General features: G+C 42.9%; 1 protein-coding gene across 1 annotated transcript; it reads right to left on the bottom strand.

The window, feature by feature from the left end:
• Positions 1 to 25,589: 25,589 nt before the first annotated feature.
• Positions 25,590 to 46,527, bottom strand: LOC139413431 (solute carrier family 2, facilitated glucose transporter member 1-like). Its single transcript, XM_071160804.1, has 10 exons — positions 46,093 to 46,527; positions 36,718 to 36,813; positions 32,549 to 32,709; positions 32,165 to 32,405; positions 29,945 to 30,107; positions 29,533 to 29,720; positions 29,319 to 29,423; positions 29,104 to 29,205; positions 28,751 to 28,954; positions 25,590 to 28,575 (listed from the first exon to the last, which is right to left on the bottom strand). The coding sequence occupies exons 1-10, from the start codon at positions 46,108 to 46,110 to the stop codon at positions 28,375 to 28,377; spliced, it is 1,479 nt and encodes a 492-aa protein (XP_071016905.1). The 5' UTR covers positions 46,111 to 46,527; the 3' UTR covers positions 25,590 to 28,374.
• Positions 46,528 to 72,089: the final 25,562 nt, after the last annotated feature.

The raw sequence follows: 72,089 nt of genomic DNA, 5'->3' as shown, positions 1-72,089 counted from the left end.
ATGAATGGAAGGCTTTGAGACAGATATTCTGCTATTAGTAGAAGAGATTTATGTATCTAAGACGAGAGCCTTTGAGTGACTCACCATTGAGTTCCTTTGTAATCTTTCTTTCAAGAAACAGTGCTTTTGGAAGTATTCAGACCCCTTGACTTTTTACACATTTTGATAAGTTACAGCTTTATTCTAAAATGTATTAAATAAAAACCATCAGCAATCTACACACAATACCCCATACTGACAAAACGAAGACAGGTTTTAAGAAATAAAAAAACAGAAGTAACATATTTACATAACTATTCAGACCCTTTGCTATGATACTTGAAATTGAGCTCAGGTGCATCCTGTTTCCATTGATCCAACTGTGGTAAATTCAATTGATTGGACATGATTTGGAAAGGCCCACACCTGTCTACATAAGGTCCCACAGTTGACAGTGCATGTTAGAGCAAAAACCAAGCCATTCCTCCAAGCCGAAGGAATTGAATGTCCCCAAGAACACAATGTCCTCCATCATTCTTAAATAGAAGAAGTTTGGAACCACCAAGACTCTTCCTAGAGCTGTCTGCCCGGCCAAACTGAGCAAGGAAAACCATATCTGCAGCACTCCACCAACCAGGCCTTTATGGTAGAGGGGCCAAACGGAAGCCACTCCTCAGTTAAAGGCACATGATAGCCCGCTTGGAGTTTGCCAAAAGCCAGCTAAAGACTCTCAGACCATGAGAAACAAGATTCTCCGGTCTTGTGAAACAAAGATTGAACTCTTTGGCCTGAATGCCAAGCGTCACGTCTGAAGGAAACCTGGCACCATCCCTACGGTGAAGCATGGTGGTGGCAGCATCATACTGGGGGGACGTTTTTCAGCGGCAGGGACTGGGAGACCAGTCAGGATTGAGGGAAAGATGAATGGAGCAAAGTACAGAGAGATCCTTGATGAAAACCTGTTCCAGAGCTCTCAGGACCTCAGACTGGGGTGAAGGTTCACCTTCCAACAGGACAACAACCCTAAGCACACAGCCAAGACAACACAGGAGTTGCTTCGGTACAAGCCTCTGAATGTCCTTGAGTGGCCCAGCCAGAGCCCGGACTTGAACCCGATGGAACATCTCTGTAGAGACCCGAAAATAGCTGTTTTTCATTTTTAATAAATGAGCAAAAAAACTGTTTTTGCTTTGTCGTTACGGGTTTTTTGTGTAGATTGATGTAATCATTTTTAGAATAAGGCTGTAACGTAACAAAATGTGAAAAAAGTCAAGGGGTCTGAATGCTTTCACGATCGAAGGCACTGTATAAGTGAGGTTAAAGGCTGTTGAAGCTTTTCATTTTTGGTTAAATATAACATTTTGAAACCTATTATTAAATACTTTTTTGTTGTCCCTCTACTGTATGATAAAGTCCGCCCCATTCCAGGACTCAATTTATTAGCTCCCAAACATTTTAAAGGTAATTAAAAAGCGGAAAGGCAAATGCCTTGCTGACTGTCTTAACTGTAATGCATGCAAAAACATGCGCTGGAGCCTTTCTACATGTCATGACATCAATTAGTGCAAGGTTTACGGGCAACTTAATGGAAAGCTAATTATTTACAGCAACCTGCTGCTTGGCCTCTGTGTGGTTCCTCTTTTGTCACTGAAGAGGCCCGGAGGGGTGCTTACACCTGCACAAGTTGCTCGGAAATGACTGCACAATTCAATGTACAAAATGCACACTGGCCTTTTTGAAAGCTCTTTCATTCCAGTGCTATGTGTGGACGGTCATAAAAAGCTTCTTACTTCATTCAGAACCAACTTTGTGACTTGGGAAACATCCGGTCCCTTTTTATCTAAATGTGAAGTGAAAGACTAGCCTCTTGGCTGATCACCCTGACTTTGAAAACTCTGTAAAAGTGGTCAGGCAGGATGTGGCCTTGTAATCCTTCCAGAGCAGAGCCCGCTCCCTTTCTCTCTTTCTCTCTCTCTCTTGCTCCCTGCACCAACCCACGCCCGCTCTCTCACTGACTCTGGCTATCGGCCCACTCAGTCCTCCCACACAGCAATAGATTTTGGCTTGAGGTATGGTACTGATCATCAACAATCATGTCAAATCAATATATACCCAGATTAATCATTTGCAGCTTTGCTCAGAAACCAAGCTTTTTTTAAATTACAATAACAAATCCTTGCCAGGTATAGCTGGTAACCAGCTTTCTACAATAAATAACCATTTATTTGTTTGACTGGGACGCTCATGAAAGTATCGGTTAAAAAAGGTTTACCTCCACCCACAAATATAATATTTGACCCTTATAAATAACTACCATCTGCTGCAAAACAAAGCAACTGAGCTGTGATGACAGCTGTGCCATAATAAGTGGCTGCTGTGCAACAATGGCAACACTGCTCTCTCTGCATCAGCATCTGACAGACCTGCCTGCAGATACACTACCTTTGAATGCAGACCTTTCAATCCTAATATTTTGTCTGAGTAAAGATGACGGGTATCTCGTAGAACTAATACCTGGGTTAAGCTCCTATAGGATGACTTCAACTAAATTATTCCCAACACCTGTTCAATGGCTGGACATTGAAACCCTTAGGACTGAGGCCAATGCTATTATCCAAACCTTAATGTAGAGGCAGCAATCCATTGCTTGTTCAAAGCAAATGAATCTTCTTTCCTCACCTGATTGCTATTCCCTTTGTTATTGCCCTTCTTGTTATTGGATTTTTTTTTTTTTTAATTATGTCAAATTCTATTTCAGAAATCAAAGCTCGAAATTTAGAACACAAATGGAGATTATGGATGAATGTCATCTTGAAAGTTGTTGCCAAGTGAAATAAATTACATTTCAATTAACTTTGATGAATAAACTTTGATTGCTTGCAACATGAAATAAGTCATAACGTTTAAAACTCTTAAGTGTTCACTGAAGGTACATTTCACACCTAGTGTACATTCCATACTTTGGGAAGCAGACCTGCAAAACATGTAGGCCTACCATACACTCAGTATTGGTACCAAGGTTACTGAATGTCTCTGTAAGACGAACAGCACTCAATGGTCTTCCATAAGTTGCTTTAAAGGCTCATAGCAATTTGATGTGGCTGGAGCCACTACAGGAATGTAAGTGGCTGTAAGCCTGATACGGATATCAGATGATTTGGTTTGGTAACATCTTCATTGTGAAATTAAACACATTTGCTGCACTCTTTTTCTGTTACTGCGGTCAGCCACCATTGGAGAGTCTGGCATTGACTGGCATTGTGATGTACAGTACCACAATGTACTGTATTAATGTAACATGCTATTAAAGTGCATTTTACAAGCTGAGACAGAACACAGTCTGTCAGAAGTGGATCAAGGCTGTGGATTCATTATTCAGGCCCTGCCTGGCTACAGTGGAGAAATATGCAGTGATATGTCATCATCATCTGCCCCAAAATGAGATACATTCTCATCCCATTTAGAACCATGCACAGGAGTTTGGTGGCACCTTCATTGGAGGATGGGCTCGTGGTAATGACTGGAGCGGAATTAGTGGAATGGTATCAAATATATCAAACACATGGTTTGATGCCATTCCATTTGCTTTGTCCTCCCCTCAGCAGCCTCCACTGTAACCATGGCTTATGAAACAAGAGGTAGTAGAGCCTTGATTAGGAGAGGGCTTCTCACATACTTTATTACACACTCCTGGTTTTTAATCTATTTCTGAATACATTTTACATGTACTATGTAAGTACAGCGTGCTGTGAATATAAACCCTAATGAAACAACCATAAGCTCAGAAAGGTCTCAATGACCTCAAAAATGTGTTATACAGTGACAATGCATAGCGTTTTAAAGATCCTACAGGATGTTCCCCTATATATTTGTCACGCCCTGACCGTAGAGCCCTTGGTTCTCTATGGTGTAGTAGGTCAGGGCGTGACTAGGGGGTGTTCTAGGTTATATATTTCTATGGTGGGGATCATACTTAAGGGTTCCCTGTTCCCACCTGCTTTGTGGGATATTGTTTTGTGTTTGTGCACGTGCACCACGTAGTCACGTTTCTTTGTTCGTTTATTGATATATTTTGTTTTGCTAAGTTTCACTTTGGAATAAATATGTGGAACACGTTGCACCTTGGTCCCGTTCTTACAACAACCGTGACAATAGTTGTCACGCCCTGGCAATAGAGAGGCTTTTATTCTCTATTTTGGTTAGGCCAGGGTGTGACTAGGGTGGGCATTCTAGTTTCTTTATTTCTATGTTTTCTGTTTCTATGTTTTGGCCGGGTGTGGTTCTCAATCAGGGACAGCTGTCTATCGTTGTCTCTGATTGGGAATCATACTTAGGCAGCCTGTTTTGCCACCTTAGTTGTGGGTAGTTGTCTTTGTTCGTGGCCTGTCTAGCCGAAGTAAGCTTCATGGTTGTTTCCTTATTCTTTGTTTTGTTGGCGACATTTATAAATAAAAACAAATGTACGCTCACCATGCTGCACCTTGGTCCGGTCATTCCCACCCTGACTACGATCGTTCCCATCCTGACTACGATCGTGACCGAACTACCCACCACAAACGGACCAAGTAGCATGGTAAGGAGGACTGGACAGGGAGAACATCCTGAATGGGAAAGGATCCTGCACGTGGGAGGAGATCCTGGCAGGAAAGGATCGCCTGCAGTGGGAGCAGGTGGAAGAAGCGAGGAAGGCGGAGGCAGCGAGAAAAAGGGCCCAGGATTACACGGGGTCACGGCTGGCACGAAAGACCGGGAGGCCACTCCAAAACATTTTGGGGGGTGGCACACAGGGAGTGTGGCAGAGTCAGGATTCAGACCTGAGCCGATTCCTCATGCTTACCGGAAGGAGCATGGTACTGGTCAGGCACTGTGTTATGCGGTGGAGCGCACAGTGTCTCCAGTGCGCGTTCACAGCCCCGTGGGCTACATTCCAGCTCCCCACATCAGCCGGGCTAGAGTAAGCATCCTGCCAGGACGGATGGTGCCGGCTCAGTGAGCCAGACCTCCAGTGCGTCTCTTCGGCCCAGGATATCCTGCGCCGGCTCTGTGCACTGTGTCTCCGGTGCGTCTGCACAGCCGGCTCTGTTCCTCCAGCGCCCCACATTTGCCGGGGAAGGTAACCATCCATGCAGGACGGGTTGTGCAGGATCTACGCTCGAGACTTCCAGTGCGCCTCCACAGCCTAGTGTATCCGGTGCCTACACCAAGAACAAAGCTTCCAGTGATGATCTATGGCACGAAGCCTCCAGTGATGATCCATGGCCCGGGGCCTGCAGTGATGATCCATGGCCCGGGGCCTGCAGTGATGATCCATGGCCCGGGGCCTGCAGTGATGATCCATGGCCCGGAGCCTGCAGTGATGATCCATGGCCCGGGGGCCTGCAGTGATGATCCAAGGCCCGGAGCCTGCAGTGATGATCCAAGGCACGAAGCCTCCGGTATTGATCCGCGGTCCGGAGCCTGCAGCGACGATCTCCAGTCCAGAGCCTCCAGCAACGGCCTCCAGTCCGGCGCCTCCAGCAACGGCCTCCAGTCCGGCGCCTCCAGCGAGGGTCCCCAGTCCGGGGCCACCAGCGAGGGTCCCCAGTCCGGGGCCACCAGCGAGGGTTCCCAGTAAGGGGCCTGCAGCGAGGGTTCCCAGTCCTGGGCCTGCAGCGAGGGTCCCCAGTCCAGAGGGGCCACCAAAGTGGGGAGAGCCAGAGGTGGAGCGGGGTCTGCGTCCCGCACCGGAGCCGCCACCGAAGTAGATGCCCACCTGGACCCCCCCTATAGAGTCAGGTTTTGCGGCCGGAGTCCGCACCTTTGGGACTAGGGTGGGCATTCTAGTATCTTTATTTCTATGTTTTCTGTTTCTATGTTTTGGCCGGGTATGGTTCTCAATCAGGGACAGCTGTCTATCGTTGTCTCTGATTGGGAATCATACTTAGGCAGCCTGTTTTGCCACCTTAGTTGTGGGTAGTTGACTTTGTTAGTGGCCTGTATAGCCCTAGTAAGCTTCATGTTCGTTTAGTTGTTTCTTGTTTTTGTTGGCGACATTCATAAATAAAAGAAATGTACGCTCACCTTGGTCCGGTCATTTCCCTGACGACGTTCGTGACAATAGTACTATATGCATTCTTCCTGATGTGAAGCATTCAGTATTCCATCACCTTAATGGACTAATTGGGCCAAATCAAAAGGGCTGATTATAATAATGTCTTTCCACTCCATACCTTCAACTCAATACTGGGGTAATGAAGTTAACACTCACACTGACCTAATTCATCACTGTGATGTTCATGAGCCCTATCTGATTATGAGGAAAAATAGCCTTTGCCTCTAACAAAGATCTGAGCATGAGTCACGCTCTTCTTCCACAGCACTCTCCCGCTGTACTATTACAGAACATTACATCCCATCAGGAACACGGTACAGTATTAATAGATTATCTTCCAATCAAGGTTGTTTATTAGCCAGGATGTGCTTATTGTGCAAATTGTCCAGCACAGCAGGAAATGCAAACCTATAATGTATTTGTAAGTGTAATTTTTAATTTCTACTTTGAAATTTCAGACTTGACTTGCTGTAACAAAAATGGATCAACCCCTACAAAAATGTCCATGAATTATAATCACCATAAAACTTTAATTTCCTGTTGCTGCCGGATTATTGCGTTTTTCCATATTTTGTTATGTTAGTTTTATTTTCAAATGTATAAAAAAATAAATATTTTCCACAGTACCCTCATAATGGCAAATCTTTTTTTAAATACATTTTTGCTCCTGCCCTTGACCTGTCGTTTTGCCTGCCCCATGTTCTACTAATAAACTTTTACTTCGACACTGTCTGCATCTGGGTCTTCCCTAAAACGTGATTATGCACAATGCCTGAGTGGAATGGTTTAAACATTCCTCTGTAATCAACATGTAATTCATGTTTATAATATACTTTTGTTATTATTGACAATGTTAACTTCTATGAACAGGCTGAGAAATCACATGGCAGTGAGGAAGCTCCAGCCAGTCTGTCGACCAAAACTGCAGTGATTTCTTTTTCTTTCAGGGAAGACCTAAGGAAAGAAAGAGGAATCATACTGTAGAAATTAACCAATTCTAACAAAAACCTTTACAATTTACTTTTGAAAATACACCTCATAACTCTCCCCACTTCTCGTTTATCCAACAGTATTTAACCCTGATGTCACACAGTGCTGCAGTCAAGGAGCGTTTATTGTGTGTTACAGTCAATGGCCGTAGATTAGTTGTTTTTTCGAAGATGTCCTCTCTCCTCTCCAGGGCTGGATGAGTGCATTTTAAATCCTTAGAGGAGGAGGGACTTGGAGAGGAGAGACAGACTGCTTGGTCCGTTGAGCAGGGGATCAATATGTCCCAATTTAATATGTATGTTTGTGTAATCAGCTAGTGCATTAGTGGTGGGCACCCCTGGGTAAAGAGCCTCATTGTCTGGTGCACCCCATGATTGAAAAGCAGGCAGGCCCATGAAGAGACAGTGGGGGTGTTTAATTGAGTGCTTAGTCACTCCAATGTGTGCACAGCTCATTTACAGGAAATGTGCTATTACTGGGAGACTTCTGATTATTTCTATTCAACTATGCAAGCATTGTTTGCTAATGAATGGGTTAGTTAGATAGTGTGCACCATGCAACACACATTCAGCTGGGCATCTGCTCTTTTTCTGCAGCTAGCTTGTATATTTGATTCGTTCGTACTGTGTGTTGAGCCCTCTTAAAATGTGAGCAGTGATAATTGTTCCACCACGTACGCACGTTCCACAGGAAAACTCATCCTATGAAACTACAATCCCTATACACCAGAGATGAGATTAAGATGTTTTGTAATCACCCATGTCTATAGAGTCAAATTGCCACTGATCCCATTTTGGTTGTGAAATGCATGAGTGCTTTTACCCCGCCTTTGTGTTTTCCTTTCTAATTTGTGTGCGTTGCACTGCAGCATGCTGAATGTCCTTCTACATTATGGCTGAGCTAGGGCTCAGAGTCAGAAAGTCCTGTCCTGGTTGTCATAGTGACTGAGTTAGGTCCTGTCCCAGCGGTTGTGGGGTGAACAATATACACCAGGCATGTCACCTTAGGTCTGCCACAGGCCGGGCCAGAGAGGGACAGGGTGTTTCTCCTCCGCACTGAGAGAGAGCAGGCACCATATATAAACTCAATATGGCTCCTGTGGGATGGAAAAGCCATCTCTCTGTGGCAGACCCTGGTGAATTATGGATGCCTTCCTCCCTGCAGTAGAACCACACAGCCATGTTGTTATGATCATTTGTAAAAGGATTGCAAATACACTTCCAATTGGTTCATTCGTCCCCTCTCCTCCCCCTGCAACTATTCCCCAGGTCGTTGCTGTAAATGAGAATGTGTTCTCAGTCAACTTACCTGTTAAAATAAGGGTAAAATAAAAACATAGATACACGATAGAGACATCCAGACCCATTCATTGAAATGAGGCGTAGGTTCTTAGCACCAAGAAAATGGACCAGCAGCTGTTAGACATTTGCCTTCCTAGTAGAGGTATTACTTTCTCGTACCATTGACAGGATGACCTCATCACAGCAAAGACACTTTAAGAGTACTTTTGGGTTTCATTCTAATTAGTAACATTCATTACAATATGATGGTAATGCAGTACTATAAAATCATGAGCACAAGTATGTGGTACAGTTTTGTTCCTGTATTATCTCTCACCACAACCATTGATTCAAAATATATTTATTGTGAAATGTAATAAGAACATCGGTTTAATCACCAAAACACAACATAATTATATATTATCAATTGAGTCGTTTTAGCTACCAGTTAATCCAATAGAAAACAATGCAAGGTACTGTACGTGTTTCAAATCACCCTTAGAAATGCTGAAAGTAATAACCAGTAGATTACAAAGTTTTCACATAAGGCACTTACATTACCCAACAGAATTTAGAGAAAATCTATCATTTCCATCATATCTATCCAATATGTAATCAAAGGTGCAAAAACAATAATTGTATTTTTCAAATATAATTGCAACATAGGTGTACTGTCTAATCAAATGTAAGAAATTAAAGTTGAATGAAAATAAAACAACGTTTAGCACGCATTCATTTGCATCAAGCCCATCTTGAGCATTTGGCCATAAATTCTCATCCACATCACAGTGAATGTCCTCATTTTTCATGCACCGTGGGAAGAACCCAGAAAATCCAAATAAATCAGCCAAGACTTCCACAAGTTTGGTTCATCCTTGGGAGCAGTTTCCAAATGCCTGTAGGTACCACGTTCATCTGTACAAACAATAGTACGCAAGTATAAACACCATGGGACCACACAGCTGTCATACCGCTCAGGAAGAAGACACACTCAGTCTCCTAGAGATGAACGTACTTTGGTGCGAAAGTGCAAATCAATCCCAGAACAACAGCAAAGGACCTTGTGAAGATGTTGGAGGAAACAGGTACAAAAGTATCTATATCCACAGTAAAACGAGTCCTATTGTCACGTTCTGACCTTTATTTCCTTTGTTGTGTATTTATTTAGTATGGTCAGGGTGTGAGTTGGGTGGGCAGTCTATGTTTGTTTTTCTATGATTTGGGTATTTCTATGTTTCGGCCTAGTATGGTTCTCAATCAGAGGCAGGTGTCATTAGTTGTCTCTGATTGAGAATCATACTTAGGTAGCCTGGGTTGCACTGTTTGTTTGTGGGTGATTGTCTATGTTGATGGCTTGTTTTAGCGCAGCTCGCATTAGCTTCACGGTTGTTAGTTCGTTTATTGTTTTGTATAGGGTTTTCAGTGTTCAGTGTTTTTCTGTAGTAAAATAAATGATGAACACATACCACGCCGCATTTTGGTCTTCCGATCCATCTCGCCTCTCCTCTTCAGATGAAGAGGAGGACGACCGTGACATCTATATTGACATAATCTGAAAGGCCACTCAGTAAAGCCAGACTACGGTTTGCAACTGCACATGGGGACAAACATCGTACTTTTGGAAAAATGTCCTCTGCTCGGATGAAACAAAAAAATAACTGTTTGGCCATAATGACCATCGTTATGTTTGGAGGAAAAAGGGGGAGGCTTGCAAGCCAAAAAATACCATCCCAACCGTGAAGCACAGAGGTGGCAGCATCATGTTGTGGGGGTGCTTTGCTGAAGGAGGGACTGGTGCACTTCACAAAATAGATGGCATTATGAGGAGGCAAAATTATGTGGATATATTGAAGCAACATCTCAAGAAATCAATCAGGAAGTTAAAGCTTAGTAGCAAACGGGTCTTCCAAATGGACAATGACCCCAAGCATACTTCCAAAGTTGTGGCAAAATGGCTTAAGGACAACAAAGTCAAGGTATTATAGTGGCCATCACAAAGCCCTGACCTCAATCATATAGAACATTTGTGGGCAAAACTGAAAAAGTGTGTGCGAGCAAGGAGGCTTACAAACCTATTTCAGTTACACCAGCTCTGTCAGGAGGAATGGGCCAAAATTCACCCAACTTATTGTGGGAAACTTGTGGAAGGCTACCTGAAACGTTTGACCCAAGTTAAACTATTTAAAGGCACTGCTACCAAATACTAATTGAGTGTATTTAAACTTCTGACACACTGGGAATGTGGTGAAAGACATAAAAACTGAAATAAATAATTATCTCTACTATTATTCTGACATTTCACATTCTTAAAATAAAGTGGTGATCCTAACTGACCTAAGACATGGAATTTTTACTAGGATTAAATGTCAGGAATTGTGACAAACTGAGTTTAAATGTATTTGGCTAATGTGTATGTAAACTTCCAAATTCAACTGTATGGTTTCCAGTTTGCCCAGCGAAGTTCCTTGATGGCCTTCTTGGTTTCCGCTTGTGGGGGGATATACACGGCTGTGGCGATAATCGAGGACAGTTTTCTTGGGAGATAATACATTCGGCATTTGATTGTGAGGAATTCTAGGTCAGGTGAACAATAGGACTTGTATGTTTTTACAATTACACCATGAAACATACACCCCCACCCATCTTACCAGAGAGATGTTTGTTCCTGTCGGGCGCGATGCACTGAAAATCCCGTTGGCTGTACGGACTCCTTCAGCATGTCCCCAGTGTATGTTACAATCCCGGATATCTCTTTGGATAGCAACTCTTGCCCTAATTTCATCGACTTTGTTAACTAGGGACTGGACGTTAGCGAGTAATTTACTCTAAAGTGGTGGGTGGTGTACGCACATCCGAAGCCTCATAAGAAGACCGCTCCGGCACCCTCTCCTCCGACGGCGTTGGTTTGGGTCGGCCTCTGAAATCAGTTCAAATGCCCTGGGAGGTGCAGACAAAGGATCCACTTTGAGAAAGTCGTATTCCTTGTCGTAGTGCTGTTTGTGCTGGTAATTTGAAGTCTCTCTGATATCCAATATTTCTTCCGGGCTGTATGTAGTAACACTTAAGGTTTTCTGGGATAACAATGTAAGAAATAATACATAAAAAAAACTAAATACAGCACAGTTTCCTAAGGACTTGAAGCGAAGCTGCCATCTCTTTGAATATAGAATACCTCATGGTAAGCTGAAGACCCTTTTATCTACCAAGAGAATTCTCATCTGTAATTATCATGACTGTCTACATCCCGCACCAAGCCAACACCACTCTGGCACTCAACAAACTATATGGGGCCATAAACAAACAAGAAACTTCTTACCCAGAGGCATAGTTTTTGGTGGGTGGAGAATTTAACTTGGGGTGCATAAACTCTTGACCACTTTTATTCTACCCACAGAAATGCATACAAGGCCCTCCCTCGTCCTCTCTTTGGCAAATCTGACCATAACTCGATTCTCCTGCTTCCTGTTTACAAAACAAAAGCTCAAACAAGAAGTACCAGTGATGTGCTCAATACGGAAGTGGTCAGATGAAGCAGTCGCGAGACTACAAGACTATTTGCTATTACAGACTGGGATATGTTTTGAGAAACATCCGATGGCATTGAAGAGTTTACCACAACAGTCATGGGCTTCATCAATAAGTGCCTAGACAATGTTGTCCGTACAGTGACTATAAGAGCGTATCCAAACCAAATACCATGGATTACAGGCAATATCTGCGCTGGGCTAAAGGCTAGAGCTGCCGCTTACAATGAATGAGACAAGAACATGGACACATACAAAAAAGCCCACTACAACCTCCGAAGAGAAATCAAACCTTTATTTTTATTTAACCTTTATTTAACCAGGTAGGCTAGTTGAGAACAAGTTCTCATTTGCAACTGCGACCTGGCCAACAACACAGAGTTACACATGGAATAAACAAACATACACTCAATAACGCAAAATAAAAAGTTTTGGGGTCATGCTAAGGTACAACAATTTGGCTAATCTATACTTCCATATTTCCAAGTCCTATTCTTCAAGATCAAGGGGTATAACATTTATTGAAATGACTGGAATTCTGATAGACTTTGGTTTTTAATGTAAAGATATAATTTAATCGGATTATTATATGTAGTTGAAAGAACCGACGCTGGAGCTGAGAAGCAGGTACGGGGAGTCAACATTTAACTGCAACAGACATGGAACAAACAAGCAACAGCGTCAGCACTGGGTAACATAAGGACAGACAACAAACAATGCAGCAGCGGGGAACAGAGCTGGGGAACTGACAAATATAGGAGAGATAATGTCAGAGGTGATTGAGTCCAATAATTGCTGAAGCGCGTGACAGGGGAAGGCAGGTGTGCGTAATGATGGTGGCAGGAGTGAGTAATGCTGGGGAGTCTGGCGCCTTCGAGTGCCAGGGAGCGGGAGCAGGCATGGCAGTAGTAGAAAGCGATGGGTTAGAAGAAGCCTACAAAACCAACCCATACAGTGAAATTGAACATCCATATATGGCCAGCTATGTAAACCTTAACATTGATTTATCCTGCAATAGATGTCGTTCAATCGGTAACATACATTTTTGTCTTCTTCTAATGCCTCTTAAAGGGAAAGTCATCTAAAAGTAACAGAATGTAATCAGATTATGTTACTGAGTTTGGGTAATCCAAAAGTTACATTACTGATTACAATTTGACAGGTAACTAGTAACTGTAACTGATTACATTTAGAAAATAACCTACCCAACCCTGCACACTCACTCACACACATTCCCACACAAAACCCATACACATACACTATATACACACACACACAAGCACAATAACACACACAAGCACACTGACACAACACAAACACATAGACATCAGTTGTGGTCGGTGCCATTTAAGATGAGGGAGGACGTTTTGTTTTGAAGAGCATGGCAGCGTAAAAATGGGGGTGGGGTGGGGACAATGCAAATAGCCATTTTATTAACTTCTTATGGGCAGGACGGTAGCAACCCACCTGGCCAACGTCCTGTGAAATTGCAGAGTGCGAAATTCAAACTATAGAATTATAAATATTTAATTTTCATAAAATCACAAGTGTAATACCTAAAAATAAAGCTTCATCTTGTTAATTCACCCACCGTGTCAGATTTCAAAATGGCTTTACGGCGAAAGCAAACAATGCAATTATCTGAGGACAGCACCCCACCACACAAACACATAAAAATCATATTTCAACCAAGCAGGTGCTACACGAAAGTCAGAAATAACAATATAATTCATGCCTTACCTTTGAAGATCGTCTTCTGTTGGCACTCCAATATGACCCAGAAACATCACAAATGGTCCTTTTGTTCGATAAACTCCTTTTTTATATCCCCAAAATGTCAATTTATTTGGCGCTTTTGATTCAGAAAAACACAAGTTCCAACTCGCCCAACATGACTACAAAGTATCTAATATGTTACCTGTAAACTTGGTCCAAACATTTCAAACAACTTTCCAATCCAACTTTAGGTATTTTAAAACGGAAATAATCAATCAAATTTAAGACGGAATATATAGTGTTAAATAGCGGATCAAATGAAAGTGGAGCGAGTTCCAGGTCGCGCGCACCAAACAAAAAAGTACACTTGGCTTGACACTCTTTTTCATTCCTCAAAGGAAAAACATAAACCAATTTCTAAAGACTGTTGACATCTAGTGGAAGCCATAGGAACTGCAAATAGGAGCCTCATAAATTGAAAACACCCGCAAAACAACAGTCTCAACGTCAACAGTGAAGAAGTGACTCTAGGATGCTGGCCTTCTAGGCAGAGTTGCAAAGAAAAAGCCAAATCTCAGACTGGCCAATAAAAAGAAAAGATTAAGGTGGGCAAAATAACACATAAACTGGACAGAGGAACTCTGCCTAGAAGGCCAGCATCTCGGAGTCGCCTCTTCACTGTTGAAGTTGAGACTGATGTTTTGCGGGTACTATTTAATGAAGCTGCCAGTTGAGGACATGTGAGGCGTCTGTTTCTCAAACTAGACACTCTAATGTACTTGTCCTCTTGCTCAGTTGTGCACCGGAGCCTCCCACTCCTCTTTATATTCTGATCAGAGCCAGTCTGCACTGTTCTGTGAAGGGAGTAGTACACAGTGTTGGACGAGATCTTCAGTTTCTTGTCAATTTCTCGCATGGAATAGCCTTAATTTCTCAGAGCAAGAATAGACTGACTAGTTTCAGAAGAAAGTTCTTTGTTTCTGGCCATTTTTAGCCTGTAATCGAACCCATAGATGCTGATGCTCCAGATACTCAACTAGTCTAAAGGCCAGTTTTATTGCTTCTTTAATCAGGACAACAGTTTTCAGCTGTGCTAACATAATTGCAAAAGGGTTTTCTAATGATCAATTAACCTTTTAAAATGATCAACTGGCCTTTTAAAATTATCAACTTGGATTAGCTAACACAACATGCCATTGGAACACAGGAGTGATGATTGCTGATAATGGGCCTCTGTACGCCTATGTAGATATTCCATTAAAAATCTGCCATTTCCAGCTAAAATTGTCATTTACAACACTAACAGTGTCTACACTGTATTTCTGATCAATTTTATGTTATTTTAATGGACAAAAAATTAGCTTTTCTTTCAAAAACAAGGACATTTCTAAGTAACCTCAAACTTTTGAACGGTAGTGTAAAAAAAACAATCTACAGTTTTCACTTGAATGGGAATCATGGTCACATTAATTCAGTGCCACTTTACCACCTTTTGTCCACGATTGCCCTTTCGAACCCAAGACTCAAATCCCAGCACTGGTGACATAATTAGGACGTATTCCCTGCTGTGCTTTCAACACATCATATTGTCCTCCATTATGTTCCCTGTAAAGCTCTCTCCTCCCCCATGTCCTCCTCACCCCTTTATGTTTGCTTCAGCTCTTCAGCATCCACCCAATGCTGCCATGCTGCTGCCCTGCTTGCTGCTGCTGCCAGTTCTGGTAGCCTCGCTTTCACTCTTTCTAGGTTTATGGAATTGTTGCTGCTGGGATTGTGTCACTCCCTGACATCTTTCAGCATTTCAAACTGCCACAGTTTGTCACAGCTGATGTATGGTGTCTGCAGACCTCATGGAAGAAACAACTGAACATCAAAAGAAGGAAAATGCCAGTTGGAATGATAAAAGCATATACATCTATCCCACTGAATATGCCTTGGATTTGAATGAAGAATAACTCATTTGAATGAACCCTCTTGCAAACCACTGTCAGACTGTCTTACATTCTAAAACCAAAAAGCATCATGTTTTAGTTGAGTTGTCTGTATGTGTTCTGAAATGAGAACTTGTTCTCAACTAGCCTACCTGGTTAAATAATGGTGAAATAAAAATAAAAATAAAATTCTCTGCAAACATCAAAGGAGTAACTTGCTCCTGCAGATTCATGCTCTACAACATCCGTAAAGTACGACCTTGCCTCACACAGGAAGGGGCACAGGTACTAATCCAGGCACTAATCATCTCTCGTCTAGACTACTGCAACTCTCTGTTGGCTGGGCTCCCCGCTTGTGCCATCAAACCCCTGCAATCTATCAAGAATGCCACCGCCTGCCTGTTGTTCAAGCTCCTAAGTTCTCCCATGTCATCCCACTCCTCCACCCATTCCACACTCGAAGTTCGCATCATCTTCATAACAGTGGTGCTTGCCTACAGAGCAGCGAGGGAAACTGCCCCTCCTTACCTTCAGACTATGCTCAAAACTTACATCCCAACACAATCCATTCCGCCACCTCTGATCTCTTGGCCCTCCCACCCCTATAGGAGGGCAGCTCCTGCTCAGCCCAGTGAAAACCTTCTCTGATCAGGCACCCAAATGGTAGAACAAGCTTCCCCCTAAAGTCAGGACAGCGGTGTCCCTGCCCATCTTCCAAAAATGTCTGAAACCCTACCTGTTTGAAGAGTATCTTAAATTACTTTCACGGCACCCCCGACAACACCCCCACCCCCTGTATATATGTGACAGGAGGTTGGCGGCATCTTCATTGGGGAGAACGGGCTCTTGGTAATGGCTGGAGGAGAATAGTGGAAGGGTATCAAATACATCAAACAAATGGTTTCCATGTGTTTGATGCCATTACATTCCCTCTGTTCCAGCCATTATTATGAATCCAACATTGCGTAGCAGTCAGACGTCTTTGTCTTGTTGTGTCCCGTGTATATATATATATTTTTTCTTCGTATATATATATATATATGTCATGTACATTTTTTATATTTTTAACCTCAATTTCAACATACTCTTCTGCAACCCGCCTCACACAATGTGGTATGAATCTGCTATTTTTTTACACGTTTAGAATCGGAACACCCAACAGAAGCTAGCCAGCTAACTAGCTACTAGCTAGTAGTCAGTTAGCCACTGCTAGCAGTCATCAGCTAGCCTCTGCCCGGTCAACTCCTGCCAGTCTGCACAGCGCGATTCAACCCAGAGCATATCGGACTGCTTTTTCTCTACCACATCTATAGATTCCTACCGCAAGCTCTGAACCTTTTCACCTGGATCATTGCAGCTAGCTATCCGAGTGGCTACTCCTGGCTAACGTCTCTGTCCCGAAGCAAGCACCAGTTAGCCTCTCCCGGCTAGCTGAAGAGGTCCATCGGCCACTTCTTGGGCTACAATACCTATTTTGCCAACTGGCGTGGACCCCTTTTACTGCCGACACGGAGCCCCGCCGATCCATCACGACTGGTCTACCGACGTAATCCGCCCAAGTGGGTTTCAACAGGCTCCTCTGTCGCGACGTCCCCTGAAGGCCTATCTGCTAGCCTGCTACACGTGGCCCGCTAGCTGTCTGAATCTCCGTGCCTCCAGCTCACCTAGCTACTCACTGGACCCTATGATCACTCGGCTACGCATACCTCTCCCTAATATCATTATGCCTTGTCCATTGCTGTTCTGGTTAGTTATTATTGTCTTATTTCACTGTAGAGCCTTCAGCCCTGCTCAATATGCCTTAGCTAGCCCTTTTGTTCCATTTCCCACACATGCGGTGACCTCACCGGTCCTAAATGAAATCATAACCGCCATCGATAAAAGACAGTACTGTGCAGGCATCTTCATCGACCTGGCCAAGGCTTTCGACTCTGTCAATCACTGCACTCTTATCGGCAGACTCAATAGCCTTGGCTTCTCAAATGACTGCCTCGCCTGGTTCACCAACTACTTCTTAGAGTTCGGGGTGTCAAATCGGAAGGCCTGTTGTCCGGACATCTGGCAGTCTCTATGGAGGTGCCACAGGGCTCTTTTCTCTGTATAGATCAATGATGTCGCTCTTGCTGCTGGTGAGTCTCTGATCCACCTCTAGGCAGATGACACCATTCTGTATACATCTGGCCCTTCTTTGGACACGGTGCTAACAAACCTCCAAACAAGCTTCAATGCCATACAACAATCCTTCCGGGGTCTCCAACTGATTTCAAAAGCAAGTAAAACTATCTGGACGGTTCTGACCTAGAATATGTGGACAACTACAAATACCTAGGTGGCTGGTAAGACTGTAAACTCTCCTTCCAGACTCACATTATGGGCCTCCAATCCAAAATTAAATCTAGAATCAACTTCCTATTTCGCAACAAAGCATCCTTCACTCATGCTGCCAAACATACCATCGTAAAACTAACTATCCTACCCATCCTTGACTTTGGCGATGTCATTTACAAAATAGCCTCCAACACTCTACTCACCAAATTGGATGCAGTCTATCACAGTGCCATCCGTTTTGTTACTAAAGTCCCATATACTACCCACCACTGCGACCTGTATGTTCTCGTTGGCTGGCCCTCACTCGAATATTTGTCGCAAAACCCACTGGCTCCAGGTCATCTATAAGTCTTTGCTAGGTAATTCCCCACCTTATCTCAGCTCACCATAGTAACACCCACCCATAGCACGTGCTCCAGACGGTATATTTCACTGGTCATCCCCAAAGCCAATACTTACTTTGGCCGCCTTTCCTTCCAGTTCTCTGCTGCCAATGACTGGAACAAATTGCAAAAATCACTGAAGCTGGAGTCTTATATCTCCCTCTCTAACTTTAAGCATCAGCTGTCAGTGCAGCTTACAGATCACTGTACCTGTACACAGCCAATCTGTAAATAGCCCACCCACCCAACTACCTCACCCTATATTATTACTTACCCTCTTGCTCTTTTGCACCCCAGTATCTCTACTTGCACATCATCATCTGCACATCCATCACTCCATTGTTAATGCTAAATTGTAATTATTTCGCAGCTATGGCCTGTTTATTGCCTACCTCCTTACTCTTCAACATTTGCACATTTGTGTTATTGACTGTACGTTTTTGTCAAGTGTCAGTGTGCAGCGGTGAGGACGGAGTCAGGCGCAGGACACAGAACTGAGTAAAATAACGTACTTTACCCGAAAAGAAACAACCATAAAGTCCACGCAGGGAAACATACCATAACATATCAGTCTAACACTCAACAAGGAACAAACACGCACAAAACAGATTGGGAAGCAGAGGGTTAAATAGGGAAAATAATATTAACGTAATGGGAACCAGGTGTGTACAATCAAGACAAAACAAAATAGAAAAAGAAACGTAGATCGGTGGCAGCTAGAAAGCCGGTGACGACGACCTCAAAACGCCACCCGAACAAGGAGAGGCACCAACTTCGGCGGAAGTCGTGACAGTTTGTCTATGTGTAACTCTGTGTTGTTTGATTTTGTCTCACTGCTTTGCATTATCTTGGTCAGGTCGCAGTTGTAAATAAGAACTTCTTCTCAACTGGCCTACCTGGTTAAATAAAGGTGAAATAACAAAAATAAAAAAATAAATGAGCCGTCCTCCCCTCAGCAGCCTCCACTGATATATACAGTAGCAGTAAAAAGTTTGGACACACCTACTCATTCAAGTTTTTTTTTTATTTTTATGATTTTCTACATTGTAGAATAATAGTGAAGACATCAAAACTATAAAATAACACATATGGAAAGAACACATATGGAATCGTGTAGTAAGTAAAAAAGTGTTTAACAAATCAAAATATATTTGAGATTTGAGATTCTTCAAAGTAATCATCATGAGGTAGTCATCTGCTATGATTTTCAATTAACAGATGTGCTTTGTTAAAAGTTCATTTGTAGAATTTCTTAATGCGTTTGAGCCAATCAGTTGTGTTGTGACACGGTAGAGGTGGTATACAGAAGATAGCCCTATCTGGTGAAAGACCAAGCCAAAATCATGGCCAGAGAGACAACAGTCCATGATTACTTTAAAACATGAAGGCCAGTCAATACGGAACATTTCATGAACATGTAAAGTTTCTTCAATTGCAGTTGCAAAAACCATCAAGCGCTATGATGAAACTGGTTCTACCACAGGAAAGGAAGACCCTGAGTTACCTCTGCTGTAGAGGATAAGTCCATAAGAGTTACCAGCCTCAGAAATTGCAGCCAAAATAAATACAAAGAGTTCATGTAACAGACACATCTCAACATCAACTGTTCAGAGGTGACTGTGTGAATCAGGCCTTCATGGTAAATTTCTGTAAAGAAACCACTACTAAAGGACACCAATAAGAAGAAGAGACTTGCTTGGGCCAAGAAACATGAGCAAGGGATATTAGACCAGTGGAAATCTGTCCTTTGGTCTGATGACACCAAATGTGACATTTTTGGTTCCAATTGCTGTGTCTTTGTGAGACGCAGAGTAGGTGAACGGATGATCTCCGCATGTGTGGTTCCCACCGTGAAGCATGGAGGAGGAGGTTTGATGGTGTGGGGGTTCAGATTGCTTTATCTTCTGGTTTTAATGTAAACAACCCAAAAGCACATTTTAGATTTTTCAGAAAAGCCAAGACAAAGGTGAAAATAGAAATGTGTCCTCAATAACCCGAAGATATAATTTTTAGGATGTTCAGTATTTCAACAAACTATTCCAGGTATTTTAGATTTGATGATAAAGCAAGGGGAAGAGGTTCATGTTTGCAGATCAGCAGGTTAGAGTAACATTTGTCAGCATTGAACCAAGGTCTTCAATGCTGCTAGTAAATTACTGCTATAGTACTGTAGGCTACTCAGATACAAAGGGTGTATCAATGGCCAATCCTGTGTTTATGTAAATAGGTCCCAGCTGCAAACACCATTCTGGAAAGTGCATGACCAAGAAGCTACAGGAGAGAGACATGGCAGCTGGAAAAGGCTTGCCTCCCATCTGCAAATTATCTACATAGTATCAAAGTTGACATGGTGCGCAACGCTACAGATATCAAAACACCCAATGAAAAATTCAAGCCCAGTTTAATGACTGTGATAGGAGACCACTGATTATGGATCAACAACATTGTAGTTACTACACAATACTAACCTAATTGACAGAGGGAAAAGAAGGAAGCCTGTAGAGAAAAAAAACATTCCAAAACATGCATCCTGTTTGGAATAAGGCACTAAATAATGTATTCAAAAAATGTGTCAAAGCAATCAACTTTTTGTCCTGAATACGAATTATTTGGTGTGGGGTTGCTTTACTGGTGACACTGTCTGGGATTTATTTTGAATTCAAGGCACGCTTAACCAGCATGGCTACCACAGAATTCTGCAGCGATATGCCATCCATCTGACAATTGACAATGCGGAAATAGTGTTTTAGAATTTTCTGGGAAATGTATTACAAATAAAAACAGAAAATTACATTTACATAAGTATTCAGACCCTTTGTTCGGTACTTTGTTGAAGCACCTTTGGCAGCAATTACAGCCTTGAGTCTTCTTGGGTATGACGCTACAAGCTTGGCACACCTGTATTTGGGAGTTGCTCCCATTCTTCTCTGCAGATCCTCTCAAGCTCTGTCAGGTTGGATGGGAAGTGTCTCTGCACAGTTATTTTCAGGTCTCTCCAGAGATATTTGAGTCCGGGCTCTGGCTGTATTTTAAAAAATTTCTAAAAACCTGTGTTTACTTTGTCATTATGGGGTATTGTGTGTAGATTGACGAGGAATGTCTTTTATTTAATCCATTTTAAAATAAGGCTGTAATGTAACAAAATGTGGAATAAGTCAAGGGGTCTGAATATTTTCAGAATGCTCTATATTTTTTAAATTAATTTTTATTTTTATTTCAGCTTTATTTAACCAGGTAGGCAAGTTGAGAACAAATTCTCATTTACAATTGCAACCTGGCCAAGATAAAGCAAAGCAGTTCGACACATACAACGACACAGAGTTACACATGGAGTAAAACAAACATACAGTCAATAATACAGTAGAAACAATTCTATATGCGATGTGAGCAAATGAGGCGAGATAAGGGAGGCAAAGGCAAAAAAAAAGGCCATGGTGGCAGAGTAAATAAAATATAGCAAAATAGAAATAAAAAATAAAATAAAAAAATACATATATATATATACATTTCCAGTCAAAGTAGCCAAACTTTACCTTAATGACAGCTTTGCATACTCTGGTCATTCTCTCAACCATCTTCACCTGGAATGCTTTGAGACGCATCTAATGCAAAAATCAGGATAAACAATAAATGGAACGCACCTAAGCGCAGGCAAAATGCTAGAGGAAAACCTGGCTCAGTCTCCTTTCCACCAGAGGGAGATGAATTCACCTTCAGCAGGAATCAACACGGGAGTTGCTTTTTTTTTTCATTTAATTTTTACCCCTTTTTCTACCGAATTTCGTGGTATCCAATTGTTGTAGTAGCTACTGTCTTGTCTCATCGCTACAACTCCCGTACGGGCTCGGGAGAGACGAAGGTTGAAAGTCACGCGTCCTCCGATACACAACCCAACCAAGCCGCACTGCTTCTTAACACAGCGTGCATCCAACCCGGAAGCCAGCCGCACCAATGGGCCGGAGGAAACACTGTGCACCTGGTTAGCGCACACTGCGCCCAGCCCGCCACAGGAGTCGCTGGTGCGTGATGAGACAAGGACACCCCTACCGACCAAGCCCTCCCTAACCCGGGCGACGCTAGGCCAATTGTGCGTCGCCCCACGGACATCCCGGTCGCGGCCGGTTACGACAGAGCCTGGGCGCGAACCCAGGGATGTACACAATGTAACTCCAAGTCAATCACACTTCTGTGAAATCAAACTGTCCACTTAGGAAGCAACACTGATTGACAATAAATTTCACATGGTGGAAATTATAGGCAATTAGCAAGACACCCCCAATAAAGGAGTGGTTCTGCAGGTGGTGACCACAGACCACTTCTCAGGTCCTATGCTTCCTGGCTGATGTTTTGATCACTTTTGAATGCTGGCGGTGCTTTCACTCTAGTGGTAGCATGAGACGGAGTCTACAACCCACACAAGTGGCTCAGGTAGTGCAGCTCATCCAGGATGGCACATCAATGCGAGCTGTGGCAAGAAGGTTTGCTGTGTCTGTCAGCGTAGTGTCCAGAGCATGGAGGCGCTACCAGGAGACAGGCCAGTACATCAGGAGACGTGGAGGAGGCCGTATGAGGGCAACAACCCAGCAGCAGGACCGCTACCTCCGCCTTTGTGCAAGGAGGAGCAGGAGGAGCACTGCCAGAGCCCTGCAAAATTACCCCAGCAGGCCACAAATGTGCATGTGTCTGCTCAAATGGTCAGAAATAGACTCCATGAGGCTGGTATGAGGGTCCGACATTCACAGGTGGGGGTTGTGCTTACAGCCCAACACCGTGCAGGACTTTTGGCATTTGCCAGAGAACACCAAGATTGGCAAATTCGCCACTGGTGCCCTGTGCTCTTCACAGATTAAAGCAGGTTCACACTGAGCACATGTGACAGACGTGACAGAGTCTGGAGACGCTGTGGAGAACGTTCTGCTGCCTGCAACATCCTCCAGCATGACCGGTTTGGCGGTGGGTCAGTCATGGTGTGGGGTGGCATTTCTTTGTGGGGCCGCACAGGCCTCCATGTCCTCGCCAGAGGTAACCTGACTGCCATTAGGTACCGAGGTGAGATCCTCAGACCCCTTGTGAGACCATACGCTGGTGCGGTTGGCCCTGGGTTCCTCCTAATGCAAGACAATGCTAGACCTCATGTGGCTGGAGTGTGTCAGCAGTTCCTGCAAGAGGAAGGCATTGATGCTATGGACGGACTGGCCCGCCCGTTCCCCAGACCTGAATCCAATTGAGCACATCTGGGACATCATGTCTTGCTCCATCCACCAACGCCACGTTGCACCACAGACTGTCCAGGAGTTGGCGGATGCTTTAGTCCAGGTCTGGGAGGAGATCCCTCAGGAGACCATCCGCCACCTCATCAGGAGCATGCCCAGGCATTGTAGGGAGGGAGAACAGTCTCTGACTGCGTGATTTTCAAAGCTTTCTTCCTTTGATGTCTGGCCACTTATCCAGACACGGACACACACACACCCAGGAACGCTCGTACACACAAAGACTCACACATCTACACTTACATAGGACGAGACACTTTTGTTTCCCTGACTATAGCATGGTGGCACTCAGGAACCAATAAGGATCTTCTCTTACTTGCTTATCAAAATACTGTAGTATACAGTGCCTTGCGAAAGTATTCGGCCCCCTTGAACTTTGCGACCTTTTGCCACATTTCAGGCTTCAAACATAAAGATATAAAACTGTATTTTTTGTGAAGAATCAACAACAAGTGGGACGCAATCATGAAGTGGAACGACATTTATTGGATATTTCAAACTTTTTTAACAAATCAAAAACTGAAAAATTGGGCGTGCAAAATTATTCAGCCCCTTTACTTTCAGTGCAGCAAACTCTCTCCAGAAGTTCAGTGAGGATCTCTGAATGATCCAATGTTGACCTAAATGACTAATGATGATAAATACAATCCACCTGTGTGTAATCAAGTCTCTGTATAAATGCACCTGCACGGTGATAGTCTCAGAGGTCCGTTAAAAGCGCAGAGAGCATCATGAAGAACAAGGAACACACCAGGCAGGTCCGAGATACTGTTGTGAAGAAGTTTAAAGACGGATTTGGATACAAAAAGATTTCCCAAGCTTTAAACATCCCAAGGAGCACTGTGCAAGCGATAATATTGAAATGGAAGGAGTATCAGACCACTGCAAATCTACCAAGACCTGGCCGTCCCTCTAAACTTTCAGCTCATACAAGGAGAAGACTGATCAGAGATGCAGCCAAGAGGCCCATGATCACTCTGGATGAACAGCAGAGATCTACAGCTGAGGTGGGAGACTCTGTCCATAGGACAACAATCAGTCGTATATTGCACAAATCTGGCCTTTATGGAAGAGTGGCAAGAAGAAAGCCATTTCTTAAAGATATCCATAAAAAGTGTCGTTTAAAGTTTGCCACAAGCCACCTGGGAGACACACCAAACATGTGGAAGAAGGTGCTCTGGTCAGATGAAACCAAAATGTAACTTTTTGGCAACAATGCAAAACGTTATGTTTGGCGTAAAAGCAACACAGCTGAACACACCATCCCCACTGTCAAACATGGTGGTGGCAGCATCATAATTTGGGCCTGCTTTTCTTCAGCAGGGACAGGGAAGATGGTTAAAATTGATGGGAAGATGGATGGAGCCAAATATAGGACCATTCTGGAAGAAAACCTGATGGAGTCTGCAAAAGACCTGAGACTGGGACGGAGATTTGTCTTCCAACAAGACAATGATCCAAAACATAAAGCAAAATCTACAATGGAATGGTTCAAAAATAAACATATCCAGGTGTTAGAATGGCCAAGTCAAAGTCCAGACCTGAATCCAATCGAGAATCTGTGGAAAGAACTGAAAACTGCTGTTCACAAATGCTCTCCATCCAACCTCACTGAGCTCGAGCTGTTTTGCAAGGAGGAATGGGAAAAAATGTCAGTCTATCAGTGCAAAACTGATAGAGACATACCCCAAGCGACTTACAGCTGTAATCGCAGCAAAAGGTGGTGCTACAAAGTAAGCAAACTTAAGGGGGCTGAATAATTTTGCACGCCCAATTTTTCAGTTTTTGATATGTTAAAAAAGTTTGAAATATCCAATAAATGTCGTTCCACTTCATGATTGTGTCCCACTTGTTGTTGATTCTTCACAAAAAAATACAGTTTTATATCTTTATGTTTGAAGCCTGAAATGTGGCAAAAGGTCGCAAAGTTCAAGGGGGCCGAATACTTTCGCAAGGCACTGTACATCAAATTATTAACTACATGATTTAGATCGGAAAGCACATAAATGATTCGAAAAACAGATTATGCATCTGTAATCATTGATTAAAATCTGAACTCAATTCTTGTGAAAATAAATAACCCAGCTAATTTCCATGTTTCCCTGTATGCTTGTTTTATTTTATTGATAAAAAAATCCAACCACACATCTTACAAAAGAAAAGAAAACCAACAGGACACTGACATCATAGCACACTGTTTTACATACACACAGATGCTTTAACAAAATGTAAATTAATACTGCACTAAAATTGAGAAAATAAAAACATCTAATAAATTAGACATCTAATAAATAGTATATATCATTCAATGGTTCATGTACAAAGCTGAAATAAGATTGTGTTAATAGTTATCTCAAACAATATTTCTTCAGAGAGCAAATCAGAGAAAATAAAGGCAGGTGTGTTTATTATGCAAAAATAGATGTACAGCTACCGATACGAGTAGTAACTCAAATAAAATATGTATATATTTGGATTCTCTACTATCTATTGTATTTACATTAAAAGTCGTGTGGCCTCATTATGTGCAGTGATGGATTTCTCCAACTGTTTTATGCATACATCATGTGTTAATAAATGTGTTTATAAAATGCCCAAACATAATTGTCAAAAACTAAACACACAAAGTACATTGCATTTGATTTCAGTCCATAAGTGCATCTTTTTCTCTCCATCACAGGGTCGGAGTTCAATCCGACATATGCCAAGTCTTTGGTGCCAACATTGATCCTGACATTTGATGACTTAGGGCGACTTACAGTCAAGGAGGTTGCAGTGTTTAACCGACAGATTGTTTGTGGAGGAGACTGTACTAATATCATTTCAAAGACGCATACATATATTTGCATGCATGTGAATGCACACAAAGTCATCATGGAATGATTACAATGGATGTTTCTTGTGGAGTTCTGTTTGGGTCAAGGGCCATTACGAAAACCATTTAAACCACTTTAAAACCATATTCACTTTAGACTCGCTGGATTAGCCTATATTAGATTGTAAAACATATTCTGCCTACCTTTTGATTTCAAATAACAAAGACCTGTGAATGTAGGGATAGGTTAGGCTAATCATGTAGTTAAAAAAACAAACAATGACATCTAACCCAATCTCTTTTCAGTAACATAACGGGGTTCCACATTTTGTAGAACATTTTGAGAAATACTCCAACTACTATTACGTAAGATTTTTTTTGTGACAAAACAACCAACATTGTGGATGAAAAAATGCCGCTAAAAACACTTCTCAAAATGCCTTATAAAATGAAAGGAAAACTTATTGAAGTGGCACAGCAGTCATAGACAGGAACCTCTACATCAAGAGGTGGAGTCGCCTGAATCAGCCAACTATACAGGGTTGTCAGCTATGTGTCACAAAACATAACTGAACAATATAACAGCCCCTACAGTGCTGAACTATGCAAAGGCATTGTGGAGTTACAATAACAAAAATCACAACTTTTCTAGAAAAATGGATCATTAGTTGTGAGTCTGACCCCAAAGGGTGTAAAAGCGCTTTCAGGATGAAGCAGACCTTGGTACGGCTGGAAGCCACATTACATACTAGACCCTGTTTGAAAGGAAGCCTGTTGTGAGGGACTTCAGTTTAGTTTTAGCGGGGGGTTACGGTCATATTAGTATGCAGTGAAATAGGCGTACATTGCTTTTCAACTGTTTGCTCTTATGAAGAAGCGGATGAGTGATTCCAATGATCAAATCTACTGTCATATTCAAGGCGCCAACTACCATCACTAGTGTCAGAGTAGAAAATATTTCAACTAGTCCTATGATTTCATAGTGTAAAATTCATGCTCATGGGTATTGCTTGGGAATGAAATATTACATGTACACATACAGTACTTGGAGCCCAAAAGTATGCACCCAATGGTTGATAACATTTTTGTAACAGTGCTGTAATTCACTAAGAAATAAACCTCATAAAAAATGACTCTTTATGATTTGATTTATTTTTCCATAAGAAACAAATATTTCTAAAATAATCAAAAACCTATCTGGACAGAAGTTAAAAATGAGTTGTTAAAAAAAATATTTACATGGCATACAATGTCTTGAGGGTCTTGATTGATCCAGTAAATAATTTAGGTCATAAACAGAGGGTCTGTGTAACAAAGATACATATTGTTATATGTAGCCTCAGACATCCCCTATGTGGAACACAATAACGATTCGCTGTGGTTTAGTCTCTGGACTGGCAAAGCAAGTCAAGTTGTGGAACGATACAGTAGAAGGCCTTTCATTGAGGGTACTGCTCCCCCTGTTGGAAAACAGTACAAATGTCATATTTCAATTCCACAACAACTGCTCAAATTTGCTGTGGCTACAGTGTTGCTACACAGTATGCTCTGTTTCATCAAGTAACAAAGGGAACAAAAACACAAATTCTGAACTTTAAAATCATCCCTTACTTCAATGAGAAGTACTGAGACCTTCATAAGAGACATACGCATGGATATCTAAACTGACAAAATGATTAAGGCAACAGACAAAATAAGAGAAAATAAAATAAAAGTAACTTGGCGGTGACCGTTGTATAATTGAAGACCCCCCTTTTCGTTCTACTAACCATCTACCATTCCAACCCACCTTCTGCCACCCATGTCCCTGCTCCCACCAAGTTAGTGTTGTGATAAGAAGAGAAAGGAGCTAGAGATGTTGAGACAGGGGATTGGGAGGGGTGATCGGGGCATCTGTTCTCTGCTTGGTGAAGATGCCTGAAATGTAATGACAACCAGTGTGTCAGTTTAGTAGTCAGTTTGCACGCAGTTAGTGAGTGGTCCCCTCAGGTTGGGGTGGCCAGAGAGGGTTCAGGGCCGGGCCTCATCAGCGGGAGTGGAACGAGAGGAGAGGGGAGGGACAGGTGCTTAGAGCTGAGAGTCAGCCCCCAGGCTGTTGAGCTCCTCTGGCGAGTGCTTCTCTCCACCAGTGCCAGACGACTGGCGGAACCCGGCTGAGATCTCATCAAACGTCCGGCCCTTGGTCTCAGGCACCTTGAAGTAGGTGAAGATGAAGAAGCTGAGCAGCAGTATGGTGAAGATGACAAAGACATAAGGGCCACACAACTCCTGTAGGGTGAGATGGAGAAGAGAAGAAGAGAGAACATTGATGACACAGTTTATTAAGCAGTGGGCTCCAAACAAGCGTGTATTCAAACTACCAGTTCATATATATCAAGATTAGTATTTCTACAACATTTACCATGTTGAGCATTTGCCTAACAAGGTTGTGCTCAGTGCTTACCTCTACATACTGGAAGGCCATGCCCACTATGAAGTTGGCAGTCCAGTTGGAGAAGCCAGCCACAGCGAAGGCCGAGGGCCGGGGACCCTGGGAGAACAGCTCAGCCACAATGAACCAGGGGATGGGACCCGGGCCGATCTCAAAGAACGCCACAAAGGCAAAGATGGCCACAATACTCACGTAGGACATCCATGGCAGCTTGTCCTGATGGAGGACAAACAGACAGCAGGGGGTTAAACTACTGGTATTCATTCTACATATTACATTAACAAGGACTAGTATGAAAAAACAAGTGTATTTCCTCATTTCCTCATTCCTCATTATGTGAAGTGTGTTATAGTTAGTCTAAGTACCAGCAGAGCCAGAGCGATGGTCATCAGGACGGCAGCGCCTGCCATTCCTATCAGCCCCAGCAGGTGGAGAGACCTGCGTCCAGCACGCTCCACCACAAACAGCTGAGGAACGGATAGAGGATTGAATTATACTGTCTAAACACAAATTAAGTGCATCATGCATCATGTGCACCAAAAATGACACAAACACACACGTATCTGCCATAGTTACTCACCGACACCACAGTAAAGGCCGTGTTGACCACACCGGCACCAATTGTAGCATAAACAGGCTGAGCAACTCCGGCCTTCTCAAAGATACGGGTAGAGTAGTAGAAAACCTGGAGGAAACCAACAGCATAGATTAAAGTTACAAAATAGACATGGCAGTATAGGTGTTTGTATATGTGGAGTGTGTGTTAGTGGTGAGAAGTATGAGAAGTAACTCACAGCGTTGATGCCAGAAAGCTGCTGGGAGAGCTGGAGCATGATAGCGATGAAGATGGGCTGGCGGTAGAGTGGCGAACGGAACAGCTCTAGGATGGTCACCTTCTTCTCCCTCATCATCTGCCTGGCCTCCTCCTTCATCTCCTGCATGTCTGCACTTACGTCTGTGGTCCCACGCAGCTTCTTCAGGACTGACAGGGACAGAGAGAGAACGGAGGTTACATTACAGACTGCTAGGGCTGGGTCACTCCATACCTGGTAAATTCAGGGATGAGTTTAAATTCAACTAATGAATTGAAAATAAGCCATTATTTTAGATTCAGAATCTTTTCAAGTCATTCAATCTGACAGACCTGAAATTGGCTGAACTGATGACATATGAATGTGTGTTTGTGTGTAAATGTACTCTACTCACCAGTTTTGGCCTTGTTCTCCTCGTTGCGGTTGATGAGGAGGAAGCGGGGGCTCTCAGGGCAGAAGGGCAACAGGGCACACTGCGCCAGGGCTGGGATGAAGGTGAAGCCCAGCAGGAAGGGCCACAGAGACTTGTTCCCCATTAAGGCCTCCATGCCAAAAACCTGAACCAAAACACATCGTTAGACCACCATCAGATTAAGCCTTCTTGTGCAAACTACCGCCATACCTTACTTATTTGTTAACCTAAAGACGTATGAGCAGCCAGACCGAGCCGGTCTCAGGGATGGCTAACTCGGAGACCCCTCAACCTATAATAATAATAATATATTCCATTTAGCAGACGTTTTTATCCGAAGAGACTTGCATGCGTACATTTTATGTGATCCGGGCAATCAAACCCACTATTCCGAAGTTGCAAGCGCTATGTTCTATCAACTGAGCGGTGAATCCGCTTTTCGTTTTTTTGCATGTTACGTGTGGAATAATCTCCAAAATAAGACATTTTATGATTTGGTGCTTCTAGGGCAATTCAGACGGCTGATTGAGGACATTTTTACTGAAACATATATTTATTTTCTATGATTGTGTTCTGCATTTCTGTTTTGCTTTGGTAGTGTATTGATTTTTTTGTAATTACTGGGCTCATCTGTAAATGAGACCCTGGTCTCAGCCGGACTCCCTGTCAAAGTAAACATTTTGTTATGTTACAGCCTTAATAAAAAATGTTTAAAGTTGTTTATTTTCCTCATCAATCTACACACAATACCCCATAATGACAAAGCAAAAACAGTTTTTTAGAAATGTTTTCTAATCTATAAAAAAAACTGAAATATTTCATTTACATAAGTATTCAGACCCTTTACTCAGTACTTTGTTGAAGAACCATTGGCGGTGATTACAGCCTTGTGTCTTCTTGGGTAAGACACTACAAGCTTGGCACACCTGTATTTGGGGAGTTTCTTCCATTCCTCTCTGCAGATCCTCTAAAGCTGTCAGGTTGGATGGGGATGGTCGCTACACAGCTATTTTCAGGTCTGTACAGAGATGTTCGAATCGGGTTCAAGTACGGACTTTGGCTGGGCAACTCAAGGACATTTAGTCACTCCTGCATTGTCTTGGCTGTGTGCTTAGAATCATTGTGCTGTTTGAAGGTGAACCTTCGCCCGAGTCTGAGGTCCTGAATGCTTTGGAGCAGGTTTTCATCAAGGATCTCTATTTGCTCCGTTCATCTTTCCCTCGATTCTGACAAGTCTCCAGGTCCCTGCCGCTGAAAAATGTCCCCACAGCATGATGCTGCCACAACCATGCTTCACCGTAGAGATGGTGCAAGGTTTCCTCCAGGCACTTGGCATTCAGGCCACAGAGTTCAATCTTGGTTTCATCAGACCAGAGAATCTTGTTTCTCATGGTCTGAGAGTCTAAGGTGCCTTTTGGCAAACTCCAAGCAGGCTGTCATGTGCCTTTTACTGAGGAGTGGCTACCGTCTGGCCACTCTACCATAAAGGCCTGATTGATGGAGTGCTGCAGAGATGGTTGTCCTTCTGGAAGGTTCTCCCATCTCCACAGAGGAACTCTAGAGCTCTGTCAGAGTAACCATCGTGTTCTTGGTCACCTCCCTGACCGAGTCCCTTCTCCCTCGATTGCTCAGTTTGGCCGGACGGCCAGCTCTGGGAAGAGTCTTGGTGGTTCCAAACTTTTTCCATTTAAGAATGTTGGAGGCCACTGTGTTCTTGGGGACCTTCAATGCTGCAGAACTGTTTTTGGCACCCTTCCCCAAATCTGTGCCTCAACACAATCCTGTCTCAGAACTCTACGGAGAATTCCTTCGACCTCATGGCTTGGTTTTTGCTCTGACATGCACTGTAATCTGTGCGACCTTATATAGACACGTTTGTACCTTTCCAAATCATGTCCAATCAATTGAATTTGCCACAGGTGGACTTCAATCATGTTGTAGAAACATCTCAAGGATGATCATTGGAAACAGGATGCATAGAGTCTCTTAGCAAAGGGTCTGAATACTGTAAATAAGGTTTTTGCTTTGTCATTATAGGTAGTGTGTGCAAATTGCTGAGGATTTGTATTTATTTAATACATTTTAGAATAAGGCTGTAACATAACAAAATGTGGAAAAAGTTAAGTGGTCTGAATACTTTCCGAAGGCACTGTATTATCCATTATTCTCCATATAATATCCCTGTGGCAAACTGGCACTGACCTGTGCCATCAGGATGCCCGTGACAATGCCCAGCTGGTGGAGGGTACCCAGAGCTCCTCGAAGGGCAGTGGGGGCCACCTCACCCACGTACATGGGTACAAAGCCAGTTGAGAGGCCGGAGTAAAGTCCCACCACGAAGCGCCCGATGATCAGCATCTCCCATGAGCCACCCATCTTAGAGAAGCCCATGAGAGCAGCGGAGACAAAGGCCAGCACGTTGGCCATGAGCATGGAGTTCCTCCTGTGGGTACCACAGAAATAGTCAATTACAATTACTGTACAAACCTTTACATGTCACACATATTAAACAGTACATAGGCCATCCACGTCATATAATCTCACATAACACAGTTGTAAATAAACATTGTAAAATTACGTATTTACCTGCCAAAGCGGTTGACAAACAGGCCCACGGAGAAGGAGCCGAAGATACCGCCGACAGAGAAGATGGCGACGGAGACGGACCACAGGGTGGTGAGGGAGGTCTTGGTGATGGGCTCATGGTAGCGGTCTGACCATGTCTCATTGAGGAACCTCTCAATAACCTAGCAGAGAAGGCAAACGAAACAGTGCCAAAGAAAGAAATCACAGTCAATTGTTCACTTGTTTTTTTAATTGACGATTATTGTCCTCATTGCCATTGGCCAGGTGACTGCTGTTTTGGTGTCTGGCCAGTAGATGACGGTATAGGATTGGATTTCAGGGCCATGTTTCGTACGAAAACATTCTGAACGTTGTAGATAGAATTGCCACAAATAGAGCCGGCATTCTTATTCTACATGTTAGAGATGCATGTTTGTTCTACATAGCATATTTCTATCTGAACGTTCCAAGAAGTTGCGTCCTGCTGAACACGCCCCTCGTTTTCCTTCAACAAGGAAGTTTATGAAAGAGTGAAGTGTTGGGTTTCAGCCCCTTCCCCCACAGTGACTTATCAGTGTTGACAAAAATACACAAGTCCGCCCAGCTTGTGATGGAAGTTAAGCTGTACAGGCTGGGAAGAATGTGCCCTCTATCTAGCACTTCTAGCACTCAGCACTGAGCCCTGCCTCCTCCTGTCCTTATCTCCCAAATATCACCGCTGGCTCCTGTCATGTGCTTTGCTGATAGATTATACAATATACTTCTTTACCGATACTTACATAACACCGAGTGATTCATATAGAACTGATAATGTATGTATAAGTCAGCTGAGGGGTAGGCTGTTCAAGATATGGCATAGGGTATATCTTTCAGACCCAGAAAGTTATCCTAATTATTCTGCAAAGAAGTGATGACAAATCTAATATAGCCTAGCCTAGTCAGCCTAACACTGTCCAATAAAATCAACATTCTTACAGATAGAGAATGTCTGGTGTCTGACTCAAGACCTAGCAAGCACCTGGCCACAATGAAATACACTGTTCATTCATGACCGTTGACCCTGCTCTGATTAAAGTGTTAATGCCTCTGTGGACTCCTGGCTAGGCAGGCAGTCAGGTCTGTCTGTGCTACAAGGTGCCCAATTTGGAGCGGGCAGAGAGGCAGAAGGACAAACAGGACAGAGCCCAGGGCCCTTGAGAGACACCTAATCTAATCAGTGCTGCACTCTTTAGAGCGGAGGGCCTGCGTCACAACAACCAGCATCACTCCATCCCTAATCATAGAGAAAGAGAGAGAGAGGGGGAGGTGGGTTGGGGATAATCTAGGGTTTCCATATACAGTAGCAATGCTGTTCTCACATTTACCCTAAATCTGGATGTGTCTCTATGTTCAGCAACACTGTCATTTCTGTGAACACTTCCCTGCACTCTGTATGTTGCTCCTAAACAGCTGTGGCATGGTGTGGTATTACTGAGCATGTGTCAGTGTGCTTACAGTATTAGTGTTTTATTAGAATTTTTCTTTCACTTTGACATTGTAGAGTATTTTGTGTAGACTGTTGACAAAAAATGGCAATTAAATAAATTTGAATCCCACTTTGTAACACAACAAAATGTGGAAAAACTAAAAGGGTTTGAATACTTTCTGAAGGCACTGTATGCAGTAATCAATATCAGTAGTACTATAAAATAATGTAAATAAGTTGTCTCCTGAGAGAGGAACACCAGGACAGGAGTAAGCTCAGACTGCAGATTAGTGGGATGAAGGGACATGTCCACAGAGCCCTCATATGACAAAGTTAAGGTAGAGGGCCTGTGTGTCCCGTGTATCTAGAGTAGAGGCTGAGCAATATGTTTTTAGGAGTCCGATACTAATTACGTTTTTTTGGAAGGGACAAAACTTACTGACACCGATATCTGCTGATATACTGTTTTATGCCTGTCCAAGAACTATGCTTCAAATGTTGATTTCTTACATTGTGACAATAATGACATATCATGAGAATGGACGCAAGTGTTCAGATAAGCATTAGATTCATGTTTATCATCCTATTTATTGAATTTCGGTTATCGGTGGAATTATTGTCCAATACTGATATAGCAATAAAAGGCCAATATGTACGGGATACATTACCTTGGAAATAATGGACAACATAGCGGGACGAAGTGGAGCTGAGTCCCTTTGCAAAGTCCATTTTTCCAAGGTAATGTACAGAATGGTGGTGTTTATCTCGCTTATACAACAATTGCCAAAGAAAACAATACGTAAGGACACATTTACCAGTAAAAAAATATATATATTTTTTTTCATTTTTATAAGCAAATTCATACTTTCTCATCATTTGGTTGCTCTCATCATTCAGCAAAGTAGCTGCATTTATGTTTATTTCAGCCATTTTCTATTGACATTCATTTCAATACATCCATAACAATGAGCTGATGATGCACCCATTTTGCCTGGCATAGCTAGAAAAGTTGGCCTTCTCATCAGGACACTAGTTGACACTGACTGTCACGTTCTGACCTCTATTTCCTTTGTTTTGCATTTATTTAGTATGGTCAGGGCGTGAGTTGGGTGGGCAGTCTATGTTTGTTTTTCTATGTTTTGGGGCAGTTCTATGTTTTCGGCCTAGTATGGTTCTCAATCAGAGGCAGGTGTCATTAGTTGTCTCTGATTGAGAATCATACTTAGGTAGCCTGGGTTTCACTGTTTGTTTGTGGGTGATTGTTCCTGTTTTTGTGTTTGCACCAGACAGGGCTGTTTTGAGTTCTCACGTCTCTTGTTTTTTCGTTAGTTTGTTCATGTATAGTGTCGTCAATAAATTACAATGAACAACCACCACGCTGCGCTTTGGTCCGCCTCTACTTCACAAGAAGAGAATCGTTACACTGACTGCAAGTTACAAGGAGATTGCACTGCATTTCAAACACTAGGCTTGAAGCTAGCTAAATAGTTTGTTGCTAGTAAACGTGCCAATGACAACCGAATTCTAAAATATCAGTTGCTGAAATCAGCTGATCAAATTAGAAACATGTGGGAGGATTTGACAACTTTCGTGGCGGAAGGCAGAGGAGAAATGTATGTTCATCATTGGATCCCACCAGAACAAGTGTATCCTGATGTGGTGAGTAGAGGGGGTAGGGGAGGGAGGGAGGGAAGGAGAGGACAGGGGCGCCATATGGACCACGTCAGGTCATCAGATGCTCCCCCAAAAATATGTCTCTGCAAAAACAAATCAATGCTAGTAAGCCAGCTATTTTTTTTCCCTCGTTGGACCTGCATTTATAATGTATTCAATTTTAGCTTGTGTGGTTGTTGGATTAGATTTCAGTAACTTTGTAGCAAGTACTGTCTGCATGTGTAGGTGGATATTGCGTCATGATTGCAAGGAGTCCTGATATCTTTTCAAACTTTTTTTGGTTTGTGTCCATTCTAGTATGCCCTTCTAGCCAATCAGAAACAAGTATTCAACAATGCTGTGGTATAACAGCTGATACAATTGGTAAACCGATATATCGGTCGGGCTCTAGTATCCTGGCAACAAGGTACCTGGAACTTTGAGCAGAGCTGAGCACCACAAGGTTTGTTCAGACAAAGAGAAATACTGTGTGTGGCTTAGCCCTTTTACCTGAACTAAGAGATTCTTATGGAGCTTTCAGTAAACAAAACCATTCTGTAGAATTAGCACCTACAGTAAAAAGCTGTCCAGGGGATACACTTACATGTGCAACAGTTTGAAGGAGTAGGGTCAAAGAAACTTGTTTAAGTTAATGGAAAAGAGGGTTCATTTAATTGATGGAGTCACATATCACTGAGAGCTCCTAAATTATGTTTCCTTTAACGGAGTGAGTAGCACTCTCCTGGCTTTCTCCTCACCTACAGTCTGGCAGGCCCTTTTGGGGCATGGAAACACTCCTTTACACATGAATCACATCACAGAGGTCCTCTACCAGAGAGAGCCCTGGATGAGATAGGCCTACGTCGAGTTATTATTAGCCCCCTTCTTTTCACGTGTTGCAGGGAACATCTTGTCTGGCCTAGACAGGCACAGGGGCAGTCCTGTCTGGGAAAAGGTGTCAGTGACGATTTGATTTGAAAATGGTGTTGTTGGGATAAATATAGACAAGCCTTCCACGCCCAATTCCGATCAGTCACCCCCCCCCCCCCCAATCTCATCCCTATGGACTCACCTTCTGAGGGGCGTTGATGACACCTGTGTTGTAACCGAACTGCAGTGAGCCAATCACCGCTGCTCCTACTGTCAGCATCAACTGGAAGGTTACTTGCTGCAAAGAGACAGGAGAGAGAGTCAGTTAGAAATCACCTATCCTCCAAATCTTGTAGCTACCTAGAGTTGACAGGCTTATTGTATTATGATAACAAATCTGTAGGCAAAGTTATCCCATTGATGCCATTCCATATAGGCCTAGGCTAGATAGGCCTTTAGGAATATTTTGAGTGAGAACCTAGGTACTGTACTGTAAGGGTTAATCAACTTAGTTTTACAATAACCATTGACTTCATCCTGTTCTACTAGTTAGACAAGTCATTTCACTATGAACACCTTGAAGAGTGACAAGCACAATGCCCTGATTCTCCTGACTCATGTCCTTTGCATGGACCTTCTGTGTTGTTTTGACTGCACATCACTTTAATGAATGTGGCCCTGGTAATGTTTTAGTTCCTAAATGCTTTTCGACCTCCTCCGAAATGTAAAAAAAACTTGCCTAACTTGAGCTGCAGTTTCCGTAGAATGGGCTAGTATCCGACATTGTGCAATAGGTGGTTGTACTGCCCCAAATGTGTGTGATAGTGACGCAACTTGCAAGAAGGCAATCTAGCCTCAGTCCAAGCAGACAGGAGGGGAAAGTTCATCCTCAAACTGTCCACCTCAGGTGGTTGAATGTAAATATTGGTGCATTAGGATCATGTGTCCACACCCAGCTCTCTCAGAGGAGTGGTGGTTTAGTCCCAGGCATTGTTCTTGTTCCGGTTAGTTCTAAAAATCATTTGATGGGCTTAATCCCAGTGGAGCCCCAAGGCAGGCAGAGATTATCCTCATGCCATCAAGTTAACATCACACATAATCCTTTTCAGATGAGCCATTATGCCACTTTCACATTTCATGTAGTGTGTCTGTGGCTAAGTCAGTATTGTAGTCATATTGGGGTTTAGGCTACCCATGAGTCGATTTTTTTGAGTTGGTTACAATCGTGAACAGAAGAGGTATGTGGGTTACTGGTAATGGGAGTTTTCCACTGTTTGGGAGTTGTCTGTATCTGTGGTGATGTTTTGGTAGTGACATGGCTGTTCTGTTAAAGTTAGAGTTAGCCTTAGTGGTTCACACCAGTTGTGATGGCAGCTGAGATCCTCTTTCTTACTCATGTTGTGATGTGACTATATTGGGATTCCAAACTTAAAGCCAGTGTAGTTATGACAAGGTCCCACATGTCTGTAAAATGTGTGTGAAAGTGAACCATCCCAAAACTATGACACATACGCTTTAACACATTGTTACAAAAAGCACTCAACTATATAAACTAAGATATTGAACTTTCATGATTTCAGCGTTGCGTCATTGGTTGTTATAGCCTAAATGTGTTTCTTATTCATGGGTTAAACTAGGCCCACTAGCAGGACTATCTGACAGGGGAAAAGGGTTTATATAAGGCAGCTTTTAAGGGCACTAGTGAAATAACCCTACCTCCCTTAAAATATTTGTTGAGAAGAAATACTCGAGGCTATTCTAAACAAAAGGGGAGGAATAACATTTTTGTGAATTCTGAGATTCTTGCCTGGGGGTATGAAGAGGGTAGGAAGATAGAAAGTTTGGAAACACTCTGTACAGTGTAGCTCAGTAATAGAAGCCCAAAAAAGGGCAGGCCTGAAAGTTTTGTGGGCCCACCCCACAGTAGCATGTTGACCAATAAGGTTCCACACAATCAATGAGTAGATGGGGTTCAACGAGTGCATCACTGGGTTGTTATAACCAGCCCAAGTACAGGATGTGAACACACACCATACACATGTTCAGGAATCCAGAGGTTTTAAAGCTGTTGGTTAGGTTCTTAAAGGAGCCATGCTTCCTTTCAGTGAACAAGTTATGTCATTCTTATATAGACAATAACTTACTTTCGTAAAAATACCAGTTTCGAAATTAGCAAGAGAGACAGTCTTCCTTCAACACTACACTCATAGGCTACCTCCATCTTGTTCACTCAAAAGATGTGCAAGTTTTAAATGGACACTGCTTGAGTGAGTCTGGGACTCTTTAACACAGCCAAACTGGTTTGCAAATACTCCATAAATATGAAACTTCACTGGAGTGTGTGTGTGTGTGTGTGCGCGCATGCGTGCGTGTGAGTATGAGGAACTATGAAACACTCCTCTGTGACATTGCGTTTAAACTAGATACCAGTGTGTAGAGGGAGACCATGCCTTCCCCCTGGCCTAAACACACACACAAACACACACACTGCAAGTAGGAAGAGTTAGGGCAGATCTTGTGTTCTATGCTATCAGAAAACATTCCTTCCTGAAAGGGGATGGTCATGTATCATTTACCTAGGAAACAATGAAGTCACACCCTTCAGCTCGGAGATGGTTGTCGCAGCCTTACAGACTAATACTGGCCCTTTAACACATAATGTCACCATCTTTTTAAAACAGCTGGCGTCACCAGCCGTGTTAACATTCCGGCTAAAGATGTATTAATTTGCATTCAAATGTTTACTTTGAGTCTTTTGATTAGTTAAGCTATACAAAAAGACCTTGTTATCACATGATGACTGATGACTCATGCCCATGTTCAATAAGGAACTAAAGGTACTGGTTATATAATAAAACAACATTGTCAATGAAAACAGCTTTCATTGAGACAACAAAATCAGGAGAGTTTAACTGGCATACTGACAGCATACAAAATCTCTTACCATTTTTAGAACTTGTTTATGTTAACATTTTCCTGGTTCTGTCAGCGCAACCGAACCTCCATGCAAATAAATCTCCTTCTCCTCAGGAGTGAGTCTGTGAATTTCTGCCCAGTCACGGTGATGTGGCTGGCGAATTGTTGACTGTGGCTTTAGGCTTAGTTGGTTATAATTGAATTCATCTAACTTAGAAAAACACAAATTGAATATTTAGATATACAACCTTTTTCCAAAAAAAGTGTTTTGCATTATTACAATCAACGTTTACGTTTCAGGCCTGCCTCATCTAATGCCTCATCGGTGAAACCTCTTCACATCGATGTGATGCATGAGATCGTCTGGGCTTGAGCAAACATCTAAAGTGATCATTCAGCCTGTCCCTTGAGCAACAGTTTACTCAACAAAGTCCAATAGTTAAATTCTTGGAGGTAGTTAGGTAAATGGGATCTACTTCATAAGATCAACACAAGCAGTCCAGACGCAGTAGCCAGTTTATACTGCACTGATGAATGACGATGGTGAGACTGTTCTTAAAAGGAACGAGGAACAGGGGTTGGACCAAAGTTGTATGTAGAGTTGTGAGAGTCAGTTCCAAGTGTAAGATAGAACCTTTTTTCACATAAGCACTTTGTTGCCTAATGTCTGTGACCAAAGCCCTAAAGCAGACACTACTGGGTTTTGGAGGATGTCTGGTGAAATAGAATTACTTCCTGCTCTGTAATGTTTACAGCCACATCTTGCCTGTAAGTGACACCTAATACGCAATAGTTTAGTTCCAGTGAATTGAATCACCTTTGTCTATAATCTATAATTGTCAGTGGTCCCTCTCTTCTAACACCCTAGCCTCTTCTAAAATTACTGATGGTACACGTTGCATCATATTGAGTGATAGTCTGTGAGTAAACTGTCATAAACAGATCTACGTAAACATAACTGGTATCGTAGAATCTGTCTGGAAGGAATGGGATGCCTGGAATAATGAGCAGCAGTAGTTCCTGTGTTTGGCTTTTTTCATCACTGGTTATTTGGACAAATCATTCTTTATGTAATTTATCTTTGTTTCATCGTGTCGTTTTTTCTTCATTTTCTTCAGTTTAGTCACATGATTTCTCAATTTGCAGTACATTTGCCCATCAGTTGTGCAGCCAGACTTATTTGCCATTCCTTTTGCTTCATCCTTCTCAACTAGAGGTCGACCGATTATGGTTTTTCAACGCCGATACCGATATCTGATTATTGGAGGACCAAAAAAAGCAGATACCGATTAATCGGCTGATTTTATTTATTTATTTGTAATAATGACATTTACAACAATACTGAATGAACACTTCTATTTTAACTTAATATAATACATCAATACAATCAATTTAGCCTCAAATAAATAATGAGACCTGTTCAATTTGGTTTAAATAATGCAAAAACAAAGTGTTGGAGAAGAAAGTAAAAGTGCAATATGTGCCATGTAAAAAAGCTAACGTTTAAGTTCCTTGCTCAGAACATGAGGACATATGAAAGCTGGTGGTTCCTTTAACATGAGTCTTCAATATTCCCAGGTAAGAAGTTTTAGGAAGTAGTTATTATAGGAATTATCGGACTATTTCTCTCTATACCATTTGTATTTCATATACCTTTGACTATTGGATGTTCTTATAGGCACTTTAGTAATGCCAGTGTAACAGTATAGCTTCCGTTCCTCTCCTCTCCCCTACCTGGGCTCGAACCAGGGACACATCAACAACAGCCACCCTCGAAGCATCGTTACCCATCGCTCCACAAAAGCCGCGGCCCTTGTAGAGCAAGGGGAACAACTACTTCAAGGTCTCAGAGCGAGTGACGTCACTGATTGAAACGCTATTAGCGCGCACCCCGCTAACTAGCTAGCCACTTCACATCGGTTACTTCAGCCTAATCTCGGAAGTTGATAGGCTTGAAGTGATTAACAGCTCAATGCTTGAAGAGCTGCTGGCAAACGCACGAAAGTGCTGTTTGAATGAATGCTTACGAGTCTGCTTCCGCCTACCCCCGCTCAGTCAGACTGCTCTATCAAATATCAAATCATATACTTAATTATAACATAATAACACACAGAAATACGAGCCTTAGGTCATTAATATGGTCAAATCCGGAAACTATAATTTCGAAAACAAAACGTTTATTCTTTCAGTGAAATACGGAACCGTTCCGTATTTTATCTAATGGGTGGCATCCATAAGTCTAAATATTCCTGTTAAATTGCACAACCTTCAATGTTATGTCATAATTACGTAAAATTCTGGCAAATTAGTTTGCAACGAGCCAGGCGGCCCAAACTGCTGCATATACCCTGACTCTGCGTGCAATGAACGCAAGAAAAGTGACACAATTTCCCTAGTTTAATATTGCCTGCTAACCTGGATTTCTTATAACTAAATATGCAGGTTTAAAAAAAATATACTTCTGTGAATTGGTTTTAAGAAAGGCATTGATGTTTATGGTTAGGTACATTCGTGCAAGATTGTGCTTTTTTCGCAAATGCGCTTTTGTTAAATAAATCATCCCCAAAGTTGTCTGTCTTTGTTAGAAAGAAATATACCCTGACTCCTTTGCACAGAACGCAAGAGAAGTGACACAATTTCCCTAGTTAAAAGAAATTCATATTAGCAGGCAATATTAACTAAACATGCAGGTTTAAAAAAATATACTTCTGTGAATTGATTTTAAGAAAGGCATTGATGTTTATGGTTAGGTACATTCGTGCAACGATTGTGCTTTTTTCACGAATGAGCTTGTTAAATCACCTGTTTAGCGAAGTAAGCTATGATTCAATGATAAATTAACAGGCACCGCATCGATTATATGCAACACAGGACAAGCTAGATAAACTAGTAATATCATCAACCATGTGTAGTTAACTAGTGATTATGTTAAGATTAATTGTTTTTTATAAGATACGTTTAATGCTAGCTAGCACCTTACCATGGCTCCTTGCTGCACTCGCATAACAGCCTGCCACGCAGTCTCCTCGTGGAGTGCAATGTAATCGGCCATGATTGGTGTCCAAAAATGCTGATTAACGATTGTTATGAAAACTTGAAATCGGCCTTAATTAATAGGTCGACCTCTATTCTCAACTATGCAATTTTTCAATTCCTCATCAATCCACAGGGACTTAACATTTTTTTAACAGTCATTTTCTTAATGGGTGCATGCTTATTAATCACTGGGATAAGCAATTTCATAAATGTGTCAAGTGCAGCGTCTGGTTGCTCCTCATTACACACCACGGACGAACAAATATTCTTTACATCAACAACATAGGAATCACTACAAAACGTATTGTATGACCTCTTATATACTATATTAGGCCCAGCCTTTGGAACTTTGGTCTTCCTAGATATGTCTACGATATTGTGATCATTACATCCAATGGATTTGGATACTGCTTTAAAGCAAATTTATGCTGCATCTCTCCTGTGCTGTTTGTAACTACCCTGGTAGGTTGACTGATAACGTGAACCAGGTTGCAGGCACTGGTTACAGTTTGAAGCTTTCCAGGTTGCAGGTACTAGTTACAGTCTGAAGCTTTTTCTTGAGTGGGCAGCCTGATGGAAGCCAGTCAATATTTAAATCAACCAGAAAATATACCTCTCTGTTGCTATCACATACATTATCAAGCATTTCACACATGTTATCCAGATACTGTTAGTGGTCTACAGCTGCTTCCCACCAGAATGGGCTTTAGGTGAGGCAGATGAACCTGGAGCCATATTACTTCAACAGCATTTAACATGAGATCCTCTCTAAGTTTTACAGGAATGTGGTTCTGAATATAAATGGCAACAGCTCCTCCTTTGGCATTTCTGTCTTTTCTGTAGATGTTATAACCATGTATTGCTACCACTGTATCATCAAATGTATTATCTAAGTGAGTTTCAGAGATTGTCAGAATCTTTTACTTGCAAATTATTGATTTCCTGAACCTTGTTCTTAAACAACATATGTTAACGTGAGCTATTTTTAGCACTTTCTGGGAGACTTGATTGTTTTCATTGCTTTACTGGGAAGCTTGGCAGAGGCAGACATGCTCATGTTATTTATGTTAGTGCAGGGTGAGCTGCACACAGTGGTCTTCCTACTAAGGCACATCGCCTCATTGCTAACAGTATAACTCGGGTTCATAGGCGCATGATTACTGCATGCAATAGCTGTGGGATCAGCAGAGCCATTCAGGGCAGTTAGAGGGACATAAATTATGTTACTTACATTGTGTCTTCCAATGCCCCTAGGATAATGTACATTTGCTGAAGCACTATGACAACTCAGCAACACAATGGTAGGGATTAACTGAGCTGGGCTTGGGTCCTGGTCTTAAACATACATAGAGGTCAATGGATAGCCTGGGTGGTAGGCATGCAGACATGTTGTCAGACTGTCTGATACTAGACATACGTTTGTATTTAAGATCCATCTCATTTCACACTGATTCTGGTGCAAGAGTTGGTTCAAACCTAACACAATCTCAGATACAGTACAGCTCTCAGGAGAACAAGAGAATAGGCCTTACAGATGTAACCAAACTCTCCTTCACATGAATAGCAATTAGCAGAGAGGTCAGTACAGTGTGTACAATGCCTTCCACTTCGTCTAGGAAACTAATTAGGCTCTACGTTTGTGCCAGTTTCAATTACAGCATTCCCAGATCTCTTAATCCAATATTTTATAGAAAAGAGTCATTAGGCCTCATTAGAACAAACACACTGACACATACATTAAAGGGCATACTGAAAGGGCAGTCATGCAGAGGGAAATACAGCTAGTGGACCGTCTTGAAGGAAGGCAGTGGATTGAGTGGAATTAAGCTTTTAGAAGGAAGGAACTGAATGCCGGCTTTGGGCTTAATCAAAAGCCTAAACTGTCAGCTCTGCCAAAAATTTAACTGTTTCTTAGAGAGTTATCCACTCAACACAGACCAGGTCAACTGTATGCTTGACCCCAATTACCTTGTTTCTTACCCAAGAAAAAAATAGGCCTCCACTGAACTAAAAACAAAGCCTATTGTTTAGAGCCGAGCTTTGAGAGGACTCACAATTTGTGCCCTAACTGCCCATGAATTCAGTCATGTTTTGATTGTTACGCTCTGCGCCGGAGGGGAAAAGCGCTATTAGTTGAATGCTTGTTATCTAGTCTATAAAGGGAACAAAGATGTTAGACGGTATTGTTATTTGGAGAGAGGAAGTTAAACAGCCACTAGGTGAGCAGTCAAACAGGGGAAGTGTCTATCTGAATAGGTGTATCAAAGTTAGGTCAAAAGGTACTACTTTGCAGACAGATGGGCCAGAACATCATGTGTGCTCAGAGGTGAGTATGGATAAATGCTTAATATTATGCACACGTGATTGAACCATGGCTGGTGACAGCTTGATGGCTTTTTGGCTGTTCATTTTCAACCACACCCTGGGTCACCAACACCTGCTTCCACCCACACGCTGACTGTACCTTCCCTGCCCTGCTGCACACACCCAAAGATCATAAAACCAGACCGGTATGAAAATCCCAACCACGAGATGCTGATTAATAACACGCTCAGCGCGGTATTAGCCTGGACGCACACTCAAAGCTCAAGCTGCCTGTCGAAAGCAAAACACTAGCCTAATGGGAATTATGGCTTTGACCCCCTGGTGTTTTCCTACTGTGAGTATTCCCCTTTTCGGACCGCCCCTGGCCATCTGCAGTCCTGGTATCTGTGGGAACAGAACAGGACCATTCCCATCACGTCCATGACATACTGTAGCTTTCCAGCTGAGCGCCAGGAAATCACACAGCTCTGCCAAACCAAAAAAGGGGATATAGAAAAATAACAATTTACATGTTCACCATGTCAACCAGAAGTAAACAGTAAGCGAGGACTGGGAGGGACTTTGAAGTTGTTAGGGGGTTAACTAACCACACAGGATCAGCGGTAAGAGTCAGCCATACCAGAGACCAGATGAGTCACGTCTCTTCCTTTTACTACTGTAAACCAACAATAAGCAAATATTACATTGGACAAATAAAAAAAATTAAAAAGTGAAGACCTCATATACTGTGATAAAACAGAATCTCAATCTAGACTTTAATGTGCTGCCTTCCCGTGAGTAATGGCATCATAATTACATGATACAGGCATGATGTCAACAGAAGGGGATGCAGGTTTATTAGCCAGGATACAGGTAATTTATCATCTTTAAAAAGGGATTATGAATAGCCAATTAGGGGCCACACGTAGGCATACCGCACGATACGATTTGATGCTGGCGGCATGCTTCATTTCCCCAGCAGCCGGATATCCCACTGCGTCCAAATATGCTGGTGAGCAGCACAGCGCACATGATTTACATTTCAATTGAATGAAACAATGAAATCCTGAATCAGCTAGTGTAACTTCTTGAAAAAAAGTCTTACCATTCTGAACCCATTGACATTAACAAGCTAACCTAACCAGTTTTTCAGACAAGCTAGCTTGTCTCCCCCACCCCTCTCTCTCGCTCTCGCTCTCTCTCTCTCTCTCTCTCTCTCTCTCAGAGAGGCACAGACAGACACACAAACACACCGTTTTGTATATTGGTTTCTAAGAATGCTTCTAACTAGTCGTTAGCCTCACTTAAGAGTCACAATTACCTTGCCGCCTGAATCCATCGCCGCAGCGTGGCTTGTCGATATTATTGCTGGCAATCTTTAAATGTCAATAGTTTAGTTTGGGTAACTTCCGCGGGTCTTCTTTTGGCTCAGACGACGTGTCTCATTTTTACAGTTTCCCGTTAAAAAAAAAAGTATGACTGATACAATAGGTCATAAAAAATAGTAGCTTCTTCTTTATTTTCAGAGTAATTCTTTGTTTCCAAAATGGCTTCAGTTCATCTTGTTTATTCCCCCTGTGTTATTTCTGCCATGAACTCAAAACTTCAGATTAATTATGTCCCAAAGTTTTCTTGGGTTTTTGAAGTAGTTCGTTCTTCGAGTAGCCTACAGACTGCTCTTTAGGGAAATAAAACCGTGAATATATGTCCTCTAGTCCGACTACAGTGATTGGCTGACGCAATAGTTTAGTTCGGCCCATGGAGGTGTGTAAGGAGGCCGGTTTCTATCTCTGAACTTCTATTGGTTTAAACGTGCACCGCTTTCACGAGGTTCCGACATTAATTCCGAATAGTGTCACGTCGTTGTGTTGAAGAAATAGGGTAGGTAGTTGTGTTAAGCACATCTTCCTTAATGTGTTTAATTGCACTGATACATTTTCTGGTGTTATTACAATTTGGTGGAGGCGCGAGCCTTGTAATAACATGGTTATTATTATACTGGTCCGACTCATGCACCAAGGGGGCGCAAATGTACCCACCATTGCTGATAGTTTTAGTTCATGGCGTGAAATGACACTGACAGTGGATGATGCGCCACCGTTTCATCTAATTTGCAACCCCCAAGTAGGCTATTTATAGGCTAACGTGATCTCGCCCACTATAAGGATAGCATCTCCATACTTAATAATACTTAATAATCAGTACTTTATCCCAATACTAACAGAGAACAGGTAGCCCAGGCCTTCTAATGATAACTTTGAAGGAGAGCCCTGATTATCAGGCACACACAAGACAGCATCCAGTCAGTCATCCTTTGTTTCTAAGCATCTTGCTGTATCCCTGTGTGTTCAGTCCTTCATAAACAATGTTTCAAACATCCAACATCTGATCTTTGACCAACGCTGGTGATGTGACATGGGTGCCCTCTATTCAAAACCATATTGTGATGGAGATGTTTGTTATTAGAGGCGTGTAAAAACAAATATTTTCATGTGAATAAATGAAACTGCGTAATACCTTTTGTTTGAGATGGCGGGGAAGTGTCCGGTCTGAGTGCATGCAAAAAAATTACAAAAATAATCTTGAGACCAGAAAGGAAAATGCGTGTGTTTATACAGTGGAAATGAAAGAGACAGAAACAGGATAAAAATGATAGAAATGGAAGAAATGTGTTCCCTTTTAGTTTCATCTATTCCCTTTGAAACCTTGAAAAAACAAAAACAGGCAAATACAGAGACAAAGGCCGGTGAGTATGCCATTTGGACCGACCTGGCCTAAAGCAACAGGCTGCGGTACAGAGGTGGAGGAAGACCAACATGGTATTTCACATATTCTGGAGGTTTGTCATGTCTGAATAATCATGAGGCAATCTCAAATCAAATCAAATGTTATTGGTCACATACAGTACACGTGCTTAGCAGATGTTATTGTGATTGTAGCGAAATGCTTGTGCTTCTATTTCCGACAGTGCAGCAATATCTAACAAGTAATGTCTAACAATTTCACAACACATACCTAATACACACAAATCTAAGTAAAGGAATAGAAAAATAATATATAAATATATGGATGAGCAATTTCATAGCGGCATAGGCTAAGATGCAATAGATAGTATAGAATATAATACAGTATATACACATGAGATGAGTAATATGTGAACATTAGGGGCGGCAGGTGGCCTAGTGGTTAGAGCGTTGGACTATTAACCAAAAGGTTGCAAGATCAAATCCCAGAGCAGACAAGGTAAAACTGCTGTTCTGCTGTCATTGAAAATAAGAATTTGTTCTTAACTGACTTGCCTAGTTAAATAAAGGTAAAATATATATTAAAGTGACTAGTGTTAATTTATTAAAGTGGCCAATGATTTCAAGTCTGTGCTCGTGATGGCTATTTAACAGTCTGATGACCTTGAGATAGAAGCTGTGTTTCAGTCTCTCGGTCCCAGCTTTTTGATGCACCTCGCCTTCTGGATGATAGCGGGGTGAACAGGCAGTGGCTCGGGTGGTTGTTGTCCTTGATGACCTTTTTGGCCTTCCTGTGACATCGGGTGCTGTAGGGTGTCCTGGAGAGCCCTCTCGTTGTGGGCGGTGAAGTTTCCATACCAGGCAGATGCTCTCAATTGTGCATCTGTAAAAGTTTGTGAGGGTTTTAGGTAACAATCTAAGTTTTGATTTGTGAAATAAAAAATTGTCACTCAAAACTAGTTCCACTGGTGACACTAAAAATAGCCTAGTTATTTTCTATTTTCATCACACCCTAACCTTGTGATGCAAAATCATAAGCTTATTTACCAAGGAATGGTGTAGGAATGTCAAGGCTGAGCAATTAACAGATCATCAAAGATTGTCAAAAAGTGTTATACACGTTCAGGAGTTATAATGCAGTGCTAGAACACCTGATTGTTGCTTGTTGCTGTTTAATTTATTTGCATAGTCTTACCAATTACTGGTTGACCTGGCAGATAATGTGTTAATATGTTCTTAGTCAATTTACTATGTAAAATGAATACATAAAAAAAAATCACTAATCTTGAATCAAACAGACCAAGTAATGTCTAGTAGTCTCGCTTTCCAGATTCATGGAGCTCCACAGCGGTTGTGTGAAGAGACTGGGTCGTGTCTAATTGACATGAGGCTAGCAACAATTTCTGACCTGAAAAGTTCTGCATTGAGTATGCTAGTGTTCAGGTCATGTTAGAGTACAGTTGACCATGTAAAGAAGCATTGAGACGTCAAAGTGTGTTTCCTCTCTGATCCTCTGAGCCTCATGGTCCGCAGCACTCAGATACAGGATGAGGGGAGGAGGGAAAAGGTGTAGTCACTTCATTACAACACACACAATGTGCCAATCTTTTGTTAGAGATGGCGGGGAAGCGTCCTGTCATTTAAATAGAAAGAAAATAGCCAAGAGAGCGGAATGGGAAAAGGAAGGGAGACTGGGAAAGACTGACAGATTTAGGAAATCTTTTTTTTTTTTTTTGTCTTTTAAGAATTTCCTTTGAAATCTATTAAAAACAATAACAGACATGGCTTTAAACAAAGAGGGGGTGGATACTATGAAAGGTCCTGTATTGTGCACTAAATCAAAAACCAAGGATGCCAGGCATGAGACGGTCACATTGTCCTCTGAAACGGAAGCAAATTACAGAATGGGATACATTATAATAACATGGTGAGATTATGGTAACACATTACAATTACTCACAGTGATAACATTATTTGCCCAGGTTAGGTTCCTATTTAAATATTCAACATGTTACCTGCAGTAAGAATGTGTAAACTCATGACCTGACTCATAGCTTAGTTGTCCCCCCACCTCTTCCATAGGTTTTTGGAGTTTATAGCTTTGCTTTACCTCTGAACACAAAGCTGCAGGGCAAATTTACAGATGAAGAAAAGGTCATGCTGGGGATCCTCCGAGCACCAGGATCCCCAGCATTACGCACTCAAGCCACCATCAGTGCGCACACCTGCCTTCCCCCTTCACGCGCATCAGCGATCATTGGACTCAATTACTTGTGTCATTACCTTCCCTATATCTGTCTGTTCCCAGGCTCTGTTCCCTGCTTCGGGATTCATTGTCATATGTCTGTGTTACCTGTGTTCTGACGCTGTTCCTGTCTTGTTCCACGTCTGTTCCCTATTAAATGTTTGACTCCCTGTACCTGCTTCTCCTCTCCAGCGTCACTTCTTACACATGGGCTCATGCATATACTCCTGAGCCTCATTCACCAGCCTCGTTGTCTCAATAATGCATTGCTCAATAGTTGCTCTTGTCAGAGATGTTCTCATTGAGTGTTCTTTAAATGGCCCTCTCGTCATTGCCCAATGCTCCGATTAAGCAGAACCCTATTCCATCACTATTGTCTTAAAAACGACGAGGCTTAGAATGTGGTTAAACTTCACATTAAAAAAACTCCAACCACATTTTGGACCTAATCCAAGGAAAGTCCTGGAAGGTGAGTCATAGTCATCCATCCCCATGCTCTAATTTTAAACAAGGCCATGTGCACATGAGCAGTTGATAAGAATGAACCTGTCAGTTATCTGAAGCAGCAGTCACACAATGTGTGGCTGTCAAAAATGAAGGCCACACATTCTCCAATGTCCAGAACCTTCAAGTATCTGCCTTCTCTTTCCATGTCTAGTCCATGTCCATCTACACTTATTGTAACATCACCTTTATTCATTGACTGGAATGGAATATTTTTATGTTTTCAATTGAAGTGGAACACATGCAGATGGGCGTATCTTTCTGCTATACTCATTGTTTTCCTAAGGGAGTAGGAGGAGGGCTACTGAGAGCTGGTTTTGATTCATACCGGGATGACGAATTTCAAGGATTTGTATCAGCGGAAATGCGACAATAGAAAGCATCTTACAAGATTGATCCATGAAAGACAAAGAACAATAAGCGTGCCTTGCATCTTTGCTGGGGCTTTTCCTCCAACGGAGCAGGCAGACGCTCTCTGGAGACATGCAGAAGCTTGGGCTTGGGCCTATCTGAGATACACTTCAAATGCCTTCTTTCATTATGTAGCCACAATGCTCTACGTCAGTGATGCCTTTATTTCCTCCCACTGCCTGGGTGACTGTCTGCCACAAGACCAGCGTCCGTTAACCCTGTTTCTGTGGGGAACTTTAACTCATTAATTCTCTGTGGCTGCGTATTCTGATTTTAACCCGTGGATGTCCTTTTCTCAGAATAATACTTGGAAGTTTGCTGCAAGTGAAAGTAGAGAAACCCAAGAGCGTGAGACTGTAGTAGGAGACACAGGACCCTTTTAGAAGACTAAAATCAAATCAAATCAAATCAAATGTATTTATATAGCCCTTCGTACATCAGCTGATATCTCAAAGTGCTGTACAGAAACCCAGCCTAAAACCCCAAACAGCAAGCAATGCAGGTGTAGAAGCACGGTGGCTAGGAAAAACTCCCTAGAAAGGCCAAAACCTAGGAAGAAACCTAGAGAGGAACCAGGCTATGTGGGGTGGCCAGTCCTCTTCTGGCTGTGCCGGGTGGAGATTATAACAGAACATGGTCAAGATGTTCAAATGTTCATAAATGACCAGCATGGTTGAATAATAATAAGGCAGAACAGTTGAAACTGGAGCAGCAGCACAGTCAGGTGGACTGGGGACAGCAAGGAGTCATCATGTCAGGTATTCCTGGGGCATGGTCCTAGGGCTCAGGTCCTCCGAGAGAGAGAAAGAAAGAGAGAATTAGAGAGAGCATATGTGGGATGGCCAGTCCTCTTCTGGCTGTGCCGGGTGGAGATTATAACAGAACATGGCCAAGATGTTCAAATGTTCATAAATGACCAGCATGGTCGAATAATAATAAGGCAGAACAGTTGAAAGAAACTGGAGCAGCAGCACGGCCAGGTGGACTGGTGACAGCAAGGAGTCATCATGTCAGGTAGTCCTGGGGCATATAGACCTTCTATTAGATATTGTTTTATGTCACCAATGGAAGAGTAACAGGCCTAGTCCATAGATGAATGGGCTTCTTTGGCTCAGTAATGCAATGTTTGGTAGGCCAAGGCCACTGGCCTTGATAACATTGATAACATGTTTGACATGCGTTTTTTCTGGATTTTTTTGTTGTTATTCTGTCTCTCACTGATCAAATAAACCTACCATTAAAATTAAAGACTGATCATTTCTTTGTCAGTGGGCAAACGTACAAAATCAGCAGGGGATCAAATAATTTTTTCCCTCACTGTACATTCACATGTGAAAATCACATTTGCTGTTTCATATGTGAAAAACTTCCACAACTTGCAATTCCACACTTTCATATTATTTTTTTTTACATGTGACTGTTTTTCACATGTGGAATTGCAAGTGCACATATAAAAAACAATCACATCACAAAAAAACTGCGGGACAAGGGAGAGATATTGTGGGACATTCGCTGAACAGTGGACAGAGTCATTTGGGGGGGGGGGGGGGGCAGGTTAATGGATCACGTTCAAATGGCGACATAGTTCTGCTGTATGAAGGTCAGTGCCTGTTGAAGGGGCACTTCTTAGTTGTTACAGTACATCCATTTTTGAACGTATAAATTAATAATATGTACCCATTGATTCGTGAGAAATATAACGTATCAATTTCCATGAGCTTAGTTCAACTGTCGTACCCCATCAGAGCCCAAAATAAAAGCTTGTTTTACTCCAATGTTTGTAAATTAAGTAAATGTTAACAACCACACTATAGCCTAAAAACATTGTTAAAACTATCATTTTGATATCATGGATGGTCAGTCCTTGCATCCATAGCGTAGTCTATGGATTTTAGAGTGGTTGCTTTTCCCCAGTTTCATCCCTCAGATTTTTACTGAAACTGTGGCGGGAGATCACTTTGTGTTTCAATTAAGGATTGCCGCTTTAAACACCTTTAATAGAGTAATAGTGTTATTATATGGTTACCTTTGTGCCAATAATATCAAGCAACACTTCTGAACTCAAGAACAAAATTCTTAGTATGGCAAACAAAATATATTGAAAGCAAAACATAAACCCAAAATTATTGATAGCATAACAAAATATTGCAAGCAAATAATTTTGAAATGCGAGAGCAAATTAATTGTACATAAAATAATGATATTGAAAGCAAAACGGTTTGCCTCGACTTTGTCTCGGGCCTAATAACACCCATGCAAATATGTCCTCAAAACACCGGCTTCTCTTCTCCATTATCATTTAATTTAGACCTAGGACCCTTTTAAATCCACTTCCTACCTGAAAGACATGCCCAAAGTAAACTACCTGTAGCTCAGGCCCTGAAGCCAGGATATGCAAATAATAGGTACCATTGGAAAAAAAACACCATCCTCTTAGAAAGGCAAGAGAAAGGTCATATTTAAAATAAGAAAATTCCCTGGATGTTATTCCTATGGCTTCCACAGGGTGTCAGCAGTCTATGTTCAAGGTTTGAGGCTTGTAACTTCAAAAATTAATAAGAAATAACAGTTTCAGTTTGCGGGACACAGTCTTGTAAATTCGTGTTTGCACACGCCATGAAACATTACTCACCTGCTAAAATCGGTTTCCTATTGAACATACTTCTTTCCGAAAGATATGTTATAGTTTGATTACATTTTTGGGTATCTGAGGAGTAATACGTATTTTGACTTGTTGAAACAAAGTTTAGGGGTAGATTTTCAGATTCCTTTCTCTGCAAGTTGAACGAGTGGATTACTCAAATTGATAGCGCCAACTAAACAGAATTTTTGGGATATAAAGAAGGATTTTATCTAACACAACGACACACTATATGTTATAGCTGGGACCCTTTGGATGACAAATCAGAGGAAGATTTTCAAAACGTAAGTGAATAGTTTATCGTTATATGTGAATGTATGAAACCTGTGCAGGTGGAAAAATATTTTTATGTTTGGCGCCGTCCTCAAACAATCGCATGGCATGTTTTCGCTGTAATAACTACTGTAAATCGGACAGCGGATTTTAGACACTTACTGTATATGTACATACAGTGGGGCAGAAAAGTATTTAGTCAGCCACCAATTGTGCAAGTTCTCCCACTTAAAAAGATCCAGAAAATCATATTGTAGGATTTTTAATGAATTTATTTGTAAATTATGGTGGAAAATAAGTATTTGGTCAGTAACAAAAGTTTATCTCAACTTTGTTATATACCTTTTGTTGGCAATGACAGAGGTCAGACGTTTTCTGTAAGTCTTCACAAGGTTTTCACACACTGTTGCTGGTATTTTGGCCCATTCCTCCATGCAGATCTCCTCTAGAGCAGTGATGTTTTGGGGCTATTGTACTTGTTTGAGAAATGTCCTCTGGTCTAATGAAACAATAATGGACCATCATTATGTTTGGAGGAAAAAGAGGGAGGCTTGCAAGCCAAAGAACACCATCCCAACCGTGAAGCACGGGGATGGCAGCATCATGTTGTGGGTGTGCTTTGCTGCAGGAAGGACTGGTGCGCTTCACAAAATAGATGGCATCATGAGGAAGGACAATTATGTGGATATGTTGAAGCAACGTCTCAAAACATCAGTCAGGAAGTTAAAGCTTGGTCTCAAATGGGTCTTCCAAACGGACAATGACCCCAAGCACACTTCGAAAGTTGTGGCAAAATGGCTGAAAGACAACAAAGTCAAGGTATTGGAGTGGCCATCACCAAGCCCTGACGTCAACCCTATAGAACATTTGTGGGCAGACCTGAAAAAGCGTGTGCTAGCAAGGAGGCCTACAAACCTGACTCAGTTACACCAGCTCTGTCAAGACTTATTGTGGGAAGCTTGTGGAAGGCTACCCGAAACATTTGACCCAAGTTAGACAATTTAAAGGAAATGCTACCAAATACTAATTGACTGTATGTAAACTTCTGACCCACTGGGAATGTGATGAAATAAATAATTATATATATTATTATTCTGACATTTCACATTCTTAAAATTAAGTGGTGATCCTAACCAAAGACAGGGAATTTTTACATTTTTTTTTACTAAAATTAAATGTCAGGAATTGTTAAACTGAGTTTAATTGTATTTGGCTAAGGTGTAAACTTCCGACTTCAACTGTAGCTACCATAACATAGCAATGTTTATTGTTGTCAGGTAAAAAATACAAACATTTTACACAGGAGAAGAATTCTACTGTCTGAAAAGGTACAGACCCAGGGCCGGCGTTCTGGGTGGGCAGGATCCGTACCTCTGTGCCTTTCCAAATTAAATATTGAAATATTGATAATTTATTTGACCGTGTAAATACAGAAGACAACAAATTGACACTACAAAATTCGTAACAGTTTCCGCCTTTGAAACAACGATTCACATTGTTAGGGCGGGCATCTCGTCATTATATACAGATCTCTGGTTTTGGTTTATTTCAGAAACATTATGTGTTTTGTCAATATTTGTATTGTATTTTGATTGGAGTGCTCCTTGAGAAATGAGTATGTGTCTGGTTTCTATGCCCTGATAATGTAAAGGGAGCGCGCACGCCTGAGCATGCATAGACGTAGCCCTACCAGGTCTGCTGCATGCAAATGTAGGAATGTGCCCATTTGGCAGTGTGATTTCTGATTGTCATAACTCACCATGTCCACCACTAATAATCTGAGTTTGTCAGACATTTTTTCCTCACCTCACACATTGTAAACGAAGTCTGTTTTTTTTAATCATCCATTGCAAACAATAGTTCCTCAGTAGGCTTATTCTATAAACGCCAAACCTCAGAGTGAAAGTGTAAACTATCATGAGATATCCAGTGGAAATGTCATTGAAAAAAAACAACTGTCTGTCCCTAGCTCACTGGCGCAGGGTACACTGTTGCAAGTTCGCTAGTGACAGCTTTCCCGGATCCAGCTGATGATTTAATACAATGTTGCACTTCACTAGCAATAGCTCAACTCAAGACAGGGAGGCAGACATGTGGAGTAGAGAGATTAATGTGATTGAAAGAAACAGAATTTTCATCAGGATTTTTTCTACTGCTTTTATTTGTCGACATTAGGCCTATGTATTTTACTTAGTTGATGATGGAAGTTATAGGCCTACTGTTGCATTGGCCTATAGCAGTGGTAATCATTGCACAGCCCTCTGGCTGCATGCGGCCTGCGAGCCAGTGGCGGATTTAGGTATAGGCGACATGGGCAGCTGTCCGGGGCGGCATCTTGCCGGTGGCGACACGGGTTGCCCGCACCAACATTTTTTGGAATGGTGACATTTGCACGATCGGTTTTCTATCGCTCATTTGCACGTCATGTCAATGATATCATGTCACCGTGTGGGACTGTGGGTCAATTAACGGAGTTAATTGACGGAGTGGGCACCCTGATTCTAGTTTGTGAGCTAGGCAGGCTACTGTCTGGGAAGGTCTCCCACTCAGAAGTACGAGATGGGGAGGGGGGCGGACGGAGGTTGACCTCAGGTCTCCCCACTGGAAGCCCGAGGTAGGGGGAGCGGGGAATCTATCAAATAGCGCACCTTTAACTTTGTACGGTACTAATGCAATTAGTACAATCAGTCACACTACTAAATGCTACCAAATAAACCACAATTAATTCATAATACTGTAAATATATAGTTTCACTGACATATTGTTGCATTTTTTTCTGGTTTGTGCGAAATCGTTAAGAATAATATAAAACCAGTCTGCACACCACCAAGGTGAATTGGTTTAGTCTTGACTCTTGGTTGACAGTGTTGAGGGATGGGTAATGTATTGATGCTTGAGTGCCAAATCAACACAAATTTGTTTATATTAGTCTTTGTTACTTCTTTTTAATATAGTCTTATTTTGGTATATATTTATATAGTTTTAAATGTTATGATTATTTATTTGTGTTGTTCCAAATGTCTGAATAAAAATTACTGTTAGTTGAGAATGGTGTTTTTTTTGTTGGTGAAGGGCCGTTGAAGGGGGGCACACGGTGCCATACAAGCTAGAACCGCCACTGCTACGGGCCCTTAATTTGCAGCTCGCAGTGATTTTCCTATTTTCCATTCATAATACATAACAATGATACAATTTAAATTCAATGTGTTTAATGCAGGCCTGCATCACTTCATTGAATATATATACTGTTCAATGGACAGCAGATATATGGCAGTATAGCGCAGCTGTTGAACAGAAAGGCCGAAATAGAATGTTAGCCGAAATCGAACGCAACTGCTCAGCTACAGCGACCTACACATATCTATTTGCCACTAGCTAATTTTGCAGTCTGGTCGACATGGATCGATTTACTGTAAAAAAAGAAACGTAAATCTGTTGACAATGAGTGCTGGAGCTGGAGAACAACGTGACAGCTATGAACGAACAACCAACGAGAACCAGGAAAATCAGGAAGATGGCCGCGGGGAAATGCCACTAGCTAACGTAGCTACGGTGAGAAATGGACAATTATTTTTTTGTACTGCATGATGGGACTAGCTCACTTTGTCTTATTTGCCAGATGGCAGTCAATTGTTAAATGAGCACATTTAGAGCGACATCTCCAGTAACATCATGCCCACTTTGACAAAAACATCCGTCACAAAGCAACTTCAGAAACAACAACATAGAGCAAATCAAAGGAAAGTTCAAAGGGCAACAAAAAATGAGAAACAGATCTAGCACTTGTTGCAGAGAAACAAGAAGGCCTTCACATATATGGAGATTGTCAAACGCATGTTTTTTGACCTCAGTCAAATGATTGAATGCTGATTTCACAAACAAGGAAGCTGTTTTAAAGCAAATTAAGAGACTGCAACTCTCAGACTCGACCATAACAGGAGGCATACAATACATTGGCGAGGACATCGGTAAACAACTGATTACTGACATCCGTGGCGCCGTGTTTTTCAGAGGATATTCTGAAAGCCCTTGTATTTTTTTTTGCTGATAATAATATTGACTGGTCAAATCTGGCATCTATGTGCACTGACGGCGCCCCAAACATGCGAGGGAAGGAGACAGGACTCATAGGCCTGATGAGAAAGAGAGAGGATATTCCCGAATTTGTTACGTTTCATTGTAGCATTCATTAGGAAGCATTTGTGGCTAAACTCAAAGACTGTGATTTACAGAATATGATGCAGCAAGGTGTGCGCGTGGTGAACATTATTATTGCAAGGGCACTGAATCACCGGAATACCGGACAGAATACGGCGACTTGGTATTTTACAATGACATGAGATGGCTGTCTCGTTGCAAAGTTTTGGAAAGATTTCTGTCCTCCTTCAAAACCGTGAATTTTTTGCAAGCAAGGGGAGCGAGGAGCCAGAGCTGGGTGATCAACAGTGTTTTTTTTAACTGGCATCACCTGCCACGTGAACACGATGAATCTCCAGCTCCAAGGGAAAGCTAAAAGTCCGGGGAAAATTCTGCGTGTGGTCAAAGCATTTCAAAATAAAATCACCACACTGTTCATACCTGACAGACAGTTTGTTCATTTACCAAAATTCAGAGCGGTCACCACATCCAACCCAGACATACTGCAACATTTTAGCTATGGTGCATTTGTGCATGTGTTGAAAGAGTTGAAGTTGGAGTTTGAGTCAATATTCAAGGATATCATGGAGTACAAGGAGTTTTTCATCTTCATTGAGAACCCCTTTCATGTGTCATCCAGTGTCATCTCTGACCCCAGTCATCACAGCCCTCTGTCCTGACCGTGCTGGAATAGAGTGAAATAGTGGAGCTGCAGGCAGATGACACATTGCAAGGTGAACTAAGATCAGGTGTTACCCATTTCTGGAGCCTTGTGTCAGACATAGAGTATCCACTTCTGAAGCAGTGTGTGCAAAAGGTGACAATTTTGTTGTCAGCACTTATTCATGTGAAGCAACCTTTTCAAACATTGTGAAACAAAAACATAGAAACAGACTGACCAATGCACACCTGGATTGCCTCACAAGGATAGCAACAACAGACTATACATTCAGTCAAGGAGCAGAAGGGACATTTTTGCTCATACAACTACTAAGGTAACCCTTAATATGGGTCTTATACATGTGATGTTGCCTATTTGATGTGTGTACAGTATGTATATATTTGTGATGTGCTGTACATCAAATCAATTGCATGTGCTCTATTACTCTGAGTTTGTTCTCAATTGATAATTGGTAATATTGGAAGAAAAAGTATAACAAATTAAAGATGTGTGCAACCCTCTGAATGATTGTCTCAACCAAAAGTGGCCCCCTTACAAAAAATAGTGAGTAAGTAGCACAAATTCAGAGTAATAGAGCACATGCAATTGATTTGATGTACACACATAGGTTATCTCTGAGTTATATGCGCTCACTTCTTTAGCCGCCGATGGTATCAATGTGTCCATATGGCAGAGGCTGGTGCTCATGCCTTAGTGGAATTTTAACTTAGAGATTTTATCATTTTAGCTGCGTTCTATGTCTGTAAAAGAGTTGCTGTAGATATAAATTAATTGCCTGGCCCTAGCGGTCATACATAAGTAATAAGGACATTATTCTGCATTGTAAATTGACGTGGTGTTTTATGTTTTTTTTTTCTCTTATCGTTTTAATGAAAAACAATAACAATAAATGTCAGTTTAAACGTCAAGAAAAAGTGTACATTTGTCACATCCCTATTCACAACCTCCTATGCAGGACAGCAGTTGTGGTTCTTGTGCTGAGCAGATTTTTGGTGAATGACAAAGATAACGATGATGTCCTCTAGACAGAAGAGCCTCCCCTCATTATGCAGACTGCTGTAGTGAGTCACTAACCTTTCTCAGCAAGGAATGTGTCACAGGTGTTTCTGATAACCAGACTGGACCACTCCTGTTTGGAAGCCCATCCTACAATCTGGGCATTGCAACAGTATTCAAGACCATCCCAGACAAGGATAAAACAGAAGTTGTACTTCATCAGAGAGAGCTTTACAAAATCAGTGTTAGGCCTATTGTTGTAGAAGATGGCTCAAATAGGTTAGTACAGTGTTCGTCAATGTAATCAATGATTATTCAACCTTTGCCCAGTGACCACTGCCTCAGCTGACAATGTTTTGATGTTTTCACAGCTTCATACAAATTAAAACACACCTCTCAAATGGTTTTGCTGGCCTTAAGTCCATGCTCTTCCCAGCAGCAACATACAATTGGACCTCTGTTATTAAGGCTAAAGCCATGGCATGTTAATCTGGACCCATGGAGATTGTTGGCCTTCTGAACTGCTTAAAACTGTGGCCAACTTCCAAGAATCCTTTCCCAGCCATCTTGCAGCTAATGCTGAACAGCATTGAAACGTCATCTTCCCAATTATTTGCTCAATGGTTGTATGTTTGAGTTATCTTAGAATGATGAAGGATTATTCAATTGTTTTCCCTCTATAGGATGAAACTGGGCTTCGAAGACATCCCTTTGTTAAGATGGTATTACAAAGCCAGCTTTAAGTGGAACTGTACTGAAGGAATTGCCATTTCTCATTGGCAGGTAATGGACATCACATGGTTTTCGTGACTACTAACATCTAAGTCCTACAGTATATTAGGCCTGATAGTGAATCTGACCTACAAAAAAGTATGACTGTATTTTTGTAATAATGCAGTGCAGTCCATGAGAATAGATCAAGGAGAGCTTGTGCGCCATAAAGCACCATGAAAAAGTGTTTTAGTGCCAAAGCAATGAATTATAAAGTAAGAGACCTGATCCTGTTCCTTGTCACCGCTCTCTCATTTGAGACAGGAAATGCCATGTCTTCCTCATGGTACTCTGTCAGGATCAGAGGTGTAGATTGGTTGCTGAACAACACGAAACAACGTGATATTTTTACGTAAGCTTGCTTCACACCTGAGCCCATGACTCGTATTCTCCTCACCACTGTACAGTATTTACAGTAAACTCCCAGATAACAAATTCACTCTCCTTCTTTTATGGCAGTTGTTAACATGATTTCCTTCCACTGTTCTGATATGAACCATGAACAAAATTGTGAAACACTAAGCAGGTATGTAACAATGGTAATAACTTTTACATTTCTAATGTCATAAAACTGGTCAATGTAACAACTTGCCGGATAATGTAATAAACATGTGGAACAAGGTAGATGCATATTATGCAAACCTCTACTACTTTGTGTGTCAACAAAGGCCTTATTTGTCAAGACAGACTTTGGAATAAGCAAATATCCAAACAATGCATGTGTGTTTAAATATGTCCCTCAACGCTGCCTATACTTTGTGTCAGCTTAGCTATGCCAATTGATATCAGGAAGATCAATTGACCACTGAACTGACACCCTGAAATGCCTTGGAGAAATGACCCCGAGTCCCAACTTTGCTTTACAGCATTACAGATTCGTAAAGTTTTGTCATGTTTGAGGGTATTACAGAAGACATTGAGCAAGCATACCACAACGTGTCTTTAATTAGGATTATTTATTTATTTTTACACATCATTGAAAGAGTCTTTGGCTTACACATGGCCAAAGTCAGACCATTAGCCTTCCTGTAGAAGCACTACTGTATTTGGAGGATTATTTCTTTGGATGTGTGGATTTGGCATACTGCCATGGGCCCAACCTAATTTCTGTTTGCATTAATTCATCATGTCAGATCGGACTGTTTAAATGACCTTATAAAGCAGTGAAAGAGGATCCAAGAATGCAGGACTATCATACTAAAATATTTACTGAACTATTACAATTTACAACTGAACTTCCATTCACACTAATCTAATGACATCCAATCAAATAAAAGTTTATTTGTCACGTGCGCCGAATACAACAGGTACAACCTTACAGTGAATTGCTTACTTACAGGCTCTAACCAAATGTGCAAAAAAGGTATTAGGTGAACAATAGGTAAGTAAAGAAATAAAACAACAGTTAAAAGACAAGCTATATACAGTAGTGAGGCTACATACAGATACCGGTTAGTCAGGCTGATTGAGGTAGTATGTACGTGTAGATATGGTTAAAGTGACTATGCATATATGATGAACAGAGAGTAGAAGTAGCGTGAAAGAGGGGTTGGCTGGTAGTGGGTGGCGGGACACAATGCAGATAGCCCGGTTAGCCAATGTACGGGAGCACTGGTTGGTGGCCCATTGAGGTAGTGTGTACATGAATGTATAGTTAATGTGACTATGCATATATGATAAACAGAGAGTAGCAGCAGCGTAAAAAGAGGGGTTGGAGGTGGCACACAATGAAAGTAGTCCAGGTAGCCATTTGATTACCTGTTCAGGAGTCTTATGGCATGGGGGTAAAAACTTTTGAGTCTTTTTGTCCTAGACTTGACACTCTGGTATCGCTTGCCATGCGGTAGTAGAGAGAACAGTCTATGACTGGGGTGGCTGGGGTCTTTGACAATTTTTAGGGCCTTCCTCCGACACCGCCTGGTGTAGAAGTCCTGCATGGCAGGCAGCTTAGCCCCAGTGATGTACTGGGCCGTACACACTACCCTCTATAGTGCCTTGCGGTCAGAGGCCGAGCAATTTCCGCACCAGGCAGTGATGCAACCAGGATGCTCTCGATGTTGCAGCTGTAGAACCTTTTGAGGATCTCAGGACCCATGCCAAATCTTTTTAGTTTCCTGAGGGGGAATAGGCTTTGTCGTGCCTTCTTCACGACTGTCTTGGTGTGTTTGGACCATTCTAGATTGTTGTTGATGTGGACACAAAGGAACTTGAAGCTCTAAACCTGCTCCACTACAGCCCCGTCGATGAGAATGGGGGCGTGCTCTGTCCTCCTTTTCCTGTAGTCCACAATTATCTCCTTAGTCTTGGTTACTTTGAGGGATAGGTTGTTATTCTGGTACCACCCGGCCAGGTCTCTGACCTCCTTCCTATAGGCTGTCTCTTCGTTGTCGGTGATCAGGCCTACCATTGTTGTGTCGTCTGCAAACTTAAGGATGGTGTTGGAGTCGTGCCTGGCCATGCAGTCGTGGGTGAACAGGGAGTACAGGAGGGGACTGAGCACGCACCCCTGGGGAGCTCCAGTGTTGAGGATCAGCATGGCAGATGTGTTGCTTCCTACCCTCACCACCTGGGGGCGGCCCGTCAGGAAGTCCAGGATCCAGTTGCAGAGGGAAGTGTTTAGTCCCAGGATCCTTAGCTTGGTGATGAGCTTTGAGGGTACTATGGTGTTAAACGCTAAGCTGTAATCAATGAATAGCATTCTCACATAAGTGTTCCTTTTGTCCAGGTGGGAAAGGGCAGTGTGGAGTGCAATAGAGATTGTATCATCTGTGGATCTGTTTGGGCGGTATGCAAATTGGAATGGGTCTAGGGTTTCTGGCATAAAGGTGTTGATGTGAGCCATTACCAACCTTTCAAAGCACTTCATGGCTACGGACGTGAGTGCTACGGGTCTGTAGTCATGTAGGCAGTTTGCCTTTGGGTTGTTGGGCACATGGACTATGGTGGTCTGCTTGAAACATGTTGGTATTACAGACTCAATCAGGGAAATGTCAGTGAAGATGTCAGTGAAGACACCTGCCAGTTGGTCAGCACATGCCCGGGGGACTCGTCCTGGTAATCTGTCTGGCCCCGCAGCCTTGTATGTTGACCTGTTTAAAGGTCTTCTCACGTCGGCTACGGAAAGCGTGATCACACAGTCGTCCGAAAGATCTGATGCTCTCATGCATGCCTCAGTGTTGCTTGCCTCGAAGCGAACATAGAAGTGATTTAGCTAGTCTGGTAGGCTCGTGTCACTGGGCAGCTCGCGGCTGTGTTTCCCTTTGTAGTCTGTAATAGTTTGCAAGTTCGTGCACCAGCTGTTGTTTACAAATATGCATAGACCAGCCCCCTCGTGCTGTTCTATCTTGCCGGTGCAGCAAATATCCCGCTAGCTGAATATCCATGTCGTCATTCAGCCATGATTCCGTGAAACATAGTTATTACAGAATAACTACTATAAAAGCTGTACACATATTTGTTATGTTGTACTACACAATAAAAAACACTACAGTAGTACTAACTAAAATACCGAAGGCTAGTAATAGCATAAAACACACCACTCCAATATAATGTAAAGTTGTTCCTAGTGTAACATTCAAAACCTTTCACACCTTATTTTTTCCTTTATTTAACTAGGCAAGTCAGTTAAGAACAAATTCTTAATGACGGCCTAGGAACAGTGGGTTAACTGCCTGTTCAGGGGCAGAACGACAGATTTGTACCTTGTCAGCTCGGGATATGAACTTGCAACCTTTTGGTTACTACTCCAACGCTCTAACCACCAGGCTACCCTGCCACCCCAAATGAACTATTATGATTATGATCTAACCATAATCATTACTAAAGACAACATTCCTGTGAAGCAGGTTTAGACTGACACATATACTCTACCTGGAACCCAAAATAGTTCTACCTGGAACCAAAAAGCGTTCTCCTATGGGGACAACCGCAGAACCCCTTTGGAACCCTTTTTCTAAGAGTGTAGAGGTGTGGCAGAATTGACTTGTGAATTATGCATGCATCAACTGTGCAGGTGTGTTCCACTCTTTTCACACCATTTTGATACAAAGTGATTTTCATTGCAGTTTAGGAGAGCTAACCCTAATCCTTCTCCTAACCTTAACCTCAGTCTCCTAACCTGCTACATTAATTATCCTAAACTGCTGGGTAAGTTCTCCTAACCTGCTACAATTATTCCTGGTGCGTGATGATTGACAGTGAACTTTATTTGAATTATTTGGCATGGTGTTCTCTCTGATTAGGTTGATGATTTATGTAACACCTTAAAAAGCTCTCAAATTGGTCCTGTAAAATGGGACAGTTTTTTTCCTCAGGGGTCAAAGTACCATTGGAAATGGATCTACCTGAAAAGATTTTGGCATTTTTTAGGGAACATGTTTGTGCTCATTTTAAATGCCAAAATCTTGGCTGTATTCAATGGTGTGAATCATGCTATTCAACTACACAATGGATTCTACTCAATGGGGTAAGACATAGAAAGGGTTTTCTCAGATAGATGTGTCCATTAATGTCGTGTGTGTTGTAAATGACAAAGGCTGTAGGGTCGTTCCGCCAATTCGGTGTCTTTTTTGAGATGTGTAACTTGGTGAATTTTTTATTTTTAATTTCACCTAATTTTAACATTCTGCCAAATAAAGTAACATGGTTGACCATAACAAGGGTTGAAGATTTCATCTTAAATCATCCTGGAAACGGATGTCGTCTAGAGATAGAGAGGAGGACCAAGGTGAAGCGTGGTAAGTGTCCATAATTTAATGAAGCAAAATGAACACTGAACAAAAACAATAAACAATAAACGAACCAAGGTGAATGACAAAACACTAAACAGGAAATAAACACCCACGAAACACAGGTTGAAAAAGGCTACCTAAGTATGATTCTCAATCAGAGACAACTAACGACACCTGCCTCTGATTGAAAACCATACTAGGCCAAACACAAAAACCAACATAGAAAAACAAACAGACTGCCCACCCCAACTCACGCCCTGACCATACTAAAACAAAGACAAAAACAGAGGAACTAAGGTCAGAACGTCACACATCCAAATAATTTCTTTTGAAATTTTGGGGTTAAACGACTTAAAATCTTCCTGGAAGTCACAGAGAGTGCACGGAGGAACATGTCAAAATGCTGAATTCATATACAGTAATGAATATAATAATATATAATTCAAATATTTATTCATATAAAAATCTGATTAATTGAATTCTCCGTGTGGTCTATATTAACGACACTTCATTGAATATAACAGGCTTTTAAAATACAATATTGGTGCACAAATGTCTACTTAAAATATCAAAGGGTTGCAGAAGGTACTCCTTTCATGGAACGGCCCAGTCGTAGCTGGGTCGGTGTAGTTTTGCAACAGTAATCTGAATTCATGCCAGCTTCCTCACCACAGTAATAGGAGGGGAAACCATTGCCAGCCTTCAGTGACAATACAAATGGCCATTTTCTCTTGATAAGCAGCTTAGCAACCTTAGGACTTGTCTGAAAATGTGAGAGTGACCAATGTTATTCTCCTGACTGATGTGTAGATTATAAAGAGTGGTGCAAATTTTCACTTTGCAGAAACGTACATTATTTTTCTGCTTCTCTCTTATAGACCTGAAGAACTTTCTAAACTTGATGCCAGTCAGGCTGTATGAATAAGCCCAAAGAGTTTGTTGGACCACTCTCATTCCTGGCACTTGGCCACTTGGTCCCTTTCTTCCAACAGCGGTTAATGAGTTCGAGCTGGTGTGGACCAGAGAGGACCAGTAGAGTTTGGTAATTAACTGACTTGTGTGAGCATGGTATGAGGACCAATCCCCTCAGGATTTACTCACGGTCATCCTCTCACTCCACTCCACTCCACTCTCTTCCCCCTTCTCCATTTCCTATCACTCTCTCAGCTGCTCTCTGCCCATTAAGCTGGGACTGCCACCATGTCCAGTGGCCCTGCCATGGGGCATGTATGTGGCCGGCAGGCTGGAGGCCAGAGAGCGCCATTAGCTCTCCCTCCCAAAGTGCTGACACACTCCTTTCTCTGCAGGGCCTCTGGTCTCTCTGCCCTTAGTGCCACAGGGCCCCTAAGCCCACTGTGATTAAGGTGCCTGACCCATGTGGAAGGGGAAAGGATTTGGGGAGCTCTAAATGTGTTTAATCCCACAGTAATTAAACAGTAAGAAACAGTAGGGTCATTCAGAAATATGGGGGTTTCTATAAATGTATAACGTTCACATTCCCTTTTCCATTGTTAGAAATAGTCTCCTACTTATCTTTCTATAGTAGGGTGTGGTTGATTACATTCTTTCCCTCCATTCTGTATGTGTTGGTCACTATTTATTGATATCGATGCAGTTAGTAAGAATACTTTATCAGTGCCTGGAAACAATGGCACTTTGCAGGGTCCCTTTAATGACATCTTTATATAAAAAGCAATGGTGTCAGTTTAATGTATGTGGTCAGCACTTTGTTTGCAGGTTTGCAGGTTTCCATGGAGTTCCATGGGACTTGCTGTATACAAACCCATTAAACAAGAGGAATACCCTGGATACTGAGAGCAGCTAGTCTTTCTTGCCATAGTTACAATTGCAATCATTTCACTGCTGGCAATCGCCTCAAAAAGTATACAAACATCTGTAGTAGAGGGTTTATACCATGAACCATTAACTCTTAATTGATATATTGAATGTTATTTCTGGTTAGGAATGTAGAGAAGTGGACAAATATTTACACATATCAGCCCACAATGAAGCATGTTAATTAGAATTTAGAAAAAAATACCAGTCAGAATGGCCTGGGACTGGTCTATGAAAACTTTTTACATTCACACAAGTGCCAACACTCATATGGATTTGGTTGGACACATTCTTTGCTTATCCAAACAAATACCAGTAATTCTGACTTGAAGTGGAGTCCGAGAGCCCTAGAATTGAGAATAATTCAAAACTGTGAACTCTTTATGAACACAGTAATAGTGTGCTATGTGAGGATTAACCTGTGAAGAAGAAAGAAGAAGAAAAGTCAGCTCATTATAAGCTCAGACACACATCACAGCTATTCAGACGCATGCCTCTGAAATCCCTTTACCTCATTCATTATGTTCAATTAGGAAAACGTCACACGGCAGTTCCTCCTGGAACAGTGCAAAATAGAAAAACATACTGTCAACCACGATTAGAGGCGAGCCCCCTGGTTTCAAAAGTCATTGAAGCATCATTGAGCCTTGTAGGCAAAAGCCAACACAGGGTAGGGTCTGGCTGCAGTGACCAGAGTTAGGATAGGTTCCTCTTCACAGGGCTCAGTCAGCTACTATGCTGTTACTGTACTCTACTGTACTGCCTGTTGGCTGACCCTCCACCTACCAGGAAAATTGTAAAGTTTAATCTATTTAGGTAGCATTTTTTTGTTAAAACCAAATGTACCAAGATGTGACACAAGTCTATTTAATATGAAGGAATATTTATCCCCATGTAATAAATGTTACATATGATATCTATGGCTCTATGTGGTTATCAAATGAAGAAGGTAGTGAAAACCCTGTAAGCTAGCTACCAGTTAACATTGGCTGTAAAGGGAAAGCGAGCCAGGCTATCACACACTGAGTCCCTTTGTCTACATGGAGGATGATGATGCATTATTAAAGCATTACAAGTGTGAGGCAGCGTGCGCCTGCCAGTACACTCAGGATCTAGCTGGTTTGGGCTCAAAGACACTTGAGGTTGAGCTGTCAGAGGCTGGGTCTCTGTGCTGTTGCTCTCATTTCTCTACTTCTCTCAGATGTGCAAATTACCTCCTACGTCCATTCTCATTCTTTCTCTGAGTCATGCAGTAGTGTAACCTGGGCAGCCTCTGTCTCACTCTCTCTAAACCTGTCAACCCACAGAGGTTTAAATCTAACACTCGCTGACATAATATGGCTACAGAAGTGGTGCAGATTGGGGGTTGGAAAGGAATGCTAATTTGTACAGTGCCTTGCAGAAGTATTCATCCCTGTAATGCTCCGGGTGTCGTGGGTGTGGAGTCAAATGCAGGAGACAGAGAGTTCAATGCTGCGCGTCCTTTACTCGCACCAATGCAACACAGGGTGCTCACAAAAACGTTACGTTCCCAAAACACAGGGAATCAAAATGTACAAATGGGACACAACGTGCCTATACCACAGAGCCGAAGGTTTACAATGAAATAATCCCGCACAACAACCAGGCGGGCCGGCTGTCTAATAAAGACAAACGAATTACACATTCACAGGTGCTACCACTCAACATACAAGGAGGGGAAGGAAAAACAATCAGTGGCAGCTAATAGGCCGGTGACGACGACCGCCGAGCGCCACCTGCCCGGGAAAGGGAAACACCCTCGGTCGGACTCGTGACAGTACCCCCCCCCCTGACGCGTGGCTCCCGCAGCGCGCCGACACCGGCCTCGAGGTCGCCCCGGAGGACGAGGCGCAGGGCGATCCGGATGGAGGCGATGGAAATCCCTCAACATGGAGGAATCCAAGATGTCCCCCACCGGTACCCAGCACCTCTCCTCCGGACCGTACCCCTCCCAGTCCACGAGGTACTGCAGGCCCCTCACCCGGCGTCTTGAGTCCAGAATGGCCCGGATCGTGTACGCCGGGGACCCCTCGATGTCCAGCGGGGGGGGAGGGACCTCCGGTACCTCACTGTCCTGCAGGGGACCAGCTACCACCGGCCTGAGGAGAGACACATGAAACGAGGGGTTAATACGATAATAGGAAGGGAGTTGTAATCGATAACACACCTCGTTTATCCTCCTCAGGACTTTAAAGGGCCCTACACACTGCGGACCCAGCTTCCGGCAGGGCAAGCGGAGAGGTAGGTTTCGGGTCGAGAGCCAGACCCTGTCCCCCGGTACAAACACGGGGGCCTCACTGCGGTGGCGGTCAGCACTCCTCTTCTGCCGTCCACTCGCTTGTCGTAGAGATTCCTGGACGGCCCTCCAGGTCTCCTTGGAGCGCTGTACCCATTCCTCCACCGCAGGAGCCTCGGTCTGGCTCGGATGCCATGGTGCCAGGACCGGCTGGTACCCCAACACACACTGAAAAGGGGACACGTTAGTAGAGGAGTGGCGTAGTGAGTTCTGAGCCATTTCAGCCCAGGGAATGTATCGTGCCCACTCCCCTGGCCGATCCTGGCAATACGACCGCAGAAACCTACCCACCTCCTGGTTCACTCTCTCCACCTGCCCATTACTCTCGGGGTGATAACCGGAGGTCAGGCTGACAGAGACCCCCAAACGTTCCATGAACGCTCTCCATACCCGGGACGTGAATTGGGGGCCCCGATCAGAAACGATGTCCTCCGGCACCCCGTAGTGCCGGAAGACATGGGTGAATAACGCCTCCGCAGTCTGTAGGGCTGTAGGGATACCGGGCAACGGGAGGAGACGGCAGGACTTAGAGAACCGATCCACAATCACCAGAACCGTGGTGTTCCCCTGAGACGGCGGGAGATCGGTTAGGAAATCTATGGACAGATGTGACCATGGCCGCTGTGGAACAGGGAGGGGTTGTAGCTTCCCTCTAGGAAGGTGCCTAGGAGCCTTACTGTGAACGCACGGCCCTAATGCGGTCACCCTCCATCACTACCCCCGAGGTGGAAATGCGATATCCCAGAAAAGAGACGGCTCGTTTAGAGAACACGCATTTCTCAGCCTTGACGTATAGGTCATGCTCCAGCAGTCTACCAAGCACCTTGCGCACCAGAGACACATGCGCGGTGTGAGTGGCCGAGTAGATCAGAATGTCATCGATATAAGCCACCACTCCCTGCCCGCACAGGTCCCTGAGAATCTCGTCTACAAAGGATTGGAAAACGGCTGGAGCATTCTTTAACCCATACGGCATGACGAGGTACTCATAGTGGCCTGATGTAGCACTAAATGCGGTTTTCCACTCGTCTCCCTTCCGAATACGCACCAAACTATACGCGCTCCTGAGATCCAGTTTTGTGAAGAACTGCGCTCCGTGGAACGATTCCACCGCCGTAGCGATGAGAGGTAGAGGGTAACTATACCCCACTGTGATGGCGTTTAGACCTCTATAATCGATACACGGACGCAAGCCTCCCTCCTTTTTCCTCACAAAAAAGAAACTTGAGGAGACGGGTGAAATGGAGGACCGAATGTACCCCTGTCCCAGCGCCTCCGTGACATATGTCTCCATTGCCAACGTCTCCTCCTGGGACAGCGGGTACACGTGACTCTTGGGAAGCGCAGCGTCTACCTGGAGATCTATCGTACAATCCCTTCCCGGTCGATAAGGTGGTAATTTAGTCGCTTTCACTTTACTGAAAGCGATTGCCAAATCGGCATACTCGGGGGGAATGCACACCGTGGAACCCTGGTCTGGACTCTCCACCGACGTGGCACCGATGGAAACTCCCAAACACCTTCCAGAACACTCCTCTGACCACCCCTGGAGAACCCCCTGTTTCCACGAAATTTTAGGATTGTGCCGGGCCAGCCAGGGAGTCCCCAGCACCACTGGAAGCGCAGGCGAGTCAATAATAAAGAAACTGATACGCTCCCTATGATTCCCCTGCGTCACCATGTCCAGTGGGACCGTGGTCTCCCTGACCATCCCTGACCCTAATGGCCGGCTATCTAGGGAGTGCACGGGGAAAGGAGAATCTATCGGCACCAGCGGAACCCCTAACTTAAGGGCGAGTCCGCGATCCATAAAGTTCCCAGCTGCGCCTGAATCGACGAGCGCCCTATGCTGGGAAGAGGGAAAAAAGCGAAGGAAAAAAGTTAAGACAAACATGTGGCCAACAGGGGGTTCTGGGTGAGTTTGATGCTGACTCACCTGGGGTGACCGAGAAGCGTTCCGCCTGCCATCTCTACTCCCAGACGGACCCCCCCAGCACCGATCAGACGTGTGTCCTCTCCGACCACAGTTGGTGCAGGGAAGGCCTCCTCCTCCGGTACCCCTCGGCGCAGCCCCTCCCAACTCCATCGAAATGGGAGCGGAGGGGCTGGGTGGTGGAACGCACAGGACCCTCTCTGAACGCCCGCGGGCAGCCAGCAGATTATCCAGTCGAATGGACATGTCAATCAGCTGATCCAGTGACAGAGTGGTGTCCCGACACGCTAACTCCCGGCGGACATCCTCTCGGAGACTACACCTGTAGTGGTCCATGAGAGCCCTGTCGTTCCACCCAGATCCGGCTGCCAAGGTCCGGAACTCCAGCGCGTAATCCTGGGCGCTCCTCCTCTCCTGCCTGAGGTGAAATAGTCGTTCTCCCGCCGCTCGGCCGTCTAGAGGGTGATCAAACACGGCGCGGAAGCGACGGGAAAACTCTGGGTAGTGCTCCCGCGCTGAGTCTGGACCATTCCAGACCGCGTTCGCCCATTCCAGGGCACGACCCGTGAGGCAGGAGATGAGGACACTCACCCTCTCTTCTCCTGAGGGAGTGGGTCTGATGGTGGCCAGGTATAGCTCCAGCTGGAGCAGAAACCCCTGGCAACCCGCCGCTGCTCCATCATAAGCCCTCGGCAGCGTCAGACGGAGGGTGCTGGAGTCGGGAGATGGGGAGTCCGGAACCGTGGGTGCCGAAGGTGGAGAGAGGAGCCCACTCCTCTCCCATCTGTCCATTCTCTCCATCACTTGATCCATCGCGGATCCGATCCGATGAAGGACGGTGGTGTGGTGGAGAACCCGTTCCTCCATCGATGGGAGAGGGTTGGCTGCTGCTCCTGCTGACTCCATCAATTTGATAGGTGCGGGATTCTGTAATGCTCCGGGTGTCGTGGGTGTGGAGTCAAATGCAGGAGACAGAGAGTTCAATGCTGCGCGCCCTTTACTCGCACCAATGCACCACAGGGTGCTCACAAAAACGTTACGTTCCCAAAACACAGGGAATCAAAATGTACAAATGGACACAACGTGCCTATACCACAG

Source organism: Oncorhynchus clarkii, chromosome 7 (genome assembly GCF_045791955.1).
Source record: "Oncorhynchus clarkii lewisi isolate Uvic-CL-2024 chromosome 7, UVic_Ocla_1.0, whole genome shotgun sequence".
In the NCBI taxonomy this organism is placed as follows: domain Eukaryota; kingdom Metazoa; phylum Chordata; class Actinopteri; order Salmoniformes; family Salmonidae; genus Oncorhynchus; species Oncorhynchus clarkii.
Note: the sequence above shows the minus strand (reverse complement) of the source record. Positions and strands in the feature narration are given on the sequence as shown.

What these genes read in the sequence shown, in the direction of transcription:
- LOC139413431 (XM_071160804.1), bottom strand. An exon ending in TTTGTCAACCGCTTTGGCAG is followed by an intron (nt 32,406 to 32,548) that starts GTAAATACGTAA and finishes TGGTACCCACAG; the next exon opens with GAGGAACTCCATGCTCATGG. An exon ending in CGGGCATCCTGATGGCACAG is followed by an intron (nt 30,108 to 32,164) that starts GTCAGTGCCAGT and finishes GTTTTGGTTCAG; the next exon opens with GTTTTTGGCATGGAGGCCTT.